A 71503-nucleotide genomic window follows, 5' to 3' on the forward strand; every position below is an offset into this window, starting at 1 on the left:
ACAGGGATCACTTCTCCTGGTCTTTGGGGTCCATGTACAATGTTGGGGATCCAAATCAGGTTGACTGTATGCAAGCCAAGCATCTTACCTCACATACTCTCTTTCCAGTCCCACAGACTCTCTCTCTCTCTAGAGCCTAATGTGATTCACAAGAAAAATGATGCATTCAGCCATGGGCTTTGTAAGGGATTCCAATTAAAGAGATGTAAGAAGAGCAAAGGCAGTCAAACTCTGTGCTTGTCACCTTTCTGGGTGCCTCAGATGGAAGAAAAGACCCTCCCTGTAGATAAGGCTGGAGTGAAAAGAGTCTGAAGGCCTAGAAGCACCAGTTGCAGAAACCAGAGAATTCTGGGGACAGGAAAACCCTAGCAACAGTCCAGTCTGAGGACGAGAATGGACTTGAGAAGGGTCAAAAGGAAGCTCCATTTAGATTCCATTTAGATTTTTTTTTTTGGTTTTTTTGGGCCACACCCACTTGACGCTCAGGGGTTACTCCTGGCTATGTGCTCAGAAATTGCCCCTGGCTTGGGGGACCATATGGGACACCGGGGGATCGAACCGCGGTCCTTTCCTTGGCTAGCGCTTGCAAGGCAGACACCTTACCTCCAGCGCCACCTACCCGGCCCTAGATTCCATTTAGATTTTAACCAGTGTCAGGTCCAGCTATTTCTTAACACCTTTTAAGGTTCCTTATAACAAAGCCTGTTATAACAAACTGCTTATAAAAAATGGGCCTGTTGTTTGTTCTTATTTTGTTTTTCCCCATGTCCATGTCTCTGGAATTGCTAGGAGGGATAAGGCACATTTAGAATGGTACATTTGCTGACCTGAGGGAGGCTAAAGACCCTGGCCCTGTCTAGTAAGGCAGAACCTTGCAAAGCTAAAAAAGAAGAGCCAGGGGAATCATCACAAACCCTAAGAAAGGACAGTGATCTTAATGCTATCCCTGAGCAAGGAGTGCTCTCTGGACTGCTCTGGAACAAACACGACCAGGCCATTTCTTTTCATTGCATGAAATCCATCCCTAGTTGTCCATCTAAAAGGGCCTGTCAAGTCTACACTGACAGTGCAAATTGAATAAGCTGGCCTGGGACCCTAAAGAAATACCAGCTTCTTCCCAGCCCATGGTACACCTGAGCTAAGTTTCTTCTTCACAAAGAAAACCTGGAATTTTTTTCCAATTTTTTCTACTCACCAGAGTGGCATAGAAAACTCTCTCCCTGAGGCCGGCGAGGTGGCGCTAGAGGTAAGGTGTCTGCCTTGCAAGTGCTAGCCAAGGATCAGGACTGCGGTTCGATCCCCTGGCGTCCCATATGGTCCCCCCAAGCCAGAGGCAATTTCTGAGTGCTTAGCCAGGAGTAACCCCTGAGCATCAAACGGGTGTGGCCCGAAAAAAAAAACAATAAAAAAACTCTCTCCCTGCCTCTCTCTTTCTCTCTCTACCTGTCTCTCTCTCCCTGTATCTTCCTGCCTCTCTCTGCCTAACTTCTTATCTCTTCCTGCTTCTCTCTACCTGTCTCTCTTTCCCTGTCTCTTTCTGCCTCTCTGTCCCTCTCTCTCCCCACATCTGTCACTTTCCCTTTTCCCCTTTCCCTCTCTTTACCATTCTATTCCCTCTTCTTTTCTCTCTCACTCACACATGTTGTCCTAGCCTTTCTTTCTCTCATGTGCATGTACCTAACCTCTCTCACACAGTTCCTTTGTCCTAGCCCCCCTTCTGTCTGTCTGTCTGACTGTCTCTCTCATACACACACACACACACACACACACACACACACACACACACACACACACACACACACACGCTGTCCTCATATTTGCCAGAAACTCAGGGCTTACCCACTTGCCCAGAAGCCAAGCTGCAGGCAGCAGAAATCAGCACCAGCCTGATGGACAGCTCAGCGCAGAGCTAGGCCAGGGGCCAACAAAGCTGGAAAAGTCGGAGAAGGGGGAAGAGGAGAGAGTCCTGGATGGCTCCGGAAGAAGAACCGCCATTCCCCAGGGCCTGCTTGGCCACCACCTCCCTCTGTTACTCAGTCCTAGCAGCTGTAACACGCTCTGATCTCAGGCTCACTCTCAGCCCCACCCCTACCCACATGCAGGCCACTGGGTAGGTGCTGGTTCCCCCCAACCATGGCACAAGAGGTCCACATCCTTCCGGTTTTCCATCCACCCTAGTCAGTTTATTGACTCAAGTCTCTAGATGGTACCTGAGGTCTGTCCTCACTCCAGGTACCCCAACATCTAGAAGGGTCAACAGAGACAGGAATGGAGCTCCTGCCATGATTCTCCTCTTTATTTGAACAAAAGATAACCCTTGGACCCTGAGTGATAGCATAGCAGGGAGCGCATTTATTTGCCTTGCACACAACTGACCTACGGTCAATTCCCAGCATCCCATATGGTCCTACAAGCCTGCCAGAAGTGATTCCTGAGAGCAAAGCCAGGAGTAAACCCTGAGCACCTCTGGGTGTGGTCTAAAAAACAAACAAAAAACAATTTTAATGGTGGCCTTACCACTTCGGCCACCGCTTTGCCCCCCCCCCAAACTTTTTAAAATACCACTTTCCAATAGTTGATAAGCATTAAATGAAGATGATCCCACTTGACCCCCTGCCGTCGCTATGCCTCGAGGAGTAGGAGGGCTGCTGCGGTAAGCCTTGAAAAAAAAAATGAACCGGAGAAAAAGCATGGAGGTAAGGTGTTTGCCTTGCATGCAAAGGGTCAGTGGTTCTAATCCTGGCATCCCATATGGTCTCCCTAGCCTGCCAGGAGCGATTTCTCAGCACAGAGCCAGGAGTAACCCCTGAGCGCAGCCGGGTGTGACCCAAAAAAAAAAAACAAGAAAAAAAATAAATAAAATAAAATAAATTTTAAAAAAGATGATCCCAGACCCTGATTTAAAGACAGTTCAAACAGTGGCATGGCTCACTCTCTACCTAATGTCTTAGTAGGGGGGCTCCAGAGAACCTGAGTGGGAAAGTCTGGCAGCCTGATTCTGAAGCACACCCTACTTCCTTCTCATGTCTAACCCCCAATCTACAGAGATGAGCCACTGGGGTATCAGGAAGACAATGACCAGGTAAGCTAGGAATCAGCACAGTCTTCTGAGCTGAGGGGAAGGGCCAGTAGGCAAGGCTAGGAGAATAGAGACTGTTACCATAAAGTGGGGATGTGCCGTTGCTGCCTACTTCACTCGAGAACTTGAGAGCTGGGATTAAGTTTGGGGCCCAACGTAGCTCCAGCTCCAAGAATCATCAGATTCTTGGCTGGCTACTGCCCTCGCAGAAAGAAGCATTCTGACCCAGGCACCCCTACCCCCATACAATATTCTTATGCAGCACCTGTAAGGAGCAAAATGGTGGCCTTAAAAAGTGGCTGCCATGTACTCAGGACAATAGCTAAGAGTTGAAATTCACCTAGATTACAACAACAAACAAGTGGATCATAAAGATGTGGTACTGGGGCTGGAGAGATAGCATGGAGGCAAGGCATTTGCCTTTCATGCAGAAGAATGGTGGTTTGAATCCTGGCATCCCATATTGTCCCCTGTGCCTGCCAGGGGCAATTTCTGAGCATAGAGCCAGGAGTAACCCCTGAGCGCTGCCAGGTGTGACCCAAAAACCAAAGAAAGACAGAAAGAAAGAAAGAAAGAAAGAAAGGAAGGAAGGAAGGAAGGAAGGAAGGAAGGAAGGAAGGAAGGAAGGAAGGAAGGAAGGAAGGAAGGAAGGAAGGAAGAAAGGAAGGAAGGAAGGAAGGAAGGGGGCCGGGCGGTGGCGCTAAAGGTAAGGTGCCTGCCTTGCCTGCGCTAGCCTTGGACGGACCGCGGTTCGATCCCCCGGTGTCCCATATGGTCCCCCAAGCCAGGAGCAACTTCTGAGCACATAGCCAGGAGTAACCCCTGAGCGTTACCGGGTGTGGCCCAAAAACCAAAAAAAAAAAAAAAGGAAGGAAGGAAGGAAGGAAGGAAGGAAGGAAGGAAGGAAGGAAGGAAGGAAGGAAGGAAGGAAGGAAGGAAGGAAGGAAGAAAAAAGGAAGGTTATATAGCACAGCGGTGTTTGCCTTGCAAGCAGCCGACCCAGGACCTAAGGTGGTTGGTTTAAATCCCGATGTCCCATATGGTCCCCCGTGCCTGCCAGGAGTTAGTTCTCAGCAGATAGCCAGGAGTAACCCTGAGTGCATCCCATATGATCCCCCTGGCCTGCCAGGAGCGATTTCTGAGCACAGAGCCAGGAGTAAACCCTGAACATCGCCAGGTGTGACACTAAAACCAAAATAAAAAAAAAAAAGAAAAGAAAAAGAAACTAGGGCCTGGAGCAATAGCACAGCAATACAGCATTTGTCATACATGCAGCAGACCCAGGATGGACCATGGTTCAATTCCCAGCATCTCATATGGTCCCCTGAGCCTGTCAGGAGCAATTCTAAGCCCAGAGCCAGGAGTAACCATGAGCGTCACTGGGTGTGGCCCAAAAATGTGAGAGAGAGAGAGAGAGAGAGAGAGAGAGAGAGAGAGAGAGAGAGAGAGAGAGAAACTGATTTGCTGGAAGGCTGGGCTGCAGGTGGTGGCACGGGATGACTTCTGGTAATATTGGTGGAGGGAAGTCAACACTAGTGATGGGGTTGGTGCTGAAACATTGTATAGCTAAAAGTCAACTATGAATAACTATGAATAACTTTGTAAATCATATGGTTTAAATAAAAAAAATAATTTTAAAAGAAAGAAAGCAAAAGTGCCATGGAGCTGGATGTAGCCAACCCAGGTTCGATCCCCTGTACCCCATCTGATCACCTGAGCACTGCCAGGAGTATTTTCTGAGTGCAGAACCAGAAGAAAACCCTGAACACTGCCAGGTCTGTCCCCTGAACAAAACAGTGGCTGCCTTGCTAGGGAAAGTCCCGAAGGTCCAGAGTTTATTAGGAATGAACACAGTCTCTCCCTTCTCAGGGAGAAGTAGGAGATAGGTATGGACCAAAAACAAAAACAAAATTAAAAAAAAAAAAAAATAAGAGAAAACTCGGGCTTGGAGAGATAGCACAGCGGCGTTTGCCTTGCAAGCAGCCGATCCAGGACCAAAGGTGGTTGGTTCAAATCCCGGTGTCCCATATGGTCCTCCATGCCTGCCAGGAGCTATTTCTGAGCAGACAGCCAGGAGTAATCCTTGAGCACCGCCGGGTGTGACCCAAAAACCAAAGAGAGAGAGAGAGAGAGAGAGAGAGAGAGAGAGAGAGAGAGAGAGAGAGAGAGAGAGAGAGAGAACTCAAGACAATGAGTTTGAATCTCTCTTTCTGTTTAAGTGTTTGGCCTCATGACACTGGTCACTGAGCTTCCTTGCTCTCAGAAACTCCTCTCTTTGTAATGTCTGCTAAGTCTCCCCTTCTCTGGAGGGTGCTGGGCAGGTTCCTCTAGCAGAAATACGTGCTTTTCCTCCCTTTTTTTATTTTGCCTGTTCCAGCTGCCCTTCTTTGGTAGCCAAACATGCTTCCCAACTCCACATATCATACAGAGTTCTCATCATCCTAACATACATGCAGATCTGTACATGAATTTGTTCCAGGACATGCTAAGGACAGAATCTGCTCAGTTCTAGCAAGAACCCTGAGGGTGGTACCAGGCGGGTTGCCAGCCTCTGCAGGCAGGAACCTCTGCTGGGCATCCTATCTGTGAGCCAGCTCCACTTGTGTCCACAGTCGGCCCATCCTGGGCCCCACCTCTTATATTGTGCCTCAGAACCAACCACTCTAATTCATTAATGTGTGGGGAGGAGAACCCCTAGTTTCTGCATGGATAAGGGATGCTTTAGGTCTATTTCTTTTTGTTTTGTTTTGTTTTATTTTTTTGGTTTTGGGTCATACCCAGCAGCGTTCAGGGGTTACTTCTGGCTCTACTCTCAGAAATCGCCCCTGGCAGGCTTGGGGAACCATATGGGATGCTGGGATTCGAACCACTGTCCTTCTGCATGCAAGGCAAATGCCCAACCTTCATGCTACTTCTCCAGCCACAGGTTTATTCCTTTTTATTGGGGGATTGCTGTCATCTGTCAGTGCTCAGAAGCTATTCCTAGCTCTGTGCTCAGGAGTGGCCCCTGGCAGTGCTCAGAGGACCATATGTGTTGATGGATATTTGAACCAAGGTCAGAAGGGTGAAGGCAAGTGTCTTAAGCCCTGTACTATCTCTCTGACCTTTCCCCAGCATATTCTTTAAGTGTTTTGGGGGAGTGAGGGTGGGGCCCACCCAGCAATGTTGGGAACTTACTTTTGGCTCTGTACTCAGGGATCATTCCTGAGGGGAATTGGGCTCAGGAGGAGACCATATGGGATGGTGGAGATCAAACCTGGGTTGGCAGAGTACAAGGCAAAGAAGGGCCTTACCCACTTTACTATTGCATCAGCCCCATTCTTTTACTTATTCTTTGTTCGTTTGTTTGTTTGTTTGTTTTTGGGTCACACCCAGCAATACTCAGGGGTTACTCCTGGTTCTATGCTCAGAAATCGCCCCTGGCAGGCACAAGGGACCATATGGGATGCCGGGATTCAAACCACCGACCTTCTGCACACAAGGCAAAAGTTACCTCCATGCTATCTCTCTGGCCCCTCTTTTACTTATTCTTAAACTTGATTATTTCCTTCCCAGGATGAAAAGTTCTCAAGGCCCAGCAGGCCAGGACTGCCTTAAGGCAAAAACCATACCTTACACTTAACTGTGCTTAACTCACAGTCAAAAAAAAAATGAAAGGAAAAAAAGAAGAAAGAGAATCAGAATGATAATACAGCAGGTTAGACACTTGTCTTGCACGTGGCCAACTTGACTTCAATCCCTGGCATCACATACAATCCCCTGAACCCACTAGGAGTGATTGCTGAGTGCAGAGAGAGGAGCAAGGCACTTATTTTACTTGACACTAACCCAGATTTGATCTCTGGCATCCCATATGATTCCCAGAGCACCACTAGAAGTAATTACTGAGAGCAGAACCATGTGTAACCCCTGAGTAATGCCAGGTGTGGCCCAAAAACAAGCAAGAGAGAACAAAAAGAAGAGAAAAGAATAAAAAAGAAAAAAGAAACTACAGTCAAGCTTAAATCAAAACCAAACAGGGGGCAGGGGGTACTACTGGCACTAACCAAGAAAGGGGTCCATCCCTGCTGTATTAGGCTCCCCAGTGACTCAGTCAAAAACACACAAATAAATCCATGGGCACTAGGTACAGGCAGAGAATTTAACGTCAAATGCCAAAGACAGACAGGCTCCATCCAATCATTCTGCTCTGCAGGATGCCAAGAGTCTCCTTGTCTGCTAGGGTGTCAGGGTATTCCTGGGGACCCTGGCACAAATGGCTTCTCCCTGGCACCTCTCCTGCCTCCCTATGGTCTGGGTGATGCCATAGGGAAGTTAGGCCCCCAGCTCCTACCTTCCCAAGAGGACTTCAAGTTGCTGCTGTGACAGGAGCTACAGCTTCCTTCTCAGTCTCCTCATGCCACTGCCATTCAGCCTGGCACCAAGAGAGGTAGTGGCAGGATCCCTGTGGGCCCTAGGGCAGAGCCATGCCCACATTGTCGCCAAGAATACTGAAACTCTTGTCCTGGGGGTGTACACGGTGCCCTGGTGACATTTTGTGTTGTTAACTAGCACTGTCCAAGCTGGTCCTTTGTCCCTCCAGCTCTCCCAAGATCCCTGAGATAATAGGGCACTTAATTACAGTTATTTTAGTGGCAGAAGCTGGCTTAGTCGTGGGGTGCTGGCCTGGAGGAATTCCCTTCATCAAACGGGGACCACAGTTTGCAGCAGCTCTACACTTTGGAAAGGGGGTCAAAAGGGAGGACCCACACTCTGCCACAGCTCTAGGCTCTTCCTCTTGCATCTCTTGGCTGTGGGAGTTCCTTTCGCCTGTCTCCAGCCAGGATGAGACCCACAGTGAGGCCCTAAGCTGAGGAGCTGAGGAGCTGAGGCTCTGCTGTAGGGGAGGAGCCAAAGGATCAGGGAGGGCGGTGGGCTGAAGGCCCGAATGGAAAATTCCCCAGTGAAGAACTAGGAAAGTAAATAGGAGTTGGATGGTGGACAATAGGGCAGACATACAGCATGCATTTGCCTGTAGGAATTTAAAAAAAAAAATCAAATAGATGATGGCTTATTTATTAATTATTAACAAACAAGTAGCACTAGAGAATAGTATCACTAGAGGATGTTTTGTGACTATGAGTAAGCAGTTTTATTCTAAGTAACCACCTCTTTGACCAGCCAGTGTCCTTCCTGCCTTAGTGTAAAAGTGACTTGTTTGTTTATTTGTTTAGTTTTTGTTTGTGGGCCAAACCCGGTGGCTCTCAGGGGCTACTCCTGGCTCTACATTCAGGAACTACCCCTAGCAGTAATGCTCAGGGGACCCTCTGGGGTGCTGAGGATCAAACCCAGGTCAATTACATACAAGGCAAGTGCCCTCCTGGCTGTGCTATCACTCCATTCCCTGCTTTTCTATATTTATTCCTCCTGCCTATGTCCCTGCCCTCGGCACACTCTAAACACAAAGACATAACTCTGCTATTTTCTTTCTCTAATGTGAACAAACACCTTGTGTCCCAGGGGTGCCTGATAAACATTTATTGCAAATCGTAGAAGACACTGTGCATGAAAAGAGACACTTCCCACAGTGAGACTCTGCCCACTGCCACCTACACTCCCTCACCAGGGACTGGTGGAGGAGCAGGAAAACCCTGAGGGTTCATGCCCATGACCAACCAGCAGGGCATTTACTTCGCAGAGCCATGACTTGAGCTCCCCTGTCCCCACCTCACTGGGAACCCAGACTCAAAGGATAGGGGGTGGTGGTGGAGAGAATTTAGCTCTCTTTCTGGACACAGCTCATCCTTGGTCCCAGGAGGATAGGTACCAGCAGGTTCCTCTGTCTGTGACCCCCTCGTCTCTGCTCAGGGTCCGAGATGAGCTTTGTGGGCAGGCAACCCAACCTTGGTGGGAAGGTGGTATGTGTTCAGGGTCTATTACCTCTCTCTCTCTCTCTTTCTCTCTCTCTCTCTCTCTCTCTCTCTCTCTCACACACACACACACACACACACACACACACACACAGCTCTGTTCACACTCAGCATGGTGTAGGCTGTGCTGGCCCAGTCCCCAGCCCCCTGCCATTCATGGCCAGCTAGCTAGGCAGCCCATCTGGCCCAGCAAACAACGCCCCACTGGGATTTCACTGGGAAAAATATCTGATGGCAGTTCTGGTCCTCAGGGAGCTGAGCCTGGTACCCTGTCTAAACTTGGATGTGCATTTTGGGGGTTGATGTGTGTGTGTGTGTGTGTGTGTGTTTCAAAGACCTGCATCCAGTTGGAATTCATATTAAGGTGTGTGTGAGCTCTGAGTACATAGCTCAACTCAAAGGAGAAGCTTGCCAGTGTCCGTGAGTGAAGCCTGCATGAATCTGGGGTGTTCAGTTCTGGTTCTCCACCTGCAAATCTCCTCTCTCTGTGGTCTGCAGAGAAAAGCAACATCTCAAGAAACAGAGTCACACTCAGCTCCTCCCCATTATACAAAAGCTTCACAGAGATTGTGAAGGATAGTGCAGGGCTGGGGAGATAGTACAGCAGCTTAAGGCAATTGTCTTGCATGAGGCACCCTGCTTTGGGTCTTCACACCAAGCACCACAAAGGGCCACCCCAAGAACTTCCACTGAAAAATTCATGTACACAGGGACCAAATACAGCAGTAGAAAAATGGGAAGCAGGGGCTGGAGAGATAGCATGGAGGTAAGGCATTTGCCTTTCATGCAGAAGGTCATCAGTTCGAATCCAGCATCCCACATGGTCCCCTGTGCCTGCCAGGAGCAATTTCTGAGCATGGAGCCAAGAGTTTTCCCTGAGCACTACCGGGTGTGACCCAAAAATCACAAAAAAAAGAAAGAGAAAGAAAGAAAGAAAGAAAGAAAGAAAGAAAGAAAGAAAGAAAGAAAGAAAGAAAGAAAGAAAGAAAGAAAGAAAGAAAGAAAGAAAGAAAGAAAGAAAGAAAAGAAAGAAAAGAAAGAAGAAAGAAAGAAAAGAAAGAAAGAAAGGAAGGAAGGAAGGAAAGGAAGGAAGGAAGGAAGGAAGGAAGGAAGGAAGGAAGGAAGGAAGGAAGGAAGGAAGGAAGGAAGAAGGAAGGAAGAAGGAAGGAAGGAAGGAAGGAAGAAAGAAAGAAAGAAAGAAAGAAAGAAGAAAGAAAGAAAGAAAGAAAGAAAGAAAGAAAGAAAGAAAGAAAGAAAGAAAGAAAGAAAGAAAGAAAGAAAGAAAGAAAGAAAGAAAGAAAGAAAGAAAGAAAGAAAGAAAGAAAGAAAGAAAGAAAGAAAGAAAGAAAGAAAGAAAGAAAGAAAGAAAGAAAGAAAGAAAGAAAGAAAAAGAAAGAATAAAAAGAAAAATGGGAAGCAAGACTAAGAAACCCAACTTCTGGGCAGGAGCAAGAGCACAGCAGGGAGGGTGTTGCCTTGCACACAACCAACATGCATACATAAATACATAACAAAATTAAAACAAATTTAAAAAAGAAAAAGAAATTCAAGGTCTGGAGCAATATCACAGTGGGGATGGTGGTTGCTTTGCATGCGACCAAGCCAGGTTCAATCCCTGGCACCCCATATGAATCTCCCAACCTGCCAGGAGTGACTTCTGAGCACAGAGCCAGGAGTAATGCACAAGCACATGCTGATAATCTGGCACCAAAAAAATAAATAAAATAAAATAAACAGACAATGGGCCGGAGAGATAGCACAGCCTTGCACACAGCCAATCCAGATGAATGAGGTGGTTTGAATCCCAGCATCCCATATGGTTCTTCCGGAGGCTGCACGGAGCAGATTTCTGAGCTCAGAGGCAGGAGTCGCCCCTAAGCTCCGCCGAGTGTGACCCAAATCCAAAATAAATAAATAAAATAAACACAGACAAAAAAAGAAATATGACTTCTGGTGTTGACTCTGAGCAAGTGCTCAAAGATTCCACATGCTCTGGGTCCTATCACAGCTCTGGGACTTAAAGCTAAAGGTAAGGGTACCCCCAGCCCTGCTCACATGAAGCAGAATGTAGTATCCAGCCATGACACCCACATTTCCAAACCCCTCACAACAGCGAGCACCATTCTGACATCCAGATGCCTCCATGAGGCTGGACTGCCTGCTCCCTCGAAAGGAGCCGTGGGTCCACTCTGGCCCACTTTTCTGGGCTAGGCTTCCACATTCCCGTTGCCATGGTATTCGAAGCTCTTCTTGATGCCTTTGAAAGCCCAGAAGAGGGAAGTAAACTGCCACTGCTCTTTGATTCAATGGCTGACCAGTTCTTTGAAGATACAAATTCGATCCAGGGCTCAAGAGAGGATTAAAGACACTACCAAGCTTATGGCTCCAAGAAACTCGGACCCTTCCTCAAACGTGCTTTCTCCTGTCTGTTATGAAAGGCCAAGGCACCTGCTTCTGGCACTGTTGCCTGGAAGTGATAATATTGGGGGGGGGGTCTTATGAGTTATATCCTATGCCCTGTACCCTCAACTACTGCCCACTGGCATCTTCTGGAGGAGGTAGGAAAGCCACCATCAAGGTCTGCCAATTGAAAAGTAAGGAATTTCCATGCCTTGCTCTTCCAAAGAGCCCTCCAGGATGAAAGAAAAAATAAAGTAATGGGGGCCCACAACATCTTACATGTGGGACACTGGAGTTCTAGCCACAGCACGTGCATGGCCTCTTGGGAGCACCAATGAGCATAGAGCCATGATGTAGCTCCTTAGCAACTATGGGTGTTTCTCAACACTTCCTCCAGTGGTGCCATTTGAGGGAAAGAGTGTCATGAACTCTCAATCTCAGGGTAGTTGGGAAAACCTAGTCCAAAGCCAACAGGATCCAATATCCTGCCCTAGTTTCCTATAAAGTCAAAGATAAGGAGATTTCTGGACCAGCTTCCAGCCAGTTCAATCTATCCAGACAACTGGAGTGTGTCATTTGGATATTCAGGTGCCATTTAGACATTTAGGTAAACACTCACTAAGTGTTTATCTCTAAAATATATCTAAAATAGTTTCATTTCACTATTTCTCAAGAGAAATGAGTTTTCTGGGAATTTTGAAAAAGAGCACAGAATCATTCCTAACTTGGCCTATGCACTCAATGATGAAAGTTGAGCCATGGTCACATGCTAAGTCAGTCATAGATCTCCAAATCTAAAGGTGAGGCTAAGGATGTTGTCTGGTAAGGTCAGAGAGATAGATAGTGCAGTGGGAAGGACACTTGCCTTTTAGGTTGACTATCTAGAATGGATCCCTCGCACCACTGAAGGTCCTAAATCCTACCAGGAATGATTTCTGAGCCAGGAATAAGCCCTAAGTACAGCTGACTGTGGCCCCACAACAACAACAAAACAAACAAATAAAATAAAATAAAATAAAATAAAGGATATTGTATTGTTTGTATACTCATCCATGAATCTGTAATTTTAGCTCTCAGTACAAAATGAGAAAGAAATTGTATGTGAACTTCCAAGTCATTGCAGCCTAGGGCAGAACAAGTACAATTTCAGAACATTCCATTGCCATCAGTTTATGTAAAGTTGAGCACAGTAGACACAATTGACTAAGAAATTCATCCCAGAATTCACTCTCAGATTTAAATCAAACTGTCTGCTTACCTGTCTTGTCAGAGTCTGTCTCAGGGTTAATTGGATTTGGGAGCCAAATAATTTTCAAATAATTCAGGAGTCGTAAATGCTCAGACTCTGAGAACATTTAGTCCTCAGCAGACCTGAGTGAAGTCCCTTAAGCAATGATCCTGGGGATCAAGGGGGCATTGAACTAGTGAATTAAGTTTCCTTGGAGGGATAACAAAGAACTTTAGCAATTGATGGTGGCCTAGCTGGAATCCAAGACAAAGCACCAACCCTGCACAGAGAGAGGGTGAACAGTATAGTATACAAATTACATAGTAATGAAACCAATACTGAGAACTCTGAATATCCTATTTTCAGCATCATTATCACAAAATGGGGCCTGAGTCCTTCCTTATGAATGATTGAGTGTGTGATGTTATCTTGTTACAGTGCAGAAGCAGATCTGCTGGCTGAGAATGTACAATAGGTAAAGAACTTGGACAAGGCCAAAGCGCAGGTTTGATCCTTGTCACCCTCATTTGGTCCTCGGAGCCCTGCAGGAGTCCTAAGCACAGAACCATAGAGTAAGTCCCAAACATGGCTGGCGTGACCCTGAACTAAAATAAATAAATGCAAGATTAGAGACGTAGGGAAGCTTAAGGCACCTGACTCTAAGGTCCTGCAGGGGAGCGAGAATTTGAAGTGTCCTTCTGTGGGAGGGAAGGTGTCTAAGAACTCAGAACAATAATCCTATCAATGCATATCTTTATAGCATCTCCCTGAGTCTGCTGAGATTTCTTGGGTGAGGTCTGTGCACTACCTGGACTAGCTATGCTAGGCTTGCTCCTCACCTCCATGGACCACTGAACCTGCCCCACTGGGAGAGGGGGAGAAAAAAATGACTGGAATCTCCTGTCCATACCCATGGAGTATGTCAGCTGGGTTGTCTCCTGAACTCTGGGTGATTTAGCCAAGTCATGTGAGTGAAACACAAAGCCAGAGGATCTCAGAAAGAAAAGAGCGGGCTCAGACCAAGAGGAAGGAAATGACTCGGTGGGCAGAGGAGCTCTCAACAATGCCCCAGATTCTTCTTCTTCCTGGCAAAACTAGGCAGAGAGGATTAGACAGATGCTCAGGGAGACTGGACAAAGAGCAGACTGAAAAAAAACTGGGACTGAATTGATAGCACAGCAAGGAGGGCACTTTGCCCTGCACACCAGCAGACTCAGGCTTCAGTTCTTGCATCCCATAGGGTCCCCAAGTCCTACCAAAGAATGATTCCTGAGCACAGAACTGGTGTTCAAAACAAAAAAAAACTACAAAAATTGCCTTGAACAGACTGATAGAATGCTTTCTAGGTTAGAGGGAGACAGAAGATATACTGATTCGTTCTTCAGACTCAGCAGCTCTCCCCCCACCCCCCTATCTCTAGCATAGCTTGGCTGGACAGAGACCTAGGGACACTGAAGAGACCAGGAAGATCAAAACAGAGGGGCTCCCAAGGGGTTTCTGAGGGGCCCAGGGCGCTGTCTCTGGTGCTGAAGTAGCACAGTCAGGAATATTTAACTCTTCTGCCCCAAATTCCAGTGCGAAGTTAGCCTTGGACTGATGGTTGGTTTTGACCCTGGAGCGAAACATTGACGTTTCAGGATAGGGACAAAGCAAATTCAAGCTCCCTGCTTGAGCTCACTGCTCAAGTCAGCTCTTGAAGGCACAAGAAGGGGGAGAGATTGACATTGACATCTCAAGATTTGCTCGAGTGTCAGCGTGTTTGCCACAAAGCTCCAGGAACTGGCTCTAGCGCTCTCTCTCTCTCTCTCTCTCTCTCCTCTCTCTCCTCTCTCTCTCTCTCTCTCTCTCTCTCTCTCTCTCCCTCCTTCCCTCCCTCCCTCCCTCTTTCTCTGTCTCTCCCTCTGTGTCTGCCTGTCTCTATCTCTCTGTCTCTCTCTGTGCTTTTGAGCCATACCCAGCAGTGCTCAGGGATTACTCCTGGCTCTGCACTCAGAAATCACTCCTGACCAAAATAAAAAGGCCCGAGAGATAGCATGGAGGTAGGTTATTTGCCTTGCATGCAGAAGGATGGTGGTTTGAATCTCGGCATTCCATATGGTCCCCCGAGCCTGCCAGGAGTGATTTCTGAATATAGAATCAGGAATAACCCCTGAGCGCTGCGGGGTGTGACCCCCCCCAAAAAAAGAAAGAAATCACTCCTGACAGCTCTGGAGACCTGTAGGATGCCGAGGATTCAACTCAGGTTGGCCACATGCAAGGCAAGTGTCCTCCCTACTGTGCTATCGCTCTTTCCTCAGAATTTTTTATCTTTGGTGAGAACTCACCTTGCATCTCACTCACACACAAAAACCTCTCTGTGTGAGCCCCATTTCATCTTTGTGTGACCCTGTCCCCCCTCCTGTCTCACACAACCCTCTTCCATAACCCGCTTCCCAAACTCACTCTTGGGGGAAAAGTATCTAGGAGAGAGAATTGGGACTCCATGTGGAACCTTCCATACCAGGATGTGAAGCATTGGAGAACAGTATTTGAGAGGCAGCACAGAGAAGATTTCTGCAGGTATAAAGCATCACACCCACAAGTGGCCTATATCCATATATTTATATATGTATTTTTGCAGTGCCATAGATGAAACCCAAGACCTCAGTTATATGAGGCCTATTTCCAGCCACTGAGTCAAATAATCAACTCTGCTGTCCTTAGCATATAACGGTCACTGTAATTACCACACAAAGCTAGAAATTAGGGTGTTGTAAAGGCAAGACATTGGTCTTATGGCAAAACCCAAGACTATTTCAGCATTCGAAGGGACTAGCCCACAGTCAGGTTTTCTGGGAGTCCAGAGGATGTTCTGGAGCTCCAAACTTCAGACCTAGAAGAGGACTATGTCAAGTGAATGAAAGGAGGAACAGAACAAAGCACAGGTCTTGGGGTGAGAAAACTTGGACATTGACAGTTACTGTGTGATCTTAGAGGGCAGCTCGGTGTCTTTCTTTATCTGTAAAGTGAGAGGAATACGAGACTCTGGGAGTTATTTTAGGAAGGAATGAAGAACCTCGGCAGGATGTGAACCCCTTCCTGCCTGGCTGAGTGACGAAGGTTTAAACCACACAGGACCCTCTGGCCATTTCTCAGGTCTTGCCATAACTCCACCTTCCCAAGAGGCTTCTCAAGAAGGGCTCTGACTTGGAGAGTTCCAAAGGCTAGTTTTGCCCTCACTGGACACTGCTGCCTCAACCCACTCACCCCTCCCCACCCATTATCCTCCCCAGCTCAGGCTGAGAGGTGTGAGAGGGGGAGGACAACTCTCACAGGAGGAGTTGGCCCAAAAGCTGCTCTCCAGATGGAGTTTCAGCTGGAAGCATCAGAGCAGCAGCTGAACTCAGACATGACGGAGGTTTTCTGGACCTGCTCTCTGGCTGGTGCATGAGATGGATGGAAAGGAGGAGACAGGTGGTGTGGGCAGGAGGGGGAGAGCTGGGGTGGAGAGGCAGGGTCACTTTCCCAATCTTGGGTTCAGGTAGAAATTTTTACTAATATGACTAACTACCCCTGGCCACTGCTTTAGCTTTGCAAAAATAATTTTTGGCAAGAAGATAACTAGAGGTGACTGAAATCAAAAAGAACCTTTTTAATAATATTCAGAGACAATGGAGACTAGGACCAGGAGAGCTGGTCTATTAGAGTGCTTGTCACAAATAGCAAAGTTGGAGCAGAGAAGGGACCATTAGGATAGAGAGTTGGGAATGATTATTCTGGACAAGAACTGGGTGCTAAAAAGAGATAAAGTGATAGGCATGATACCCCTTCAGGGTATTGCAAAACCACAGTGACTAAAAGGATTTTGGGGAGGAAGAGAGAGAGAGAGAGAGAGAGAGAGAAGAAAAATGTCTGCCCCAGAGGCAGGCAGGAGGGAAACTGGGGACATTGGTGGCAGGAAATGTGCCCTAGGGAAGTTAGACATTGTATAACTGAAACTCATTCAGGAGCAACTTTATTTCTGTGAAAAATACACAACCGTATTATGAAAAACCTTGCAACTGTGGTGTTAAATAAAGTAATTAATTAAAAAAATAGAGAGAGAACCTTTTCAATGCTCTAATCCAACACCTTCATTTGGGAAGATTAGGAACAAGGCTGAGGAGATGGTCCCAAGGGTTCAGACTTTGCATGTGGGAGCTTAGGGTTTGATGCCTACAACTGTGTGGTGACCCCAACACTGCCAAGAAGTGCTAAACTGGAAGTTGCCCCCAACACCATCAGTTGTGGTACGATTCCCCCACACCAAATATAAATAAATAGATAGATATATTAAAATAAATGAATTGACTTGGAGATTTTGTTTTTTTTTTTCCCCTGTGTCAAAAAACCAAGACATAACAACACGAAGGAAGGGACAACTCTGCAATGAAGGACTAGGTGGAATTTCAATTTACAGGGTCAATCTAGATAACTACTACCCCCACCTCTGAGGAACTGCTCAGCTGAGAAAGAGTCAGCAAAGAAATGCCAGTGGAGGGGCCGGAGAGATAGCATGGGGGTAAAGCGTTTGCCTTTCATGCAGGAGGTCATCGGTTCGAATCCCGGCATCCCATATGGTCCCCCGTGCCTGCCAGGAGCAATTTCTGAGCCTGGAGCCAGGAATAACCCCTGAGCACTGCCGGGTGTGACCCAAAAACCACAAAAAAAAAAAAAAAAAAGAAATGCCAGTGGAGCATTAGCACAGCGGGTAAGGCATTTGCTTTGCTATGCGGCCAACCTAGGTTCAATCCCTGACATCCCGTAGGGTTCCCTGAGCCTACCAGGAGTGATTTCTGATTGGAAAGCCAAGAACAACCCCTAAGCACTGCCGGGGGTGGCCAAAAATAATAATAATAAGCCAATAGCAATGAGTGTTGTGACTTAATTTAAAATGACCTTCCCTGAGGCCATATGAAAACTCCAAGCAATGAGGGTCCAGAGTGATAGTGCACTGACTAAGGTGCTTGCTCTGCATGCAGTCAACCTAGATCTGATCTCTGGAACCCTATATGGTCCCCCAAGCCTGCCAGGGGTGATCTTTGAGTGCAGACCCAGGATTAAGTCCTGAGCATTGCTTGGTGTGGTCCAACACTACTTCCTCCCCTGAAAAAAAAAATCCAAACAATGAGGACTTCTTTAGATCCAATAATTTAGCTGGGGCTGGAGTGATAACACAGCAGGGAGGACCTTTGCCTTGCATGCCTCTGACCCCGGTTCAATCCTCGGCATCCCACAGGATTCCTGAGCCTGTCAGGAGAGATTCTTGAGAGCAGAACCAAGAAGTAACCTCTGAGCACCACTGGGTGTGGTCCAAAAAACAACAAAAGAATCTGTTCTATAACTCCAATATACTCATAGGCCTGGACATGGAGAGGCACAGAGGAAGCCTGGAGAGCTGGGGACCATCCTCAGAAAGACTTGGGGCATCCTGAATCATCAAAGCCATCTTTGGTCAGCTGGAGTGTCGTGTGCCTAAGAGGAAACAGACACCCTGAGTGGAAAAGCACAGAGGGGAAGGCATTTGCCTTGCAAATAACCCACCCAAGTTTGATCCTCGGCATTCCATAGGGTTCCCAGAGCCTACAAGGAGTAATTCCTGAGTACAGAGCTAGAAGGAACCCCTGAGTGCTGCCGAATGTGGCCCCAAAAAAGACTCGAGCAGTACTTGACCAGCACAAATAGACAAACATGATCGTGGGTGTCGAGATTGAGACAAGAACAAAAATCACAAACCCAGAGGATTTCCCAGGGGTGGGGAGGAGGGGGGAGCAGCTCTCCACAGTAGTCCAGGGTCCTCAAATGTTTTCACCTCACCCCAGGGGTGACGATGTGGTCCTTTCTTCCCACCGTTCTGCTCAGACCATCTGAGTGGGAAAAGGCCTGGGGAGAACAGACACACACACACACACACACCACACCACACACACACACACACACACACACACACACACACACCATCCTCCCACAGTGCTCAGTTCCTCCCAGCAGACTGAGAAATGAGCTGTGCTCAGCATTTTTTCCTCTGTCTCCGCAGCAGCCTCGCTGGAGGCGGCAGTGCTGCGGCAATCGGGCTGGGCTGGGATTCACACTGCGCCTTGTCTCTGCCTCATTTGGCGACAGAAGCACCAAGTCATACCACATGGAGGAGGAGCAGAAGGAAGAGGAGGAGCAGGAGGAGGAAGGTTACAATCCTGGCCACTTGGCTGCATCTCGACAGGGGGGTGAGTTAAATGGCTCCACCTGGGGACATTCGCTTTTGTAGGCTTTTCCCCTCATCCAGAGGGAAGATTTTGTGTCTAAGCATGCATGTATGTGTGTGTGACTTGTACACATGTGTGCACACTCACTGAGCAGCAGGGGCAGAAATCTGTAATCAAATAACTAGCACTGAGTACCCTGGAGGGAGCCAGGGAAGAAGTCAGAGCAGCCGGGTCTCTCCTGTGGAGACTTGAAGCCCTTTATCCAGAGCTTGCACACCAGCCAGTGGCTGCGTTCACGTTCCCAGGCAAGCAGAGGTGGACGCCTCGATGCCTTGTGGCAAGGGAGGAGGAGCTAGAAGCCCACAGGTGCTGCCTTCGTATCTTGGGGACCCTTCTGGATGTTTCTAGTAAACACGGGGAGTCATTTCTGACTCACAGTCCCCTGGGCACTGCAGTACATGCTATCTGTAAAATTGCTCCAATGCACAGGGCTACCACTTCTCCCCTGAGGTGAGACCCTGTAGGTCATACAGTAAAACCGAGTGTCTACAAGCTTTAATAAACCTGCCCAGTGAGGAGCAAGTGGGCTGTGGGTAGAGCTGGGTAGAGCTGGGGAAAACCTTCATCAAGCTGCCTGCTGGGCTGAGAACAAATATTTGCTGAGCACTGTCCACAGGCCAGGCACAGTGAAAGCTACTTCCTAGGTTTGATTTCGCCCTGTGCTCAGCCTCACTCACATGTTCTCATGAGTCCCAGACCTTGAGAATGCAGAGGTCCGAAAAGAGGAAAAAGTGTGGGGTGAGAGAGAGTCTTGAAAACGCCATATTCCTCCAAGAATCAGCTTTGGTTCAGTTTTGCTTTCCAAGGAGGGAGGGGAGATTGTCTTTTCTGTGATTCTCCTTATCAGAGTGTCCATTTGTGCTGAAGTCAGAGGGAACATTGTCTCCTGCAGGAATGTGATTCATTGCGATCTTCAATATCAGATGTGTGGCCATCAAGATCAAATGAATAGAGAAAGGATGGGCATTGCCATGTGTGGGCTCCCATGATGGGCACTGCTTGGGTCTCTATGTTGCTTGTGTTTTGATTCTAAAACTGTGGATTCGGTCCTGAGTTTGCAATACACAATTTATTTAGTTTCCTGGTCTCTTGGTCCAAGCTCAAACCCTAATGCTGTGCCTGGCAGAAACTGCATTCCCTTTCTGTGCACCTTCTCGCTGAGAAGCTGACTACCAAGGTGACCTCCTGGCTGCCTCTGAGTGTGAAAATTCTGATGGTTTCATTACTAGAACCTACCAGAGTGCTGGTGACAGGCCAGAGGTAGCGCTGGTGGCAGAAAAGCTTTTTAGGAGATGGCCTCTCCAGCTCCTCATTATTGGCAAGTTGGGGAATGTTACTTCGAACAGGTAGGACAATTCTAGTCAAGCCCCCCTTTACCTGACCCTGGCCACCCCCAATATCTGCTTTCCTTGAAAGAAATATGTCTGCCCTGAATTCTCCCTCCTGGCTCTCACCAATTTGGCTTTGCCATTTCCCTTGCTCTTTTCTTTATTAACAGGCATTGAGTACTGAGGCCAGAGATATGATGCAGTGGGTAGGCTCTTGCTTTGCATGCTGTTGACCTGGGTTCAATCCATGGCATCCACATGATCCCCTGAGTACCATCAGGAGGTGATTCCCCACCAGGAGTGGGGAGTCATCTCTGAGGATAGCAAGAGTGACCCAAATAAAATCCAAAATATCAAACAAAAAAAGGCATTGCGTACTTACTCAATAAGTCACAGGATCAGACACTTACTAAGAGTTTTTTATGCCTCATGTCATTTAATCCAGACAATCAGCAAATATAGTAGATAAAGCTTGATTTATAGACAAGAACCTGATAACAGAACCAAAATGATGCAGTTGAGGATCAGAGAGATAGGGTAGGGATTAAGCTGCTTTGCCTGCTGTGGGGTGATGCTGGTTTCATTCCCAGCCCCTCTTAAGGTCCTGAAACACCACAACGGCATGGCCGCAACATAAACAAAATGGAGGTTAAAGGGTGGAGTCGAAGTTTCAGTTTGGGGTGGTGTGAAGGTTCTGGAAAGGTGGAACAGCAGTGATTACATGACATTTTCAGTCTTCTTCATGCCACCAAATGGTGTTTGAAATAACTAAAATGGAGCAGGAGAGATAGCACAGCAGGGAGGGTGTTCGTCTTGCATGCAGCTGACAGGGGTTCAATCCCCGGCATCCCTATGATCCCCCCAACACCACCCAGGAGTGATCCCTGAGTATAGAGTCAAGAGTACCCCTGAGCATTATCAGGTATACTCCCAAAAAACAATAAAATAAAAATGGTTAAAATATTTCTTATTTTCAAACAATTTATTAATTAATTGATTGGTTTTGGGGTCACACTGGAGATGTTCAGAGGTTACTCCTGGCTCTGCACTCAGAAATTGCTCCTAGTAGTCACAGAGGGACCATATAAAATGCTGGAAATCAAACCAGGTTCGTGCTAGGTTGGTCGCATGCAAGGCAAATGCCTTACTGCTGTGCTATCTCTCTGGCCCCTAAAATAATCTTTTTCATTGTTGTTGTCTGTTTTAATTTTTGGCCACAGTCAGTGGTGCTCAGGACTTACGTCTGGTTCTGGCAGGGCTCAGGAGGCCATATATGACCCTGCAATGTGAGGCCAAGTGTTCTCCCCACTGAAATTTCCTCTCTGGCCCCCAAATTATAAAGTCTTGTGGCCTATCTATCTCACTACATATACTTACTTTCTGTCCCTAACTATGGCCTTCTCCATCCCAAGACAGCCAGGACTGAAGAAGGAAGGTTCTCCCCTCCCTCAGTGAAGAGCCTAAAAAAATGCTTATTGATTTATTCTGTACCAATTTCTTTGTTCACATTCATTTCCTCAGAAGCCAACAGGCTTATGAAGGAAGTGCCTCTGTGTGGAGGGCTCATGGCAAGCGTCTTCTGAGCCAGGGACTAGGTTCCCAAGTCTGCCCAAATCAGAAATCAGTCAAGGCTTCCTTCCTTTCTTCTTTCCCCCAATTCTCTCCTCCCAACCTAAGAACTGGGGTGCTGACTGCAAACACCGCACAATACACACACATACATACACACATGTACACACATTAAACACACACATATACATGTGTTAGGTTATACCTTATTTTACCCAAAATAAAAGATTATCCCTGAGTCCCTTTGTATCTATTTGTTTACAACTTGTTTTCACCAAAACAAAAATTGTCTTACATTTAAATCTAAGGGAGACAGGCTCAGGAATAGCCTGAACTATCTGCCCATTACTATGTCCTTACTCCCCTTACCTGAAGTGGTCTCTGTACTCAATAAATATCACAGTTCTGGCAGGCACCTTGTTGGAGATACTAGGTAGAATATTGCCGGATTATATGTGCTTTATCCTTAGCCTTGGTTTGGATTATTTCATAATGCAATTCCTGATTCAGACTTATTCACTTGGAATTGGAAATACGGTGCATGGGGTGATTTTACACACATGCACTAGGGAGTGCTGTGTTCTGATCATGCCTTACCCCATGTAGAGAAGCAGAATGCGAGAATGGAAGAGTGCTGGTTCTAGCTAGAAGGGTCAGTGCATTCAGAGCTGTAGAGTCTACGAAGCACCCTCTGCTGGGTGTGTGGCTCATGAATGGAAGGAAATCATGTTGGAATCCATGAGCATGCCTGTTGGATTACTTGAGAAGAAGAATTGGGCAGGGCTGGACTCTGCTGAGAAGGAAAGGGGTTCTGCTGATGAATAAAAAGGGTCTGGACTTTTTCCCAAAGACCCTGTTGTCTAAGTCTCCTCACCTACATTATATTGTTTTTTGTTCTTTTTTTTTTTTTGGTTTTTGGTCACACCCGGCAATGCTCAGGGGTTATTCCTGACTCTACACTCAGAAATCACCCCCCGGCAGGCTCGGGGGATGATATGGGATGCCGGGATTTGAACCAGACGACCTTCGGAATGTAAGGCCAACGCCTTACCGCTGTGCTATCTCTCCCCGCCCCCTGTTTTTTGTTCTTTTTTAAGCTTACTCTGATTACTTTTTGCTTTCCTCCCCCACTTCTTCTATTTGGACACTCCAATCATTCCTCTTTAGTCTGCCTCTTTTTGCCAATGAAGTTTGTCTTAAAACTAATTTTCTTTTTTTGTGTGTAGTTGTTTTGTTTCATTTGGGGGGCCCACATCCAGAGCTACTCAGATGTTACTCCTGGCTTTGTACTAAGGAATCACCCACTCCTGGCAGGCTCAGGGGACCCTATGGGATGCTTGGGGATTGAACCCTGGTTGGCTGTGTGCAAGGCAAACACTCTCCCTGATGTGCTATCACTCTGGCCACAAGACCAACTTCTTTTTAATGGCTATGGATCAAGATCCAGGTATAGGCATATGATATTCTAATTTACAAATCAATTATTCACAGTCAGATTTCTTCTTTGGACCAATAAGTTATTTAAAAATAGCTACCTGCCGGGGCTGGAAAAACAGCATGGAGGTAGGGCATTTGCCTTGCATGCAGAAGGACTGTGGTTTGAATCCTGGCATCCCATAACTGCCAGGGGCGATCTCCAAGCACAGAGCTAGGAGTGACCCCTAAGCACTGCCGGGTGTGACCCAAAAAAAATTAGCTACCTGCCCCCCAAATATATGAGGACAGAAAGATGTATTGTGGGGATTGAGGCAGAATTCAGTTGTTGTTACCATATTCTGATCTGATGTGGCCACTTACTGCCAGTGCTCAGATGAGCATGCAGGATCAAGGACTGAACTTGGGCTCCCACATGCAAAGAATCTGCCCTGGTTCTTTGAACCACCTCCCCACCCCCCTTGCAGTGTTTGTTGGCACATTATTTGTGAGCTAGTACATGAGTCCATTTTCTAAATGTCTCCTGGGTGCTCAAAAAGAAGTCTATCTGATTACTGATAAGGAGTTTCCCAACTTGCCCATTAGAATAAGCTTATCTAATATCTTTCCACCAATTTTTGTCAATAACCCAGAGATGTCCTTCCAAATTCCTCTTCTCACTCCCTCTCGACAATTGCTTCATGTTTTGCTTTTATATTTTGAAGCTGCCTTTCTAGGGGCATTTAGAAATGTCCTTTCACTCGACTGTTCTCTTGACATTGATCCTATGGGAAGCAGCTTCAGCACCAGTAACTGTTTTGTTGTTGTTGCTGTTACTTGTTTTCTCTTTTGTCTTCATGTCCATTTTATCTGTCATTAAATAATAATAATATCTGTTTACTCTTGGTGAGTATTTTTCTTTTCCATCCTTTTTCTTTCTGCCTTTCCCTCCCCCTTTGTTTTTGACATATATGTATATAATTAGTATTTGATATATGTATATATAATTATTTTTAGTGAAGCACTGCTGTTACAAAATTGTTCATGGTTGAGTTTTATACAATGTCCACCAGCCTTCACCAGTGCACATTTTCACCACCACTGTCCCCAGATTCCCTCCCACCAACTCTCTCTTTTGTGAGCAGCATAAAGCTCAGTTTTATTTCTGGTCCAGCTAGCTGGCTATATTTATTGCCTTTGAGTTCTACCATGAAATTAAAAAAATAAGCATCTCAGGTATTGATTTTTGGGAGGTTTTCAGATTTCTTTTTGCCACAAAGAAAAGGTCTAGGACCCTGTTATTTAAGATTTCCAAGGATGCTTTTTTACAAAGCTTCCCTGATGATGTTCAAAGTTGGCTTCGCTCTCTCCTCTTTCCTCCTCTCTATCTCTCTCTCTCTCTCTCTCTCTCTCTCTCTCTCCCTCTCCTCTCTCTCTCTCTCTCTCTCTCTCTCTCTCTCTCTCTCCCCCGATGACTGGTTCTTTGCTGTATCATCACATCAAACAAGTTCTAAGTTTCCTTTTGTCCCTCTCAGACATCCTCCAAGGATGCTCCCTTCACATCTAAGCCCCCTCCACAGCTAAAGTCTCCAGTACCTCCTCAGGTCTTTGCTAATAGATTTTTCTAGAAGGAAAATGATGACAAAGCAGTACTGTACTTTGTCGCTACGTTGATAACAGATATTAACTTCTAGGCCCAGGGGCCCTTAGAAGGTAGGGTTCCCCAGCCTCCTGCAGAAGCCTTCTCCCCATATGCCCAGAGACTCTCCTAACTCTGTGGAAATAAAAGCCCATTTCACTGACATTCTTTGCCAACATGGCTTTCCATGGTTGGTCTGAAGGAAAACAAGTAGCCTCAAACTCCTATTTGTGGAGCCCCCAACAAGGACAAAGCAGTGCTCATATATTCACAGGCATTTCATCCTGACAAGCCTTGAGGTGCACTTTTCCTCACAAAGGGCATGTCCAAAGTGAGGGGGGTTCTGTCAGAGCCTTCACTCCCACTTCCAACTGTCACACACACACACACACACACACACACACACACACACAAACAAAACAGGGGCCCCACTGGAAGAGGCCCCTTCTCCCTCCAGAGAATTTCCATTTTCTGTGGGTGCCTCAGATTCCCAAACATCCTCTCAGATCCTGGGGAGTCCCTTGCTGTGCATCTTTTCTTTGCTAACAGTCTGCATCCTTCAGCTAGTTACTCTACTCATGGGTGCAGCCTGTTGGGGCATCCTTCCTGCTGAGACAGGGCAAAGAGGCAGCTGTGTATTCTCCAGAATATAGTCTGCACTGGCCAGCTGCACCCCTTTAAACTGGGGTAGGGGAGGGATGCAGTAGGAGAAGGAGTCAGCCCTTGCCCACCTCTTGGAAAGAGACAGAGACTGGGGTTCTCTCAGGCAACAATAGCCAGGTGATGTCAGCATCAACTTTGCCCGGTTTTGCCTTGAGGAACCCTACCCCACAGCTGGCATAGACTCCAGTTGGCCTTAACTTTGTGCACTGTCCTAAACCCATTCTCTGAGAAAAAAGGAAGGCCCAGGGCCAGAAAGACGTGGCAGTGGTTCAGGTGCTTTTCTTGCATGCAGTCAACCTGACATCAAAGTGTACCAGAACTCTGCAGAGTGATCCCTGAGCACCCCTACGATGGCCCCAAAACAATAAAAACACAAGGATCCAGGCAGACTACCACAATTCCCTGGGGCCAGGAATTACCCCAGGCACCACTCTCCAATCGGCTTGCAGCATCTTGGGCCTTCCAAGTTCTTTCAACTGATGTTGAATCCTCTGAAAATTAACAGAAAGAAACAAAAGAAGAAAGGGGGAAAATCCTCTGAAAATTGTCCTTTAGAGGTGCTGAAGCAATAGCACAGTGGGAGTGGGGAGGGGGTTTGTCCTTTATTCTGCCAACCCAAATTCGATCCCCAGCATCCCATAAATGTCCTAGAGCCTGCAAGGAGTTATTCTTGAGTGTAAAGCCAGGTGTAAGCCCTAAGCATCATTGGATGTGTCCCCAAAACAAACAAACAAAAAATCTTTTCCCTATGAGAGGCCTGTATAGAGTAGCCCTCAGAGCTCCAACCTGGCACATATAATGCCTGAGTTTGACCACTGGAATCATATTTCCCGCCCCCAGCACCTCTGAGTGTGGCCCTGAAGCCCCTCACCCCAAGCAGCATCATTAACCCAGGCCCCAACACTGAGCCTAGTTAGTCTGAGCATGGTTTGGGAACTTCCCCAAAAGATTAAATGAAAAGTCCCTTAAGGGGCCCGGAGAGATAGCACAGCGGTGTTTGCCTTGCAAGCAGCCGATCCAGGACCAAAGGTGGTTGGTTTGAATCCCGGTGTCCCATATGGCCCCCCTGAGCCTGCCAGGAGCTATTTCTGAGCAGACAGCCAGGAGTAACCCCCTGAGCAGTGCCAGGTGTGGTCCAAAACAAAAACAAAAACAAAAAAGTCCCTTAAGAAAGTTAGTGTAGGGCCCGGAGAGATAGCTCAGTGGCGTTTGCCTTGCAAAGCAGTCTATCCAGGTGGTTGGTTCAAATCCCGGTGTCCCATATGGTCCCCCGTTGCCTGCCAGAAGCTATTTCTGAGCAGATAGCCAGGAGTAACCCCTGAGCACGAGCCGGGTGTGACCCAAAAACTTAAAAAAAAAAAAAAAAAGAAAGAAAATAAAGTAGTGTAGAGACTGGAGTGATAACACATTGAGAGGGTGTTTTCCTTGCATGCAGCCTACCCAGGTCCCATTCCTGGCACCCCATAGAGCCCCTGAGTTTGCCAGGAATGATTTCTGAGCATAGAGCCAGGAGTAACCCCTGAGCACTTCCAGTTGTGATCCAAAAACCAAAACTAATTAATTAAATAAAACTAAAAGTTAAAAAAAAGAGTTAGTGGGGCCAGAGAGATAGCGTGGAGGTAAGGCGTTTGCCTTTCATGCAGAAGGTCATCGGTTCAAATCCCGGTGTCCCATATGGTCCCCCGTGCCTGCCAGGAGCAATTTCTGAGCATGGAGCCAGGAGTAACCCCTGAGCACTGCCAGGTGTGACCCAAAAACCACACACACACACACACACACACACACACACACACACACACACTTAGTGTACCCAGTACTAGTACTCAGTAACTATATTGAAAACCAAGGGGTCTAAAAAGAAAAGGGAGAAAGAAAGTGAGAGAGTGTTAGTGTGTGTGTGTGTGTGTGAGAGAGAGAGAGAGAGAGAGAGAGAGAGACAGAGAGAGAGAGAGAGAGAGAGAGAGAGAGAGAGAGAGAGAGAGAGAGAGAGAGAGAGAGAGAATAAACATGTCTGCTCCAGAGGCAGGCAGGGGAGAGGGCAGGAGGGAATCTGGGGACCTTAGTGGTAAAAAAAAAAAAAAACGTGCCCTGGAGAAGGGTGCTGGACATTGTATGACTGAAACTCCATCAAGACCAACTTTGGAACTGTGATAAATAAAAAAAAAAAAAAAAAAATAACTGTATGAACAACCTTGTAACCATGGTGTTTAAATGTAGAGAAAGGGGCTGGGGAAGGTGGCGCTAGAGGTAAGGTGTCTGCCTTACAAGCGCTAGCCAAGGAACGGACCACGGTTCGATCCCCCGGCGTCCCATATGGTCCCCCCAAGCCAGGGGCGATTTCTGAGCACATAGCCAGGAGTAACCCCTGAGCATTAAATGTAGAGAAAGGAAAGAAAGAATAAAAGAAAAAAGGAAGGAAGGAACGAACAAACGAACGAACAAGAACTGGTTGAGACTGGGGTGAGTGAGAGGTTCCCCAGGCCTGCATTCAGCAGTGAGGAGGGGAAAGGAGAAACTGTTCAAGATCCCTGAAGTCTGGAAAGCACAGACGCTTCGAGTTCAGGGCCTGCCCCAGAGCACTGTGTGTTGCGCGTTGTCCCCACCTTGCCAGGGAGTGCAGCTGGCATTGTGATGTGTGTGGCCCTGTCACTGGGGAGGAACTTGGTAGAAAATCATCTCTCCTGACTGAATAGAAGAAGGCAGGGCCAGAGCTGGCTTTGCATGCAGGAGCCCTTGTTCGATCCCCAACACTACATGATTCCCTGTGGCAAAACCCAGAAGCACTGAACTGGGACCAGCCTCCAGGACCACCAACTGTGACCTCCAGAACAAAAGTAGCTATTTTGTTTGCTTGCTTTGGGCCGCACCCGGTAGTACTCAGGGATTACTTCTGGCTCTGTGCTCAGGCATCACTCCTGGCAGGCTCTGGGGACCCTTTGAGATACTGAAGATTGAACCCTGGTTGGCTGTGTGCAAGACAAGTACCCTCCCTGCTGTGCTATTTCTCCAGCCCCAATAGCTATTATTTTTTAAATTAATAAAAAAAGAAAAGAAGTCAAGCCCAGTGGTATGAAAAGCCTGTCATTCCCTTTCTCTCCTTCCCCATTTTTCTTTCCAGAATCCCATGTACTGGTTCCTTCTGCAGAGGTTGATGTCTGTTTGGCCAAGTCTCTGATCATATACCCCCAATCAGGGCCCCCAGGGGCCCTGATTCTCAGGCCTTCCAGGGACGGAGGAGGCAGCAGTTAGCAAGCATGGCTGGAACAAGATGGAAAACATTCCCCTTGATATACAATTCTACACCTCAATAATTCCCCATGGCCCTCTACCTCCAAATGAGCCCCCAACATTCCCTCTTTTCCTGTTCCCTTCCCCCCCACATCCCTATTCCATCCCAGGTGAGGGGAAAAGAAAAAACAACAACAACATCTGAGATTCTCAAGATTTTCATTTCCATGCAGAATGTTTTCATCACTGCAGATCAGATGGGCTTTCCGGCGTGGACTATTTTAGGGTGACGCAAACACACTCGGATTATTTAGGATCCAGAGTTCCCAGTTGAGGCTGAGTCCTCTAAGCCTCCTTTTCGAAGGAAACTAGACCAAAATGTTGGGAAGGTGTCATCCTGGCTGTCATACTAGCACGGTGCACCATAGGAGTGAGCAGGAAGAATGATCTGAAGTGACATTTCTCATCCAGACTGTCAGCTCCGTCCAGAAAGTGGGATGGGCGCAGGCAGCTGTATCTTTCTTTTCTTTTCATATCTTAGAGCCACCTTACCTGACATGAGGTTGTCCTGGTGGTCTCCGGAAAATCTGGAGGATGGAAAATGCAGAATATTGGGGGACCCTGGTGATCTCTGGGCTGTATTTTGAGCTGAGGTACTTAAGAAAGATATTCGCTGTTTCTGCAAAATGCCAGGATCCTAGTGATGGGACACAGTAGAGGCTGTTAGGTCACACCTGGCAAGCACCTTGGCCTCTTGTGCAGCTGTTGCCAGGCCTGTGTGTGAGGCTTTCTGGAATGAAAATGCAGAGGAAGCCCTCATCACATGAGATGTAGCTGAGTCCTTACTTCTCAGCAGTCACAGATGCTTTCAATGGAAAGCCTCTTAGCACGGAGGGGCAGCGATTTTTTTTTTTTCATAAACAGTAGTGACTATTGGGAAATGAATATTTTAAATTTTATCTATTCGTGTGTTCATTACAGACAAGCTCTCCTCAAAACCACCCTGCCTTTTACTTAATTTTTTTTAAATACTCGCCCAGACCCAGTTTTTCTTTTTTGTTCCATTGGATGGACTCTATTTTGCATTTTTCCTCTAGTCACTGACGATGTGTGAATTCATCTTTAGACGCAATCCTCCAAGTTGGAACACATATGAGTGAGGTATGTGGTGTGTGTGTGTGTGTGTGTGTGTGTGTGTGTTTTACCCTCTCCTCATCAGCACCTTCTTAATGCGTGACAAGATTTCCTTCCATTTTCATGATTTCTCCTCATCCTGCTTCAGTCCTGTATAATTCCACGAACACACCCTCCCGCACCTCGTTAAGAGTCGAGACCATTTTTATTTTCCCAAGTGCAATGAGCTGATTTCATTATTTATAGCACACGGGACCTGCCTGGAAATGAGGCTCCCGCCTCAGGGGCTGCATGCAAATGGGGACTGCAGAAATCCCCATGTAGCATGGCCCCCAGCACCCCATCCTCCAGATTCAGGAAACGCTCACTCAGTTCACCGGCTCCTGGCAACACAGCTTGGCTCCGTGTGAAGGTATGTTGAGCTGTTTCTCCCTGCAGCAGAGCAGAAAAGAAAAATCAGGGGACTACATGCATGCACTGACACACACACATACGTGAGCACGCAAACTAACATGCACACCATGCACACACAGCTCTTCCAGCCCAACACAAAGTGACACATGCTAGAAATGGCCTGCAGCCCTGACTGGGGCCAGATCTCCCGGAACACTCATTAGGACTCAGCCTCCCGCCCCTGGGTAGCAAAGGAAGGAAATGATTTACAGTGGTAACAGCAGCTGACAGGGACCCTAACGGGCTTCTCTGTGCAGAGGAGAGGGGGCAGCAGTGTTTATCCATCAGAAGTATCTTGAATGAATCACGGCTTCAGCCTCAATCTAGGGCAGGAGGGAGTGAGAGCCAGCGCCACAGGGAGGACTGGGAGGAACCTGCTTCTGTGAGGCGTGGGCAAGGGAGAGAAGGCCCCAAAAAATGTGGGGGCCTGGGAGAGGGGCCAGAGTGTGCTCAAAAGTCTGGAGGGCTGGGATTGGAGCTGGAAAAGTGGTACTGGGGTTAAGGTGTATTGGGTGGCCAGATTGGTCCCCATCACCATAGACAACTTCCCCAGGTCCCAAACCCCCAGCCCCGAACACTGCCCATGTAGCCCCCCCCCCAAAAAAAAATATATATATGATAAAAGTGTTGTACCTTGAGACAAATACCATTTAAACATATTTTGTGGACCAGAGCGATAGCACAGTGGGAGGTCATTTGCCTTGCACACAGCTGACCCGGGTTCAATCTCGACATCCTATAATGGTCCCCTACGTCTACCAAAAGTGATTCCTGAGTGCAGCCAGGCGTAACTCTTGAGCACAACCAAGTGTGGCCCCAAAACCAAACACACACATACACACACACACACACACACACACACACACACACACACACACACTCTTTCTCTAAGCCTCTTCTTATCCTCTTGGTCCTATTCCCCAGTCTGCTGAGTCATTGCCACTGGACAATATTTAAGAGAGAATTAAGGTGAAAAACCCAGATTTTAGGGTCAGTCACTAAAGAGGAGAGTGGACCAGTACATCAGCCAGAGACAATATTTTTTGGGGGGAACGGTTGGCACTGCTCAGAGAGTACTCATGGATCACTCCTGGTAGACTTTCTGGGGCTGTGCCAGGAATCGAACCCTCGTCTGCTACATGCAAGGCAAATACCTTATTCACACTGTTCTACTGCTCCAGCCTAGGAGAGAGTTTTAAGAGGAAGACAAAGTGCTGGGGCCTCAAAATATGCATGGTTTGTTGGAAACAACAGAAACCCACACTGCTCATCTGAAGGGACTTTAGAAAGCAGCTGCTCAGAGACAAGCTGCCTGCTCATGCTGGGCCCTGGGTCAGAGGCCCACACCACACCCTTTTATTTCCTTTCTGCTTTATTATTATTATTATTTATTATTTTGCATGCCTTTTTGGGGGTTTACATCATTGAATAATTTATTACATAGTGCAGAAGCAATCAAACTGGCCCCCAAATGATGTGTTTTTCAGATACGTGATTTTTTTTTGTTTTTTTTTTTTGGGGGGGGTCACACCCGGCTCGTGCTCAGGGGTTACTCCTGGCTATCCTGCTCAGAAATAGCTCCTGGCAGGCACGGGGGACCATATGGGACACTGGGATTTGAACCAACCACCTTTGGTCCTGGATCGGCTGCTTGCAAGGCAAACGCCGCTGTGCTATCTCTCCGGGCCCAGATACATAATTTTTTATTTCTTCAGCTCAAGGCTCTAGAATTCTGTGGTTCTGCCTCCCACTCTGAGTTCCCCTTCCTGGGCTCTGATAGGTGTAGGCTATGCCTAATGAAATGGAAGTAGAATCAACCTGACAACTTGAATTTCAAAATGAAATCCATGGGGCCAGAGCCCTGGTACCCCGGGAAAGACACTTGCCTGGCAAAAGACCCACTAGAGTTCTATTTTCAACACACCAAGTATTGTCAGGAGGGTTTCCTTAGTACAGAGTTGGGAGGAGTGACCTAGGAACATCACTGGTGTAGCACCAAAACAGAACAAAAAATAATTAAGTCCAGGCTCCAAGGTGAATATGCATGTGAGGCATAGAGGAATATGAATATACATGTGAGGTCTTTTATTCATCAAAAATTCTAAGGAAACATACAGCTTATAGATATGAGAATATATATATATATTCTTGCCTATATACCTATATAGGCAAGAAACAAAGAGAACTGTTTTGTTCTGAATGGGACCAGAGAATTTGCTGCAAACGATCCATGTGATCTCTAGAAGCAATTTTTCCTGCTCTCTAAATTTGTCTTTCTTCTTTGCCACCAAATCATACGGAGGCCAGGAGCCAGCCTGCTCAGGGCCATCCAGCCCAAGACCTCTCCGAGATGGCTTTGTTTTCTCGAAAGGCTCCATAACTGCTGAACTATACGCAGCAAATTCCAGTGACAGGAGCATCCCACGTAACTCAACCTTGTGTTAAATCCCAACAAGGCTTGGAAAGGAGGTTGTTGAAATGATTCTCCGAAAAAAAAAACGATGTGCAGATTGACTTTGGGAGATTACAAATCAAACCCTCTCACCTCTACTTCCCCCTGCCCCAAGTCACCTGCCAAATTGATGTGAGTTGTTGAGGTTTTTTTGCCCCCTCTTATTAAAAAAAAAAAAAAAACTAGCTACGTGAAGTCAAGCCTGCTTCCTTGGGCTCAAACCCAACATCTCTGTGGGTCCTTCTGCCCACCGGCCAGCTGAAGGTGGCTCAAGCTTCTATTCCAGGCCTCCTTCAGCCACAAGGCACCCTCTGATAAGTCATTGCTGGGAGGGGGTGGCTTTGCTTTCTGCCAATTGACTCCCCCCTACTGGAAGCCATCACCCACAATCTGAGGGAGCAGCTCCGTAGCCATATTAAAAATCCAATCTCGCTGCATTTATTCATTTCATAACAGCTCAGCTGAGATTTCTGGTGAACTCGGGACCTCACGGGGTTCAGGCCCAGCCTCCAGAACAGGGACCCAAATGTCACCCACACGTGGCTCTCACTTGGCAAATAACAGATTTCTCTCCCATCCTCCGGGCTCCATTTTGCCTGACGTCATGCTTCTGGTAAGCGGCAGCGACTTTATTTCCCGGGTCATCCTCCTGGGGGGGGGGGGTGGAGGGAGGCAGGGGACAGCCAGCAGGAGGCCAGAAGGCTACAATGGCTTCCCACCTGCATCTCTTGCAGATTCTTGTTGTTGCCTTTCTTTGAGCCCCGGAGAAGAGGAAGCTTGAACTCAGGCTGTAGTCAGGCTAAGCTACTGCTTAGGTCATGTCTGAGCTCTCTGGGGAGCCTGGTTTATCCCATTGGGAGGGGCCCCGGCGCCTTTTCAGTGGCACAGCTCAGCTGTCCAGCCATATGCGCCCCAAACATCCTGGTGAATCCGATTTGGAAAGGTTTTGCCATGTAATTTCTCAACATGTTTGGGGTGAGTTTAATAAGGAGTAGAAGCAGCCTGCAAGCTCCCCACCGGGGTTGAGGTTTTTAAAAGCCATCACAAACGTCGCTCTGTCTGATCCCGACTGGTTAAAAACAGATATGAAGTCTCTGAGAGAAGGAGGGAGGGGAGAAAGGGTGTGGACTCCTGGGGGAAGACCCCCCAGGTCAGCTCCAACTATGGATCAGCTGCTTCCCCCTTCCCTCTCCCCCTTGCTCCTTTTCTTTTAGAATCCGGAGTTCATCATTCAAGGCGTTTCCACTCGGGCCTGCAAAGCCTGTTACAAAACCACCTCCCAGCTCCCCTCCCCCTGTGCGCAAGATGAGAGGAAAAACTGCATTGCAGTAGCTGCGCAGGACTACAGCCCCCACTGAGCCCCCAACGCCCCACCTTCTGCTTGGAGCCAGCGCCCTGTCCTGCCCTGCCCTGCCCCGCCCCGCTCCCGGTCCTGTGGTCCAGGCCCATCCTCCACTGAAACCAGCGGGTGCCTGCCAGCCTGTCTGCCAGAGACAAATCTTAAGGACCAGGAATGAAAGTAGCCCCTAATGTCAATGCCCTAGTCAGGATGATGGCCCGCCTCTGGCCGCTCGCATTGATCCCCAAAAAGTGTTTCTGTTTGAGAGGAGCAATATCAGAAGGGTCAGTTTCCCTGGGAAGATGTTGGAAGATGTTTATTTCAAGTCAGGGATAAAAACTATCCGTTTGGGGCCGGAGAGATAGCATGGAGGTAAGGCCTTTGCCTTTCATGCAGAAGGTCATTGGTTCGAATCCCGGCGTCCCATATGGTCCCCCGTGCCTGCCAGGAGCAATTTCTGAGCATGGAGCCAGGAGTAACCCCTGAGCACTGCTCGGTGTGACCCCCCCCCGCCAAAAAAAAAACCTATCCGTTTGCATGTACTGCAGAGATGGTTTCTATTCTCTCTCTCTCTTTCTCTCTCCTCTCATAAAAACTACCCCCACTATCTATCTATCTATCTATCTATCTATCTATCTATCTATCTATCTATCTATCTCTTCTCCCTTTCTCTCATAAAAACTATCCCCACTGCAAGCATTACAGAATGGTTTCTATTCTCTCTCCTCTCTCCCTCTCTCTTTCTCTCTCCTTCTCTCCCTCTCTCTCCCCTTGCTTTGGGAATTTTACCAAAATTGCTTTACTTTTATCTTCCTCCTGCTGCATTGTTGGCCAGGATGGAGCCAGACCTCAGAGGAGAAGAGATTGTTGTTCTAGGATTGGAGCAGACGTCCCAGAAGGGAAAGGTCCCTATGGCCTTGCAAGGACACTTGAGCAGTGCCGGCCACAGTTTCTGGGGTCCTCACCTTGCTCTTTAGGCTCGCGATGGTGGTGGGAGGATGAGAAGTCCCTTTCAATGCCCAGAGCCTCGTGGTCCTTCCCTCTTCTCTTGCCCTGAGCCCTGCTCAAGAAACATTTCGATTTTTTTTTTTTTTTTTGAGTCAGAGGAGCAGATGGGCCCTGCATGCGCCCGGGTGTCAGTGGCCCGGCCTGGGGTTCACTCCATACCGGGTTTGGGGCGGGGGGTCGCGCCAACCCTGTGTGTTTGGGGCTTGAGAGAGTGTGGGGGATTTGATTCTATTAGCAGATGCCTTCTGTGGGCCCAACTCGCACAGGAAGACAGAGCAGCCCTAAGACCCGCACAACAAAAGGCGCCTCCCGGGAGCGAGTGGGTGTCCTTTGGACATGGGGGCGCACGTCTGCGCATCTCGAATCTCGGGCGTCCATCTGGCCAGCAGGCCGGCCGGCTCCGGAGGCTGCTGGGCGCGGGGGGTTGGGCGAGGCGCGGTGGCGGCGGAGACGCGCGGCGCGCGTCTGGATGCGCAGCGCGGAGACGCGCACCAGCTCTCCTTCAGGTTCACCTTGACAGCGGGGGGCTGGGGAGGGATGGGGCTCCCCAACTCCGCTCCCCACCCCCACACGCCAGTCTGCATAGGACTGGGGGCGGGGAAGGAGCCGCAGTGGCCAGGACGGCTGGACAGCCCCCCGCGCACCCCCGCAGCGTTGCATCCCGGGCTCTCTCCTGCGGAAGCCCCGCCCGCATAGAAGGGTACCAAAACGCCGGGGACGCGCGCGCACCGTGACCGAGCCCCCTTCCTCTCCAAGTGCACGACCCGCAGCGGGGCGCAGGGAGAGGCGACCGACCGAGCTGGGGCGCCCCTTCTCCGGGCATGGAAGCGGGGGGCGGCGGAAGCGCGCGTGAACCGGGGGGTGGTGGGGAGTGGGAGGTGCGAATCGCCGCCTCCGGCCTCGGCTGTGCCGCTCCCGCGAGTGCACCCACGTCTCGCTGGTGCCCAAATCCGCATTTTTTTTTTTCTTCTTGTCACAGCTGTCCCGGCGCGGGCCGGAGAGGGCGGTACCCGGGGACAGCGGGGATGACGTGAGCCGCTGCAGAGCGGGGCGGGGGGCTGCGGCCGAGCGCAGGGCGCACCGGCTTCTAATCCTCTTGTTTTCCCTACAGTCGGCAGATGCGGCTTTTTTCGAGCTGAATAATCCGTTAAAGGAATAATAACAACAAAAAAAAATTTTTAAGACGGAGAGAGAGAGATCGACCTCAGCCGAAGAGGACAGGGAATGGATTAGGGCTGGGTAAGGAGAAATGAAAAAGGTTCCATCCAAATTTTCTCTGCCCCTCCCCCGCGCGCCCTCCTCCTCCTCCTCCTCCTCTTCCTCCTCCTCCTCCTCCCTCGCTCCCCTCCCCATCCCCATCCCCATTCCCTGCAATCCGCACTTGACAGCGAGTTCACGCCCAGGGCTGGATTTTCCTGGGTTGAATCGCAACGGGCTCTGCGCGTTCTTATTATTCATCCATCCGAGGCTGCGGCCGCCACTACCTTTCGCCTCCTGCGCTCCTCTCGGGGTGTGGACCTACCCCCACCCCACTCTGGCCCCGCCGCCTGCAGCCTTCTGGCACGCAGTCTCCGACGCCACTCCCCAACCCCCCAAAAAGGCAGAGGCTGCATTTTTTTTTTCCATCCCGCTTAACGGGCATCTCCAACCCGGTGCTCCTGGTCGTGGGGCTGACCCGCTGCTGCCAGACGGAGCGACCCCCCCCACCCCACCCCCAGCTAAGCCAACTAGCCGTCGGAGAGCGAGCGGCAGCCGCTCCCTGGACGCGGGCAGCGCGGCGCACCCCTCCCTCCGCGCGCCTATATAGGCTCCTCGCCCTTTCCTCCCAGATCCTCCGCCTCTCTTGGGCGCGCGCAAACGCTGCGGACTGCGGTGTCTTGAGCCGGAGAACAAAAAAAAAAAAAAAGGAAGGAAGACCCTCCCCACCCAGCCACCCACCCAGGACAAAAGCATTTTGGGGTGGCAAGAAGGGGGCTGCAGGAAGCGCCTTCTCCGGGACTCGGCGACCTGGGGCCAAGGGGCGCCCGCCCTGTGCGTGGAATCCGGATGGAATTGTACGTGCGCTCTGGTCTGCCTGCCTCAACTATACCTTTTGGGGGGGGGGGTGCGAGGGGCTTCGGGACTGGTCTTTTGTTGGCTTTTGTTGCTTTTTTTTTTTTTTTTTTTTGGAGAATTGGAACTGAATCCTAGGAGATTGGAGCCAGCTCTCCCCTGTCTTACCCTAGTAGTGTTGGGGTCTGGGTGCTGGACAGCGGTCGCGGGAGGAAGGGGGTGATAATTAAGAAAAAAGAAAAGGGGGTAAGTAGGGGACCCCGCCAGCTGGCGGAGAGGTACCGAAGGGGGATTCGTTTGTTTCCATTTTCTCCCCCCCCCCCATGGCGATCACTGGATGGTTTTGCTGGAGGGTAAGAATGTGGGTGCGTGTGGACAACAGCTCTGAAAAATGGATGAGAAATTGGTTCTATGCCTGCACAGAGAAGGAGGCAATCCGGACCTTAGGTGAAGGAGAGAAGAATTGGGGGTTGTTAAATGAGAGACTAAAATAATGTCTTATTATCCCTTTGGCTTTGGGGGACTGTCTCCCCCCCCCCCTTTTTTTTTAAATCCAGGATCCAGCCGCATCCGACAGGAGTGACCTTTGAAATCCGTGCGCCCCCCTTATCTTGGTAAATCCCTTTGACAGCTTGGGGCGGGGTGGGTGCGGAGCGTGGTGCGGGGTGTTCGGAGACGCGCATATGCATATATATTCTCGCTTCCTAGCTCAGCCTGGTTCTGGCTCGCTCTCCCCGCCCTCCTCCGTCCTCTCCCTTTCTCTCTCTCCCTTTTCCCTCTCTCTTTCTTTTCCTCTTTCTCTCCCTCTCTCTCTTTCTCTCCCTCTCTCCCTCTTTCTCTCCCTCCCTCTCTCCATCTCTTCCCCTCTCTCCCCCTCCCTCTTTCCCTCCCTCCCACCTCCCAGCTACATTTAGCGTGAGCCATCTAGCAATTAGCATTTTAGCGTATGCAAGGCTTGACAAAGATGAGGGAAGGACAGACAGACCTGATTCTTACGGTGTTGTTTTAATTTTTTTTCCTCCTCCTATTTCCCCCTCCCTCCTTTTCCTCACTACCCCCCAACAAACACCCCAACCCCTCCGGACCTGAGCACTGCAGACGAGCTCCCGCAAAGCTGCCTCCGGGGATGGGGTCCCGCACCGCGCCGTTCGCCTTGGACAGCGCCGGGACCATCCCTACCCACCCCGCCTGCGAGGTAAAGGCGGCAGCGGTGCCTTTGCGCCCTGCCGGGGTCGCCCCTCTACCCATCCCACCATCCTTTGTGGAGCCCCCCTGGGTTTCCTGGGCTCGGCCTAGGGCGAGCTGGGTGGGTCGCGGGGGCGCGCGGGGGCGAGGTGGGGCTGGAGACGGGTTTTCATTGTCTGCGGGCGCGGCGCGGAGAAGGGGCGCGCGCGGGGAGCCGGGGTAATTAACCCGGGGGAGGCACCCCTGCGTCTCCGGCTCCCACCCACGCACGCCCCGCAGCCCTCCACCCCCTCCGCTCTGCAGGAGAAAGCCTGGCTGCGAAGGGTGGGGGAGAACAAAGAGCCCGAGGAAGACGCCGTCACCTCATTGTCTGGGTGTTGGGGGGGTGGGGGGCGCTGCGGTCCTTTCTCCCCGCTCCCCCGCCCCCAGTCTCTCCCGCTGCCTGCACGCACGCTCGCGCGTCGCTTTCCCCCACCATGGTCCCCGCTTTCTTCGGGCCCCCCTTCTCCCCAGCCTCCCCTGCCTTTCATCCCCCCCGACTCCTCGCTGCCTCCTTCCCTCCGCAGGAGAAAGGCCTCTCTCTCCGTGTTCACAGCGGACCTTGATTTAAATGTCCATACAATTAAGGCACGCGGTGAATGCCAAGAATGGGGCTAGTTAAGCACCGCGGAACCCCTCGGCGCCGAGGAGTGGGGTGGGGTGGGCTTGGAGGGTTGTTCCGTGGCTGGGGAACTGGGGGCGCGCGCAGAGGAACGGGGGGAGAAAACGGGGCGCTCGCCGATCCTGCCTGCGCCCCAAACCATGACCAGTGAGAGCGCGCAGATGGTGGATGGAGTGCGCCAGAGCGCGCGCTCCCGGGGCGCGGGGTGCATGGGGCGGCAGGTGGGGGCGCCGATCACACCTGAGTTCCGTAGCTGGGATTTTTTTTTTGTCCTGGACTGTTTTGGGTTTGACCCCCCAAAAAAACAAACAAACAAACAAACAAACAAACAAAAAGGGAGACAGATCTGCGCTAGACTGTCTCAGGCCCTGCGCTGCGCTATTCGGTGCTCAGCGGGGAAGACTGAGGGGAGGGCGAGTGTTTGTCGCCCCTTGGGTCACCTGACCACCGTCAGAAGTCCCTGGAAGACCGGAGACAAGGAAGGACTCCTGAAGGGCTGGCCAGCTCCCTTGGGCGGCCGCTGCGCCTGTCTTTGGGCAGCGATCCAGGAGATGCGGAGGGAGAAGAGGCGGCGGCGGCTGAGACCAGGGCGAGCCGCGCGGGCGCCTTTGAGGGACTGAGCAGCTTGTGTCGAGCTGGCATCTGGGGGCAGATGCTGCGGAGAGGCCCCGCGACCCCGCTCCCCTCTCTGCCCTTCCTCTCTCCGGAGCGGCAGCAGCTGGCCCCAGACCCCCCTGGGCACGCCACTGCCCAGCCCCGCTCAGTGCTCGCCGCCCCACCCCAGCTGCAGCGAATGATGGCGAACCCAGACTCATTCATTTCCAGGTGGAGAAAATGGAGGCAAGGCCGGGCCCTACAGAGGGAAAGAGGCCGAGCGAGCGAGCTCCGGGCTTTCCGGCAGCCGCTCCCTACCCTAGGTATACACTGGCTTCTCTTGGCAATGCCAAGACCATAAGGATGCTTAGGATTTTAGTGGGCGCCTTGACACGGGAATCATTGTCTTCTAAAAGGCTTCTAGGAAGCTCCTGAGACAAGGCGCTCTTTCCTCGAGATGCTCGGTTTAACCCAGGAAACAAATTCATAGGCCAGGACTTGTCAGATACCAGAGCTGGTCTCTCCTGGAGGGCTCACGTAGTACCTGTTCTGGGCCCATCATTGTAGAATTGGGTAATGGCTTGGTTCCTTTGCCCTTCTAAGGAAGAATCTGGAAATCGGCCTAGCATCTTTCCAGAACCTTCTCTGAAAAAAAAAATTTAAAAAGGCCACAATCTGTTCGCCCATGTGGAAAGAAACCTGCGGTCCCAGCAGACAGACGGTGGGCACAGTGCAAACCTTCAGGTCCCAGAAGGTGCCGGGCATTGGCACCTATGTCCTCCCTGTCCTTCCTGCTCCCCGCTGCTTCCTTGGGGCACAGTTTAATGGCCTGGCCACTTGTCCTGGATTGTCCACATCCACCCTGATGAGCCTCCGATATAACTGCTTCCCATGAGACTGTGAGACAAGCTGTGCCCTTTGCAGGCGACCTGCTTGAGCACCTTCAACCATCCCAGACATGCCTTCTTTCTGTAGACACCCAGCCCTGAACCCCTCAGTGCTGCAATCTGGACAAGATCCCTGAGATGCAACACTCTGCAGCAGGGAAGGAGCTGCATGTTTTCCTTTCCTGATTTTCATCTTTCTCCCTCTTGAAATTTGGCTCTGCCAGCCTGGTGCTTGCTGCAGTGGGAGGGGGGGGGTGCTTCCCAGTGAGGAGCCCCCACTTCTCATCAAATTACATTTCTCTACCTGACCCAGATAGAGGGAAGTTACAGTAGAGTCCCTTTATTTACATCAGAGTCCTTTTTTTGTGTTCACCAAAGAAGTGGTGAGTGAAGATCAATCCCATATTTGGGTCTATTTATGAAATCGGAATGATCTTCCCAATCTCCACCTCCAATCCCTCACTACAAAGCTCTTCCTATTGCAATCTTCCCAGATGAATCTCCCTAGAGGCCCTCTCCCCTCTGCACCTCCAATGGGTGCTCACCCATTTCTATGGACAACCTAAACTGTGGGACTCATTGAGGGGAAAGCGGTAACATTCCTCTTTCCTTGCCCAGCCAGAGGAACCCTCACGGCCAAGTTGGGTCTTTTTGTTCCTTTTTTGGACCACACCCGGTGGTGCTCAGGAATCACTCCTGGCAGTGCTCAGGGGACCCTATGGGGATGTTGGGATCCAATCTTGGTCAGCCGCGTGCAACCCACTGTATTATTGCTCCAGTCCCAGAAATGGATCTTTTAACAAAGGCAAAAAAGGTGGAAGTATCATTTCCTGAGGGCAGAGCATTTTGAGGGGACTCAGCGATCTGTAGCCTCAAATCAAGAAATAAGGCTTTTGGGGACTGAGCAAGGACTGAGTGCCCTAGATAGACACCCCACTTGCATCCTTGTTTCCTTGCATCCTGGTAGCCCTTGCTGACCTGCACAGGGAAGCTTCTAGAATTCAAGAGATCCCTCATCCCCTTTTCTTGGGTAGATCATGTCCTCATCCCACTTCTGAACTTACATAATCCTCCACTCCTTGTTCCAACCTTCGGGGGAGGGGGACAGCTGCAAAGCACCCCGTCCCCAAGGGACAGATGGCACCTCCCTCTCTGCCTCAGCTGCTCTGTGGGTGGTTCTAGAACCCTTGAGTCATCAGGCTGAGGGGGGTGTTGGTGGGGCTCGTGCCTTTAAGGTTTGCTGGGCTGATTCATGGTAAGAAAAACCTAATAAAGATTTTTTTTTTCCCTTTCTCACTCTCTCTCGTAAATTACAACTACAAATAAGTCTTTCATTGGGGTATTTTGCGTTTTATGGTTTGGTTTAGGGGTCGTTTTGTATGTTTTGTTTTGTTTTTACCAACTCCTCCAGAGACTTCAATTGTGCATGAGTTAACATAGGTCATCCATTTCAGCTCTGCTGTGAGGGCCTAGAACGAGAAAGAGAAAAGGAACTTCAAATGGGCCGGGGAGCTGTTCTGTGAGGGGGCTGAGGTGGGAGGCCTCAGCCACCAAATTTAGCTGGCCTGGAAAAACAGCCACAGGCCGGATAGAGAGCAAGTGAGTGAGGAAATTTCCAGGGTGACCTCAATAAGTTGCCCTTTGAGTGTCCTTTTACTCCTGCCTTTTGTCTGGAAATGGAACCTTCACACACACACACACACACACACACACACACACACACACACACACCACCACCACCACCACCACACAACACACAATCAGCACACATCACAAAAAGAGTTAGATGCAGGTAGTTACTGAAGAAACCCCAAAATAAACCAATAGCCCCCCCCCCCAGGTTTGTACCATTTCTTAGACACCTGCCATCTCCACACCCTTCTCAGCCCCCTTCATCCTACCGATCTACCTGTGCTTTAACACCAGGTGCAGCTGGCCACCCCCTAGGATGCAGAAATGGAAATCTGTTCTGCTGAACAGAATCTGTTCCTAGCTTTGCAGCTCTTTTCCAATCACACAGAGGTGCCCCCCCAATCCAGTCTCATTTGAACCATAGGCAGGCTCAAAGCCCAAACCCCAAAACCCACCTCCACATCCCCTCTGGGTGCCCCTGGGCTGCCAAAGTCAGAAAGCATTACCAAGGAGCTAGAGTGGTAGCACAGCAGTGGTTTTGCCTTGCACACAGATGACCCAGGACCCAGGGGATCCATCCCCGGCATCCCATATGGTCCCCCCTGAGCCTGCCAGGAACCTGCCATGAGCAATTTCTGAGTGCAGAGGAAGAAGTAACCCCTGAGTGCTGACGAGTATGGCCCCAAAACCAAAAGAAAAAAGAAAGCATCACTGAGTTGCCGGGGGCATATCGGACTGTTTGGTGGGTACGCCTGGTGGTGTCCATCAGTCTCTGGGCCATCCCATCCCACTGTTCCACCTAGAGCCTCTGTGGTACAAAAATAAGGTGGTGGGGGCCCATCTTCCCCAGTCAGTTGGTCCCATCTTCACCTAACCTTCCCTGCAGCGCTTGGTGAAAGCATTTCAGAGTGGGATTTGGAAGTTCTCCATAGGGACTTTGTGAGTCCCCTTTCTGCATCTCCCATTCCACCTCCATCTCTCCTATCTCCACAGTGACACTGTCTCCCCAAACATCCTTCTCAGACTCCACACAGCACCAACAGGAAGTCAAGACAGATACCCCCAAATCTACAACTTCTCAGGGAGCCACGTTTCTCATGCTGCTCCAGGAGATAAGAGCCTCTTGGAAATCTGATGGGAAATGGGGGGTGGCAGAACCCCAAGCCCAGCTCTGGCCCCGAGAAACATCACATAGTGCTTTGTAGCTGGCACAGTCTGTTCTCAAAGGACAAGAAGCCTCTCCTTGCCCTAGAACATCCTGCAGGCATAGATATTAGACTTCCTTAGAGCTCTGGGATTAGCAGGCCAAAGTGCCCTGACATGACCTTGAAAACCCTGGTCCTAATGTCAAGGTCATAGCCGAATGTTCTCTGCTTGTGAAGGCTGAGCCTACAGAGCCTGGCTCTGGAATGGGACTGCAGAGAAGGTCCTCAGCTCTGCCTCTTCCCAAATCCACGAATTGATGGGGCAATATTTAGTCCCATTTAATTGAGACACTGGTTTAATTTCAGGTTGCTTCGGTGTAAGGCCCAGTGGGGTTTTCAGCAGCTCCTTCTCGCATGTCTCTACAGAAGCTAATTGCTGCTAATATCCAATTTTGGCTTTATTATTCGTCAGCCAATTATGGGCCCCATAGCCCAGGCCCCTCACTGCTGCCTCCATTCAATCCTGCCTCACCATTCCTCCTGGGCTCTGTAGTCATTTAGTTTGTCTCTGCACCAACTCCCTGAGAGGCACTGGGGGCCTAGGAGTAGGGGGGCGATACTACCAGGTTTCTCCCCCATTCCAGGGCACTTGCTTCTTTGCAGTTGAAATAAAACATTTGTGTTTTTTAAACAGAATAAACTGCCTTTTTTTTTTTTTCACTCCACACCACCTGGAGCCTTTTCTAGAATTGCATTTTGTAAGAGAAGAAAGTAGGGGTGCTAATGGGTTCCTTCCCTGCCCCCCCCCCCGTCTCCTACCACAGGTGGGGTCAGACCAACTGAGCTCCTCCTCACCCATCTCTGCCACACCCATTGTGGGCTCTGCCATCTCTGGTCACAGTTCCAGGAGACCATCTTAAAAGAGCCAACTTCGGGGCCAGGCGGTGGCGCTGGAGGTAAGGTGCTTGCCTTGCCTGCGCTAGCCTAGGACGGACCGCGGTTCGATCCCCCGGTGTCCCATATGGTCCCCCAAGAAGCCAGGAGCAACTTCTGAGCGCATAGCCAGGAGTAACCCCTGAGCGGCACAGGGTGTGGCCCAAAAACCAAAAAAAAAAAAAAAAAAAACAAAAGAGCCAACTTGGCCAGAGAGATAGCATAGAGGTAAGGTATTTGCCTTGCATGCAGAAGGTCAGTGGTTCGATTCCTGGCATCCCTGAGCCTGCCAGGAGCTATTTCTGAGCATAGAGTGCTGCCGGGTGTGACCCCCCCCCCCAAAAAAAAAGAGCCAACTGGGAGAGGCATGTTTTAGGAGGCTCTGTGGAGCACAGCTTTTGTTTCTGTGCACCCTGGCAGAGGCCAGTTTGACTTTTGTACAGAGCTGCAATCCTGGGGATCTGGAAGAGAGGGAGGAGCAATAGCTTTACCCAAACTCAGCATGCTGTGTGGTTTTATTGTGTGGATATGGAGTGAATGGGGGGGGGGGGTCAGCACTGCAAGTAGGGAAGCAAGCATCCTCTGCTCCGGAAGTGGAAAATCCCCAAGCAGCGGGAATATGCCCTTAGCCACTCCCTTCTTCGAGTCACAGAAGCCCCTTCATGGACTGTGATGTACTGACCCTCCTGCCTACCTGTGAAAAACCTCAAAGGGCAAGCAGCTAGCCATACCTACCCCAGGAGGCTACACAGGGTCCAGAGCTGAATGTCACAGTCAAGTTTTCTCACAAGGCTCAGGACCCAATGGAGTTTTATGTGCCAAGCAGTGGCCCAGGGTTCTCCTAGCAGGGAATAGACCATCATGCATTGAAGCCTCTTAGGCAACAGATGGGATTGCCCCTAGGGAAGGGAGGGGTTAAATAGGATTCTTTTCCTGCTTCCTGCCTGCTGCTATGAGGCGTAATTTTTTTGGTTTGTTTTTGTTTCTGTTTGGGGGCCTCAACTCCTCCCACCCAACCCGAAGAGCTCAGGGCTTACTTCTGGCTCTGCACTCAGAAACCACTCCTGGCAGAGCTTATATGGGATGCCAGAGATCGAACCCAAGTCTGCCGCCTGTAAGACCTGATCTCCCCACTGTGCTATCGCTCTGGTGTGGGGCTTAATTTTAAACCTAGTTCGTACTGAGACACAAAAAGAGATCAGGCTTTGTGGTGACTCTCCCAGAGAGTTACTAGCTCCCAGAATCCCTCTGTCACTTGTTCCTGACCCTGCCACTCAAACCTATATCTCTGAGGCTGGATGACATCTAAACTAAACATCAGTAATAGGACTATGACTGGACAGAAAGATGTGCGCGCAGCCAGCTGCACTGGTGAAAAAGACAAACACGGGGTGGAGCACACAGAGAAACAGATCAGGACCCAGGGAGATACATCACAGGAGAAGGGCACAGACTTGGCATGTAGGAGCCCTGGATTTGAGTATCAGCTCCCAATTTCCCGAGGGAACCTCCCGTTCTCATCCCTGAACACCGGGAGGGGCCCCAAGACCAAGACCTAAATAAAATCATGTCAACTTTTAAACACTAAAGCTAGATACCAGGTTAGCAGAAGAGGGTGAATAGGATGATGAGGGAAGAATTCAGCTTCAGCATGAATATAATGTTGGTTTCTATTCAGGTAACCCTGGGTAATCTTTTACCCTACTCTAAACCAGTACTACTCCAGTAAAAATGCTAAATCCAACACAAACATGTTTGTAATCATGGTGCTTAAAGAAATTATTTTAAAAGATGCTAAGTAGGAGTCAACAACAATAATAACCAGCTTCTATATTCGTCTACACACCTTCCTGCTCTTCTCTGGAAGTGGGGTACACTCGGGTCGCAAACATCTACCTCCTCAGTGGTCTGAGGTGTTGAGGAATCTGCAAGAGAGAGACAACATCACCCAATGATGTCCAAACCCCTCCAACCTCCTCTTGCTGCTCCCAGAGTTGTTTGCGTGTTGGAAGAGGCGATTACATAACAAGTGAAACCTGTTTGGGGGGGGCAGTTTCCAGCGACAGGGCCGGAAATGGGAGCTGGACAAGCCTTACCCCTGTTGCTGGTCCCATGCAGGATGATGCTGAGGCCCTTCCTTCCCCATGACCCTGCACCCAGCATGCAGCCCGGCTCTGGCTCACATGCAAACACCACTCTCATACATTTCCCCAGGACTTGGGGAGTGTCAGGGACCTGGAACTTTGAGGAACTTGAGGGTGTCAAGGTCCTGGAAGCCAGTCACTGCTTTTGGTGAAGGCCACCAGGTCGGTTTGCAATCAGCTCTTTGTCTTTGGGGTCATGTTGCAGCCTTATAAATTCCGGTTTTACAATGGCACAAATGGTTGTGATGGACCACAGGGCTTACGAATAGAATAAAAGCTCACAGAAATCAGGGATCCGAGCATTAACACAGCAGGGAGGGCATTTGCCTTGCATGTGTCCAACTCGGGTTCAATCAGGCATTCCATAGAGTCCCTTTAGCCTGCCAGGAGTGATTCCTGAGCACAGAGCCAGGAGTAATGCCTGCATGCCCCTGAGTGTGGCCCTAAAACAAAACAAAAAGCTCATAGAAATCAAAGACAACTCTCGAACTGAGAAAATGGGGAGCATTCTTTTTTCTTTGTTCTTTTTTTTTTCGGGCCACACCCATTTGATGCTCAGGAGTTACTCCTGGCTAAGCACTCAGAAATTGCCCCTGGCTTGGGGGGACCATATGGTACGCCGGAGATCAAACCGAGGTCCTTTCCTTGGCTAGCTCTTACAAGGCAAACACCTTACCTCTAGCGCCACCTCACCAGCCCCTTCTTTGTTCTTTTTTTGGGGGAAAGGGAGAGAATGCTAGGAATGGGTTTACCACACCAGTTAAGCTCAGGGGGTCCAGTGTGGTGGGACCAGCCACATGAGAGGTAAGCACCTTCATTCCATACTATCTCTCTGGCCCCTATTTTGTTTATTTTATTGTATCTTGATTTGGGGCCACAAGGAGCACTGCTCAAGGTTTACTCCTGGGACTTCACTCAGGGATCATTCCTGGCGGTGCTCAGGGGACCATAGGGGATGCTGGGAATGGAACTCGGGTTGACCGAATGCAAGACAACCGGCCTCACCACTGGCCCTGGCCCCGGCCAGTTGCCATAAATTAGACTTTGTAATAACCCTGGGCAGGTGCTCAGTTCTCCATAGACGCTCAGTCACCAGCACTCCCTGGCCTACAGCCCCGCCTCAGCTTCTTCTCTCCCCTATGGCTCTGCACTGCTACTCCCCCACACCTCGTGGGGCACATTTCTTTGTCATCCACGGAGACAATGCCAAGAACATCGTCGCTGTTTCTCACCCTGGTGCTGGGAAGTTTTGGGGATCTCCAGCATTATTGTATGACAGGCATGCGTGGAGGGACTGGGCAGAGCGAGGCTGCTGTGCGGTTATTCTTGGAAACGACACCTTGGCCCATCTGCGCCGTGGAAATGGCAACAGCGAGTGAGCCTGGCAGTGCTGGTGACTAACGCGGGCTCCTATTTACAGAGCAAATTGCAGAGGGAGAAAATAGATGCGTGTGGGATCTGCTCTGCCACTCCGCTCTGTGCTGACTCCTCGGACGGCTCCTCACCAACCTTCTCCACTCCCCGTGCCATTGGACTGAAATTTCAGTGTGTGACCAAAGTCAGCTAGGAATGGATTTGGGGGGATAAATGAGACCCGCATTCCCTGCCCTTGATAATATTTCAATCAGGGAAAATTGAAACAAGACCAGATAGGACCAGTGAGCATATATGAACATAATAGGGAAATTTGGAGAAATGTATGCAGTGCTCGTGGCTGAGTCCTGGCTCTGTGCTCAAGGATCACTCCTGGCTCTGTACTTGAGGATCACTCCTGACTGTGCTCAGAGCTCATTCCTGGCTCTGTGCTCAAGGCTCATTCCTGACTCCCTGCTCGGGGATCACTCCTGGCTCAAAGATCACTCCTTGCAAAGCTTGAGGGGCCATGTGAGGCACCAGATATTGAATCCATGCATGCCAAATATCTTCTATGCTATCTTATCTCTCTGGTCCCCTCTTCTCCCATTTTGAGATTGGGATTTGAGAGTCCTCCTAGTGGAGGGGATAGTTTTGTTTGTTTGTTTGTTTTTCTGGTTTTTGAATCACACCCGGCAGCGCTCAGGGGTTATTCCTGGCTCTATGCTCAGAAATCGCTCCTGGCAGGCTCAGGGGACCATATGGGATGCCAGGATTCAAACCACCATCCTTCTGCATCCAAGGCATCTCTTCAACCCCTGGAGGTGATAATTTTGATTGTTCTTACTTTGTTTTGTTTGTTTTTTAGAGTCACGCACAATAATGCTCAGGGCTTGCTCCTTTCTCTGCACTCAGGAATCACTTGGGGACAACCTATGGGATGTTGGAGATTGAACCTGGGTCTACCATGAGCACAGTGCCCTCCCACTGTGTATCCCTCTGGCCCAGACTGTTCTTACTTTGGTAAATGGGTGGGACTCAGCATGGCTCCCCATGACAGTGCCCTAGATCCTCCTTCCAGTGTTGGTCACACCATTACGTCTCCTGGCCGCAAACTTCTCCAGCCATCCCTCCAGAGGGCTCACTTCATCCAGCTCTGTTTCTTCTCCAAACCTGCTGAAGCACTTGCAACAACCCTTTCTCAGGGCCACCACCATGGTTGTCCTGGGCCAGCTTCTGTGACTCATGTCCAGCCCTGTGGTCCCTTCTTCCCCAATAGCCTTCCCCTGATAGCCTCTCCAAGCCGGGTGGCTGGACCTATGCTATTTGTGACAGACCCCATAATCCTGACAGTTTTCCTGGTGGCCAGATGTCTTGGTGCTAGGTACTGCCTGCTGCTTTTTTTTTTGGGGGGGGGGTACACCCAGCGGCACTCAGGGGTTACTCCTGGCTCTGTGCCCAGAAAGCGCTCCTGACAGGCTCTGGGGAACCATATGGGATGTCAAGGATTGAACCCAGGTTCATTCCAGATTGGCAGCATGCAGGGCAAATGCCCTACTGCTGTGCTATCACTCCAGCCCCCAAACTGCCTGCTGCTTCTGTCTTCCTGGCTTCTCTCCTAAGACATGGATCCTTCTCTCCTCCCTAAAGGGGGAAGGTGGAAGGCAACAAATGCCTCTGCAGGGATCCTAATAACCAGTGTTACAGGTCCCTGGATCCTAATAAACAGTGATACAGGCCCCTGAGGAGAAACACTGGTCCCAGATCACACTACTTCTGGGGTTACTTCTCCCCGTGAGGTGGCATCGAATTACCATCAACCAGCCCACACACCTTCTGTGTTCCATTGCCTCCTCTAATCAAGGTTTCCCTGTCTGCACTTCTCTGAGACCCGAACCCTAATCCAATTAAACTCAGCAAAAGCCACAGACAAAGAGGTGAGGAGGTTAATAGGAGACAGAACTACCTCTGAGAAGCCTAATTAGCCTTGCCCACCTCAGGAGAAACGCAAGATTACTTAGACTTCGGCTAAGTAATTTGCTCAAAATTTGCTCAAAATTCCAAGTCACCAAGCTTTCCTCCCCCAAGTTCAATGTCAGCCTGAGGAAAAGAGGAAGAGCTGAGCTGAGGAGGAGGCAAGAAGGCAGGAGGCAGGAAGCCTAAAGGTACAAAGCTGAGGCACATCCCCCCTCCCACTTCTCTGACTGCTTCTTTCCTCTGGAGCTCCCCATATTAACAGTCCCCAGAGAAGTTTCCAGTATAAGATGATGGGATGAAGGGTGGGCCAGAAAGATAGCACAGTGGGTAGAGCACCAGTTGTATCTTCAAAGCCCTATATGGTCACCTGAGTCAGCCACTAGTGATTCCTATGTGTAGAACCAGGAATAAGCCCTATGCGCCACAGGGTGTGGGACCCCCCATAAAGGAGGAAGGGAGCTCCCCAGTCTGACTTTGGGGGTTGGGAGTCAAAAGACATCCAGTCTAAATCCTCTCGAACCTCAAGGTATGTTCCCACAAATGTCCCAAGCAGCGTTTAGACAACCAGCATCTCCTTCTCCTGACCCTGGGGCTCACACCCTAGCTGAGACAATGCCCAGTGGGGAGCATGGCTCTGCACAAATGCTGCCTGGGATTTCAGAGTAAGGCCCGGTGAGGAATGCAAGGATGGGGGCTCTCAAAACCGAGCGGCTCTAAAGTTCCAGCTCTTCACAGTGATCCTGGTCGTCTCTGTCCTCCGTGGGGCAGAAAGAAAGACATGTCACACACAACAACAAGGTATGTCATCTGCTTGAAGTCACTGGCCACTGGCCTATACTGTCGCATGTGTCCCTGAATTGTAGATATAAGTTTCTTGCCCCATGCACCCAACCCAATGGGCAGGTGCTTGTTGGTTTCTTCCTTCCATCAAAGGGACAATCACTCTTCAAGGTCCTCAAGGAAATGGAGAATAAACATCTTCACACGGACTCCTCCCTCTCTTTAAGCTGCCTTCTACATGCTCAAAGACTCTTCTTCTATGTTGCCAAGGCATCATCTTCTGCATTCTCATTGTATCTCCATGTTTAGTGGTGGGGAGGGGAGAGGAGAGGTTTGGGCCATACCTAGTTGTGCTCAGGGTTTCCTCTTGGCCCTGTGCTTAGGGACCACTCCTGCTGGGGCTCAAGGAAACCCTAAGCGTGTTGGGGTGGGAAATCTAGGTTAGAATCTAGGTCAGCCTCATGCAATACAAGTTGCCCTGCCCTCGATCTTATCTCCCTGGCCTCTGAGCTCACCTCCATGGCCAAACATCATTGTAGGGTCAAGGAGCAGTTAGTTCCACACTATCTCTGGAAGGAAAGGAGCCTGCAGGGGTAGCCCTGTTCCCTGACACAAGGAGGCAGACATTATTGAGCCCATAGTCAGTACGAGCTGTTTCCGGCTTGGCTGTCTCTGATTGGTCGGTGGGTGGGGCCATGCCAATCCTGAGCCAATGGTGCTTCTTGTTCCCCATCCAGGTCTTCTATTTCCCACCCCAAATCCCTCCTGCAGGGCTGAGCCCCTGCAAACTCCTGGCACAAAGGCAGGTAGAAGCCAGCACATGTGCTTGAGTCCTGGGGTTCTGGGCAAAAAAAAATAAAATAAAATAAAATAAAATTGCGAATCCCACTTTCTCCTAGCTCCCAACCCGCTCTAGCACCCTCCTGCAGCAGCCTGAGGAGTGCCAGCCTCTGAATTATTCACCGAGGAGAAAATGGTCTATTTCTGGGCCATTCCTAGCACACTGCAGGGTAGCCATGTCCAGTTCTAAAATAGCCTCCAGCGTGACTATCCATCAGGGTTATCATGAACAGTCCTCGCTGCCCGATGACATTCATTTCTTGTTCCCTAAATAACACCACCAGCATCGGATTCCTGAGTACTGCGACACTTGCAAAATTACAGGAGGTGCTAGGAAGTGAGTTTTAGGGGGCAGGGGTTCTGTGCCTTGTGCCTGACACAGAGGAACTGGGGTAGTTCCTGACAGGGTTCAGGAGCTGGGCAAAGGTTTGCTGGATTCATTTATTTGTTTTGGGGTTCACACTTGGTACTCAGGGGTCTCGTTCTGCACTCAAGAATCACTCCTGGCAGGCTCAGGGGATCCTATAGGATAGCTGGGGATGAACCCGGGTCAGCCGTGTGCAAGGCAAATGGCCTCCCCACTATGCTATGACTCCAGCCCCGGGGTTCATTTTACATATTACATTGTCTGTGACCCTGTTGTAGACCTACCTATGAAGTTCTTTGTGGGCATTATCGCCTAGGAAGAAAATAACCCCAACAGTTTTCATGTTTCTACTACCCACTGTGCCTTATTATTTATTAGGGGTGGGGGCCGGAGAGATAACATGGGGGTAGGGCATTTGCCTTGCATGCAGAAAGACGATGGTTTGAATCCTGGCATCCCATATAATCCCCTGAGCCTGCCAGGAACAATGTCTGAGCGTAGATCCAGGAGGAACCCCTGAGCGCTACCAGGTGTGACCCAAAAACCGAAAAAATAAATTTATTTATTGGGGAGTACAGGTTTGGAACCAGACCTGACAGTATCATACCACAATACTCCTGGCTGAGTATTTGGGGATTGTTCCTGGGACCAGAGTGCACCATGCGTAGGAATTACTTCTGACAGGCTCCAGGGCCCATATGAGACACCGGGGATAGAACCTGGATCAATCATGTGCAAGGCAGACACTCTGCCCACTGTGCATCTCTTTGGCCCTTTAAGGTCCAGAGATGATACTCCTTGGGATTGGATAAAAATCAATGCCCAGGCTAGAGCCATAATACAGCAGGGCAAGCATTTCCCTTGCATGCTGTTAGCCTGGTTTGTTTTGGGGTTTTTTTGGTCACACCCGGCTTTGCTCAGGGGTTACTCCTGGCTCTGTGTTCAGAAATCACTCCTGGGGGCCGGAGAGATAGCATGGAGGTAAGGCGTTTGCCTTTCATGCAGGAGGTCATTGGTTCGAATCCCAATGTCCCATATGGTCCCCCGTGCCTGCCAGGAACAATTTCTGAGCCTGGAGCCAGAAATAACCCCTGAGCACTGCTGGGTGTGACCCAAAAACCACCAAAAAAAAAAAATCACTCCTGGTAGGCAGGGACCATATGGGATGGGGGGATTCGAACCACCATTCTTCTGCATGGAAGGCAAACGCCTTACCTCCAATGCTATCTCTCAGGCCCCTCCAACCCCATATTGACCCCAATCCTTTCCTGGAGTGATTCCTGAGCACTATTGGGTGTGGTCCCAATTCTCCCCCAACACCAAAAATAAAGAAAAAAGGGAAAAAAAAAAACAGGAGAGGCAATTATTTGAAAGTCCCCAACACTTGAAGATATTATAGCCTTGAATTGCTTAGCAACAGAGAGATATTCTGAGAAACGCACTGTGAGGCAATTTTAGGGTTGTGTGAGTGTCAGAGTCGCACTGGCAGAAACAGCCACACACCCAGGCCCCACACAGCAGCCTCAGAATGATGGTTCCCCACACAGTTTGGCACAGACCAGACATTCTGCACAGTTCAAGGCCAACTTCTGCAGCCGGACTCCAGAGCACTATTCAATCAGAAATGCAGCAGGGCAGGGCTCCTGCCTGGCATGAAGCTACCCCAAGCTCTACCCCTGGGACCACACTGGGCCCTTGAGCACAGTCAGGAAGAGCCAATGAGGAGCAGAGGGTATGTCCCAGCTCTTCCTCCCCCCTCCCCCTGCCCCCAAACAAAACAGCCAGGGAAGCAGATGGAGACACTGCCAAAGGCTTTCACTGGTATTGACAGGGAGGCAAAGGCAGGTGGCATCAGTGGGATCACGTGTTTCTGCTTCCACCAATGTCAAGAATCTGGAGGGGGCCTGGAGAGATAGCACAGCAGCGTTTGCCTTGCAAGCAGCAGATCTAGGACCAAAGGTGGTTGGTTCGAATACCGGTGTCCCATATGGTTCCCCATGCCTGCCAGGAGCTATTTCTGAGCAGACAGCCAGGAGTAACCCCTGAGCACCGCTGGGTGTGGCACCAAAAAAATAATCTGGGGGGCTAGACTCGAGAAACTGGTCTCTGTGAGAGACAGTTTGAGGTGTGAAGGGGCATTCGAGAAGAGCATGCATTTCCCCCTTCTATTTCCCCCCCCCCTTTGGTTTTTTTGAGCCATACCTCTCAGGGGTTACTCCTGGCTCTAAGCTCAGAAATTACTCCTGGCAGGCTCAGGGGACCAAATGGGATGCTGGGATTTGAACCACCATCCTTCTGCATGCAAGGTAAACCACCTACCTCCGTGCTATCTCTCCGGCCCCAATCCCCCTTCTATTTTTGATTTTTGAACCACATCTGGCGAACTTAAGGGTTACACTTGACTCTGCACTCAGGAATCACTCTTTATTTTTATTATTTTATTTTATTTTTTTGGTTTTTGGGTCACACCCGGCAGCACTCAGGGTCACTCCTGGCTCTATGCTTAGAAATTGCCCCTGGCAGGCTCGGGGGACCACATGGGACGCTGGAATTTGAACCACCATCCTTCTGCATGCAAAGCAAATGTCCTACCTCCATGCTTTCTCTCCGGCCCCAGGAATCACTCTTGACTGACTTGGGGGTCCCCATGAGATGACTGGGATAGAATCTGAGTCAACTGCATGCAAGGCAAATGCCCTCTCCGCTGTGCTCTGGCTCTGGCTCCTTTTTTTTTTTTTTTTTTTTTTTCTTTTTTCCTTTTTAACTTTGCTAACTGTTAAGCTTGGTAAGGAGTCGCTCAGTGCCAGAATCAAGGAGCAAAGTCCAAACAAAGGTGACACTTATAGAAACTGCCATATCCCCCTTATTGCTGTAAAAAAGGTAAATCAGATAAACCAAGAAAGGGAGGTATTGGAGAGTAAACAGTTGTATTCAGACCAGAACATGGTCCATTCTTGCAAAATAAATCCCCATGTTGTGAAATCACCCACACACACGGTATCTCCACCCCCAGGTGGATGGGCCTGAAAAAACAGGGTAGTGGTGAAGAATTAATAAACCAAGGCAGTCAAGAAAGAATCATGGAGTCAGTGGCTTTTTGCCTCATTAGGTAACTCTGAATGCACCAAGGCAGAACTGACTTCTCTCTCTTTTTTTTTTTAATTTTTTTATTAAAACAATTATAATCAACCAAATCCTTCATAGTTGAATTTGAGGTATACAAGGAGTCAGGGCTCTTCCCACCACCAGTGTGGACCTTTCTCCACCAATGCTCCCAGAATGCATCCTATCCCACCACCCTTTGCTCCCTGGCCAGCCAGTATAACAGGCCCCTGTAAGTTTAGATAGTTTAAGTTTAAATCCCTTGAGACTGTGACTTCTCTTTATTAAACAAGTCCCCAGACACCAGAAGTGGGGAGGTCAAGAGAAAGAAACAAAAGTACCTATCCAGGTGGGCTTTTACATATCAAAGGAAGAGGTTTAGGGGAAAGAGGAAAATGGGGGAATGCCTTTGTTTTGTGTTAATAGCTGGGTGTTATCTTACACATTCCAGCACCCTCAGAGTGTGCAGGGACCCCCTTTACCAATTACTTCCACAGGCAAACACAAGACTGATTTTTGGTTCATTTATTTGGGGGCAATAAGTAGTGATGCTCTGGGCTTACTCCTGGCTCTGTACTTAGGGATCACTCCTCATGATGCTCAGGGGACTGTGTGGGGTTCCAGGGCTTGAAATCAGGTTACCTGCATGCAAGGCAAGCACCTTCCATTGTGGTGTCTTTCCAGCCCCACGACCCTGCTTTTTCCTTCTGCTTCTGGCACTCACAGAAGGAAGGGGAGAGAGAGGTTAGAATTTTGCTTTGCAGGAGCTTTTCCACCATGTGGCAGCAGTAGCGCAAGTTGTGGAGTTGGGCCAACTAGATCCAAATTCCCAGCCTGGCTCTGGCCCAGTCCCTGCTTGGATCTGAGTCACCCCATAGGACGTTCTCTGCACGTCCTATTCCTTGCTGGCCAGCTGAAGACAATAAGTTCCAAGGAGCAGGAACAGGTGGACCAATGCAATGAAGCACCTCCAGCAATGGATCTTTGAGAGCAGGTAGAGAAACATTCTCTATCAGGTTGGTTTTCATGAAAGCCTTTTTTTTGAGATGATCTTATTTCAGCCAGAGAGAAAATTAATTCCCTTCTTTCCTAGCGTGCGCGCGCGCACACACACACACGCACACGCACACGCACACACACACACACACACACACACACACACACACACGGTTATCATTTCCGTTTGGGACCACACCCGGTAATTCTTAGGGTAGGGTGTTCATGCCAGGCCACTATCTCTACTTTCCAAACTATCGCCCCAGCCCCTGCAAACAGGATTTCTGTGACCATAAAACCACCAGAAAATAAACTGACAATTTATTGTCACACAATGAAATTGTTGTGTTGGCTCGACGCTAAATTCTAAGGAATTTGACGAAGATCTCCAAACGCTCTGCTCAGATGGACGGGCCCAGGCAGGCGGTTCTGCCAGAGCTCAGGGACAACTCAGGAATCTCAGATGTCAGAAACTTGCATAGAACACAGCTCCCCCTGCTGTCCCTAGCCCCACAACTCCGTGAGGCCTTTTTTTTTTGGGGGGGGGGGGAGGAGGAAGAGAGGGAGATTGGAAGGGAAGGAAGGAGGGAGGCAAAGGCCCAAGGGTCCTGCTCTTCCTCAGGCACCGGCTGGCGGCTCCAGGCTGTTCCGCAGGAGCAAACAGACCCAGATGGACATGGCTATCCTCACGCCAGATCCATCCAGGGACACAGATTTCAAGAATAAAACGAAGCCAGAGCACATTCAAGAACAACTCGGGAACAGGAAGTCCCGACTGTGAAGGGCACCCGGTACCTAGCACCAGGAGCCAGTGTTCCTGGAAACAGCATGGGGCATGGGGGGCAGAGGAAGGCATATGCCCCATCCACATGCCCCTTTGTCTCCTTTTCTGTTTTCTTTTTTTGGGGGGTGGGGTGGGGCGCATGGCCAGCAGTACTTAGGGCTTACTCCTGGATCTGTGCTCAGAAATTACTCCTGCCAGGCTCAGAGGACCCTATGGGGTGCCAGGGATTGAACCCCGGTCAGCCATGTGAAAAGCAAACATTCTCCCCACTGTGCTATCAATCCAGCCCCTTGTTTGTTTGCTTTTAGGGTTACCAGGAATCACTCTTGCTTCTGCTGGAACCAAACACAGGTTGTCAGATGCTACGGAAGCTCCACCCACTGTCCTGGTGCTTGAACCCGCTGTATTCACAGCCAGGGTTGAGCTGTACTGTGTGCCCGGGATGGTGTGCCTGGCAGGGTGGGCACCAGAGTGCCCTGGGCCACCTCCCCCACTGTTCCAGACATGGTGTCTTCTGGCTTCTTTTATTCCTGTCTCCAGATTCCCTGGACTGGAAGAGCTAGTGTCTCTTCTGTGGATACAGAGCCAATCTGGAGCCCAGAGCTGAGTAGTAGTAACATTAGGTATTAGTGCACTAACCAATTGTCCGTGCATGCCCAGGATGGCTCTGTTTTTGGTTTTTGGTTTGGGGCCAACACCCACTCAGGAGTTACTCCTTGCTCTGCACTCAGAAATTGCTCCTGGCAGGCTTAGAAGACCAAATGGGATGCCAGGGATAGAACCTGGGTTTATCCCAGGTTGGCCACATGCAATGCAAATGCCCTACCTGCTGTACTACCTCTCTGGTCCCCCAGGATGGCTCTGGAATATTCTGCCTGCAGAAAACAGCCCCAAAGGTTTCCCCATATCTCCCAAACTTACTTTCCCCAGTCTGTGCACTTCTCTGATGGAATTCCAGACCTCAACATCCAAACTGTACCACATCCCTGACCAAACTGTCCCTCCATGTCCATCTGCCTTTTCTGCAGGCCCAGGGTCCTCATCTGTCCCGAAGAGGCCACGAAAACTCAGAGGCAATTATCCCTTGTTTCTTTTTTTCTTTTATTTTTTCCTTGCTTCTTTCTTGATTTGTTTTGCTTTTGGGCCATACCTGGTGAGGCTCAGGGGTTACTCCCAGCTCTGTGCTCAGAATTAATTTCTGAAACTTGAGGGGCCCCTATAGGATGCCAGAGATCGAACCCGGTTCAGCTGTGTGCAAGGCAAAGGCAAATGCCCTCTCCACTGTACTCTTGCACCTGCCCCCTGTCCTTAGCTTCTTACTATCTGCCCACGTTGTTTGCTTGTTTGGTGAGTCAGGGTACTCATGGTCTTCTCCCAGTTTGGTACTCAGGGGATCATGTAACACTAGTGATTAAGCCTGGGAGCCCACGCGCACACACATATATTTATATATATGTACATATATGTGTGTGTGTATATATACATATACACGTACATATACATATTTTGGGAGCCCCATTCTGCAGTGCTCTGAGCTACTCCCAGCTTGATGCTATATGTCACTCCTGGCAATTCTGGACAAAGGAATTGGGTCTCCTGTGTGCTAGGCAAGCACTCCAGCCCCTTTGACTGACTCAATATTGGTAAATATTTTAAGAGAATATCCAAGAACTAAATTGGGTCAAAGAAGATCTAGATAGCATTGCTCTCAGTCTCGCTTTTGAGCATCCTGGGAAGTGAAATATTGGCCATAAGGTCATTTTTGCTGTAAATAGAACACTATTTTCATCATGAAAAATGAGAGGAACATTCATTTTCAAGGACATAATAAGGCCAAAGAGATGGTTTAAAGGGTCAAGTGTTGCTTTGCATGTAGAAGCCCACTCCCACCCCTGTTCATGGGCCCAGCACTTTAATTAGATTCCTGGCACCACATGGTCCTTCTGATATGAACAAGAGAGACCTCCAGGGGCCACAGTGGGGAAGGCCCCCAGCCTGACCTCCCTGGAGTGATCCCTGAGCACAGAGCCAGAAATAAACCCTGAGCAGGTGAGTTGCCTCTTTCTTCCTTCCCATAGTTTAGGTCTGGCCTCTGGGGATGGCCGAGCTCTTTGAGGGTCCAGCTGGTTTTCTAGCCTAGTATAGGCTCTTCCTTTATTCTCATTTCACCAGGATGTGCCTCCCTGCACAGACCAAACTAGACCAACTGCAACATCCTCTTCATGATGGCATTGCTTTTATGGCAGTAACTTTATGACAAAACCCTGGGCAAAGCACTTGTTGTTTGGGCCCGGAGAAATAGCACAGCGGCGTTTGCCTTGCAAGCAGCCGATCCAGGACCAAAGGTGGTTGGTTCGAATCCCGGTGTCCCATATGGTCCCCCATGCCTGCCAGGAGCTATTTCTGAGCAGACAGCCAGGAGTAAGCCCTGAGCACTGCCAGGTGTGGCCCAAAAACCAAAAAAAAAAAAAAAAAAAAAAAAGCACTTGTTGTTTGCAGGGCTGATGGAGGGGACCTGTCTGCCAGGAACCCTGAAGGACCCCACCTGCCAAGCCAGCGCCTGGTCTTTGAGTACCCTTGTGGTCCTACGGTCCCGATGATGGATCACTGAGGTCCCTGGGGGAGGTGAGTGACTCTCATTGGCTTTTCCATGGTTTGATTCTTCTTATCACTCGTTACATTTTTCTGGCATAAATATCTGTAAATGTATTAGCTCTCAGTCCATTTGTAATTAAACCACATTGTGCAAGTGTGAATTTTTTTCTTTATTTTTGGGTGATGCTCAGGATTTACTTCTGGCTCAGTGCTCAAGGATCACTAATGATGGGGGATTGGAAGGCCCTATAAGATTGTTTTTAGGTCTTTTCAGGACCACATCTAGCAGTGCTCAGAGGTTACTTCTGGATCTGCACTCAGGGGTCACTTCTGGCAGGATCAGGGGACCACATGGGATGGCAGGGATCGAACTCTGGTTGGTAGCCCTCCCTGCTATATTTTCACTCTAGCCCAGAGCAGGAGATTAAACCTGGGTCTGTCACTTGCAAGGCAACTTCTCTACCAGCTGTACAATCTTTTCAGCCCCCTATATTCTGCAATCTTATATGTTAAATAAGAATTTCAGTAGCTTTATCAAGAAGAAGCTGTAATTGAGAATTGTTTTTCTCAGATAGGAAGTAATGGCTATTTCATTGACATTTCCTTTAAAAGAAATGTTTCATCTTTTTACCATGTTAGTGTTTTCACTGTTAAGTAAAATCCATGGTGTCCCAAAGAAAAGAAAGTTTAGGAAACTTTGTAGTGCGGTGAGAGCACTCACTTACATGCAGCCCATCCAGGATGGGTCCCCAGCACCGCAAGGTCCCCTGAGCCCCACCAAGAGTGATCCCTAAATATAAAGTACTGAGAAAAGGGGACTGGAGTGATAACATGGTAGATAGGGCACTTTTTTTTTTGCATGCAGCCAATCCAGGTTCAATCCCTGGCATCCCATATGGTTCCCTGAGATTCCTGAGTGCTGAGCCAGGAGTCAGCCCTGAGCATAGGCAGGTGTAGCCCTAAACAAAACCAAAACCAAAAAAAAAAAAAAAAGTGCTAAGAAATTTGCAGGCTGGGGCTGGAGAGATAGCATGGAGGTAAGGCATTTGCCTTGCATGCAGAAGGATGGTGGTTTGAATCCCAGCATCCCATATGGTCCCTCGAGCCTGCCAGGAGCGACTTCTGAGCGTAGAGCCAGGAGTAACCTCTGAGTGCTGCTGGGAGTGAACCAAAAACCAAAAAAAAAAAAAAAAAAAAGAAAGAAAGAAGGAAGGAAGGAAGGAAGGAAGGAAGGAAGGAAGGAAGGAAGGAAGGAAGGAAGGAAGGAAGGAAGGAAGGAAGGAAGGAAGGAAGGAAGGAAGGAAGGAAGGAAGGAAGAAAGGAAGAAAGGAAGAAAGGAAGAAAGGAAGAAAGGAAGAAAGGAAGAAAGGAAGAAAGGAAGAAAGAAAGAAAGAAAGAAAGAAAAGAAAGAAAGAAAGAAAGAAAGAAAGAAAGAAAGAAAGAAAGAAAGAAAGAAAGAAAGAAAGAAAGAAAGAAAGAAAGAAAGAAAGAAAGAAAGAAAGAAAGAAAGAAAGAAAGAAAGAAAGAAAGAAAGAAAGAAAGAAAGAAAGAAAGAAAGAAAGAAAGAAAGAAAGAAAGAAAGAAAGAAAGAAAGAAAGAAAGAAAGAAAGAAAAAGAAAACAAACTGCAGGCTGTGAACCAGATCGACGCAGAGTCTGTTCTTGGGGCTCAGGCCTTATTTTATGATTTCTTCCATGGCCACCTTCACCCTCCCTAGTACTTGAGATCTGGAAGATTCTGTGCTCCTTCTGGTCCTTTGTGTGCAGGTTAATCCCTGGGCACTCATTGAAATGAGGACTGACTGTGAGGACCCGTGACGCTCGCATCCAGACTCACAGGCAGATGAAGCACAGTGGGAAGGCACTTGCCAACCAAAGGGGATCCCTGACATGCCAATGGGGCCGTGAGCACCACCAGGAGTGATCCCTAAGCACAGATCCAGGAGTCAGCCCCAAGCATCACCAGGAATAGCACCTAAACAAACAAACTAAAGCAGAGAAACATGCAAAGTTTTTTATTTTCTTTGTCCAATTCCTATTACACATTCAGCTCTGGAGGGTGGTGGCCGGTCTGATTCCTGTAAAGAGGATCTGGCCACACACAGGCTAGAATGGGATAGTTCTGAGTGTTAGATTCTCACTCTGGTTTGGGGGAGCACCCACATTGGAGAGCAGGGTGGAGAGTGCCCATACCTGGTGATGTTGGGGGAGCGGTGCTCCTATGTCTGTGCTTGGGGACTTCAGGGCATTTTAGTACTTGGAGTTAAACCTGGAGTCTCAAAGTCACAACATGCCTTCAGTCTATTGAGCCATATTTCTGGCCCCTACATGATCTCTCATCAGCCAGAGATTAGTGAGTGGTTCGTGACTCTTGGGCTGTTGAAAGTACTGCACAGGTTAAGAAGAATTTGTCTGGCTGTTGAAGACTCATTGGTGATGAAAAGGTTGCACTGGTGTTGGGGGGTGTTCTTTTTATAATTGAAACCCAACTACAAACATGTTTGTGGTCATAGTGCTAAAATAAAGAGACTGTTTTTAAATATAATATTTTTTCTTCTTTTTTCTTCTTTCCCCTTTCTTCTTCCAAAGGGATACTTACAGCAGCTAGATGGACTCCTTCCATATCCCTTTTTATATCTCCGATAGAGCCACATTACTGGACTCATCTTGATTTTTTTTTTTTTTTTTTGGTTTTTGGGCCACACCCGGCAGTGCTCAGGGGTTACTCCTGGCTGTCTGCTCAGAAATAGCTCCTGGCAGGCACAGGGGACCATATGGGACACCGGGATTCGAACCAACCACCTTTGGTCCTGGATTGGCTGCTTGCAAGGCAAACGCCGCTGGGCTATCTCTCTGGGCCCTTGGAATCACCTTGATAAGCATCATAATTGGAGGGAGAAAAATGGATGGTACCAAGACCAGACAGTCGTATGTCCATTTGGTGGAAATAAAAAATGATCAGACTTGAATACAAAATCCAAAGTAAACGACAACAGAAATGATACCCTATCTACATCAAGCTGTGCATGGGGGGAACAGTTGCACTAGCATAACGGGGGGGGGGGGTAAAGGAGGGGAAAGTGGAATACATGCTGGGAACAGGGGTGGAGGGAGGACAATACTGATGGTGGGAATGACCCTCATTCATTACTACTATGTGCCTTAAATATTTCTGTGAAAGATTTGTAATTCACTTCACAATTAAAAAAAAAAGAATTTATACAATTTACTTTACCCATCAGAAAAGAACGCTGGCCACTAGGGGGCACCATCATACTAGCATCACCGACTTTCCCTACACTTCATAGTTGCGTTCAAGATGTGGCCACCAGTGGCGGCGTTTTATCGACTCCTCCCCTGTCTTAGTTTTTTCCATTGCTTTTTTAAATATTGGCCGCCAGGTGGCGGTGTTGCCTTCTTGCCTGCTGGTCTCCCTACGTGCTTGTCACACAGCGGCCACCAGGTGGCAGGATTGTCCTGGCTCCAGGGACAGAGTATGTTGACATCTCCTTGGCCTCCAGCAATTCAGGGTCAAAGAGGAAACACTGGGTGTCTTCATGAGGCATTACTGATGGGAAAGGGGTGAGATGTGATGTGGGAGACCTGGTAGGAGAATCAGCTTTGCCACTGCTGTGTCCATAGGGGCAAGGATCGCATCCCTGCACCTGTTTCCCCATCTGTGTCCTTGGGACAGATAGTCACCATCCTGGTGGTCCCTGAGTCCCCCACACCCTGCAGGTAGCTGGGCAGGAACTATTTCCCCCTTCCAACCAGCTGCTCTGCTGCCCCTGAGATAAATCTCAGCCCCTACCCACAAGGTGTGGCAGGAATCTGAGTCAGTCAGCTCACCCTTTTTTAGGGGGATCCCACACTCGGCCATGCTCAGGGCTTATTCCTGGGGCTCTGAGCTCAGGAATCGCTCCTGGGAGTGTTCAAGGACCTTATAAGATGCCAGGAATGGAACCTGGGTCAACCTCGTGAAAGGCAAACAACCTCCCTTGCTGTCCTGTCCCTTGGGTCAGGCCAGTGCATCCTAGACGAAGGTCTGAGTCCTACTCTCTGGGGCCACACTCTTTGGGGCAGGGCAGCCTTGGGAGAGGGGGGATTCTCTTCTCCTGGTGCTGTTTCCAGGGAACCTCCCAGACACTCCTTTAGTATCTGAGTCTCCAGCAGCTCCTCCCTTGCACTCACCTCATCACCATCTTGCCCTTGACCTCTACCCTTCTGCTGTCTGGAACCCCATGTGTGAGAGAGTGTGTGAGAGGGAGGGGGCTTTGGTGTCCATAGATCCTTCAACAATAGATTTTCCTGTTCTAGTGCTTGATCTGCATCCTGGGGGTGACTCCAGTTGGCTGCGGGAGGTGCCTGGGGGCCCAGCCTGAAAGGTTTGCAGGTCCAGCATAGAAGACAGAGGCCCATTTTCTGACTCAGTCTGATGCCTCTGGACTCTTGCCTGTTTGGGGACATGATAATATCCTGGCTTGGAGGAGGTTCTGGAGGCTCCAGCTTCTTTGCCCTGCCCTAGACTGGAGCTTTACATCATGGGAACCCAGGCAAGCACTGCAAATTTCTGGATATGACCCAAAAACCAACCAAAAACCAAGCCAAATATGTGCAGATAAACCAAGTTCTGCTTGTAGTTGAATGCTATAACAATAATCTTTTTAATTATTATTTTTTATTTTGGGGCCACACTCAGTGGTGGTTAGAGTTTACTCCTGGCTCTGTGCTCAGGAAACATTCCTGGTAGGGCTCAGGGGACCAGGTGGGATGCCAGGGATTGAACCCAGGTCATCTACATGCAAGGCAAGTGCCATACCCCTGTGCAATGTCTATGGTCTGATCCTCATTCAAGAGATTCTCAGCTCCAAATGTGGTCCCTTGAGCACTTCCAGGAGAGCACTCTGAGCACAAAACTAGGTGTAGTGACTGAGTACAATTGAGTGTGGCCCCCAACCCTCCCCAACCCTGCACCCAAACAGACATTTCTGGTGGAGGGAACTGGAAGTTTCTCCAGAGCACTATTCAGAAGAGAATTTCTTCAGGGCTGAGCTTTAACGCCTCTGACTTTGTCATTCCTATCTGACTCATTAGAGAAGTTTATCTTCAGGAAGCAGTTAAAGGTCATAAACATTTATGGTCCAGGGAGTTCACTGGGCTTTCTTTCTTTTTAGGGGACCACACCTGACAGTGCTCAGGGGTTACTCTTGGCTTTGAGCTCAGAAATCACTCCAGGCACACTCAGGGGACCCTATGGGATATCGGTCGAACCAAGTCAGCAATGTGCAAAGCAAATGCCCTCCTGTGCTCTCGCCCGGCCCCCGGGCTTCCTCTCTAAGGAGGCTGAAGAGCTTCAGCTTCCAACAAGAAGGAAAACAGGAATGTGATTTGACCTCACAGGCATTAAACCCAAGTGGGGAAGATTTAATGCCTGCAAAGCCCCAAAGCGGCCTGACTTCCTGGGCCCCTTTTCTTCCCTTTGCTTTGCTGCAGCTAGTGTGGTTGTCCTTGTTCCTCGGTATAGTTCAGCTGTCGGGGGTCACGCTCATGTCTGGCACCAGGGTTAGAGGGTCACAGCACAGCACTGGGGAATCAGACTCAGAACATGTGTAGTACTAGGCACCACTTGGTGTCACTGATTCAAGGCAGAAGCTACCACTGAGCGCCTCGGGAAGAACGCTGGCTTTGCAGGCAGCTGACTGCTACTTCACAGAGCCCCCGAAGCCTGGCCAGGAGTGATCCTTGAGCACAGAACCAGGAGTACCACCGGGTATGGGTCCCCCCCAACCCCAAAGGTAATTGACAGGGGCTGGAGAGAGCTCGTGAGTGAAAGTGACTTGCTATGTATGCAGCCAATCCTGATTCGATTCCTGACATCCTGGCTCTTTGTGCTCCCCAATATCAGTGCTCCCTGAGTACTGCATGTGATCTCTTAAGCGGTACTGGGAATGACCCCTGAGCATTGAACTGGAAATAGCTCCTGAGCACCACTGGGTACTCAATCCTGAAAACACCCCACGTCTGAGGAATCCAAAAGTTAACTGAAGGCGGCTGATCGGGCAGCTGAGTGGAGAAACTTGGGGGCACCTCTGTGGTGCCAGGATCAAACCAGAGTCTGCCTTGTACTCAGGGATCATGTGACTTGGGTCTGGAACTAGCTGCTCCTGCAGACAGAGCTGAGCAGGACTGTGAGGAGTGGGTATGGCTGGATTCTTGTCTGGCCGCTGTCCGGAGGGAAAGGCACTGCTAGGATTTGGACAGACAGACAGACGTCCAGTGAAGGGCTCCCATAGCTTCCCCTACTCCTCGTCTCTCCACTCAGCTGCCTGATCAGCTGCTTTCAGTTCACTTCTGGGTTCCTCAGACACGAGATGTTTTCAGGGTTGAGGTAGCAGCATCTGAACCTCGCTTGTGGTCTGCTTAGTTTGTCCAGTCAGCAGATCCAACGTTTTCAATTGTCCCTGGGCTTCTCTGAAATCTGTGCTGAATGTTGGGGCCACCACTAGGAGCAACCCCTGAGCTTCCAAACAATAAAATCAATAGGTGCAGACAAAGGAGCTGAGTCTCAGAACCTCAGCACTCCAAGTGGAGGGGAGCTCAGGAGAACATATGGGACACCAGAGATAGAACCAAAAGACAGCTGTGTGCAAGGCAAGGGCCCTCCCAGTGTACTTTCACTCGGACCCCACTATCTGCCTGTTTTGCAGGTACTAATGTACATTTTAGCAAAACCTATACCACGAGTTTATTTCTCTTATATTTATTTTATTCTCTTGTGAGGCAAGAGCATTTGAGTTTCCTCAATAGCTCCCATCCCTCGTCCTGCTGTTACTTTTGGGCCACACCCTGTGACTCTCAGGGCTTACTCATGGCTCCGTACTCAGGAATCACTCCTGGCAGGCTCAGGGGACCCTATGGGATGCCGGGGATCGACCTGGGTTGGTCACATGCAAGGCAAGCTCCTTCCTCGCTGTACTATCATTCCAGCCCCATGCATTCCCTGTTAGTGTTAGTGTTATGGTTATGGTCAAGGTTAGGGTAAGAGTTAAGTTTAGGGTTAGGGATAGCGTTTGGGTTAGGGTTAGGTAAAGCATTAAGATTAAGGTTAGGTTTAGGGTTAATGGTTAGGGTTAGTGTTAGTGTTAAGTTTAGTGTTTGTGTTAGGGTTAGGGTTTGGATGAGGGTGAGGGTTAGGGTTATGTATAGGTTTTGGTTAGGGTTAGGGTTTGGGTTAGGATTAGGGTTTGGTGAAGGGTTAGGGTTAGGATTTACCATATTTTCCGGCGTATAAGATGACTTTTGTAACAAAAAAAAAAGTCAACCGAAAATCGGGGGTAGTCTTATATGCCGAGTATATCCCGAAAAATGTTTCAATATGCCGCTAAACGAAAATTGTCTGAATATTGCCACAAAACGGATTTTCCAACTCATCCTGCACCAATCACTGGAAGGCTCCTCGAACCGCCTCTCTAACTCAGCCAATCCAAGCAGGCTTTTTATGCATGTTTATACAGTGTTCTGTACCCAAATCTACACTGTCAAAAACCTGCTCAGATTGGCCAGAGTCAGAGAGGACATCTATTACAGTATAACCTTTGGACCTTTGCTTGTTGTGATTGGCTCACTGTGGAAGATACAGTTGCAGCACAGGAACATTCTGTCTTACACAGCAAATATAGGCCTAAACCTATGTTTTAACTGTAAAATTAGGGGGTCGTCTTATACGCCCGGTCATCTTATATGCTGGAAAATATGGTAGGTTTGGTAAACTGGAGAGATAGCACAGCAGTAGGGCATTTGCCTTGCACAGCCAACACAGAATGTACCCTAGTTTGAATCCTGGCATCACATATGGTTCCTCGAGCCTGCCGGGAATAACTTCTGAGTACAGAGCCAAGAGTAACACCTGAGCCTCCCTCACCCTGGATTGACCCAAAAACAAAACAAAACAAAACAAAAAAAGGATTTAGGTTTGGATTAGTATTTTTAGGTTTTTATTTTTTGGGGGGGGGTCACATCCGGCAGCACTCAGGGGTTACTCGTGGCTCCATGCTCAGAAATCGCTCCTGGCAGGCTGAGGGGACCATATGGGATGCTGGGATTCGAACCAATGACCTTCTGCATGAAAGGCAAACACCTTACCTCCTTGCTATCTCTCCGGCCCCTTGGACTAGTATTTGGATTAGGTCCAGAGACAACAGAACCATCTTTCTTACCCACCCCACCTCGCCACCCCCATTCTGCTACATTCTGTGCCTATTACAAGAGATACTTACTGACCCTGGGTAAGTCTTCTCGCTCTCTCCATAGCTTCAAGCCTTTCTTTGAAGAATGGTGGGAGCGGTTGTGGCCTGAATGTGGTGCTGCCCTGCTGCTCACCCTGCTGAGGAGCTTGGAAGGCACTGGGTAGCTAGCGCTTTTCTCCCAGATGGAAAAAGCAGGACATCCTGGGCTGCGGTGAGATAAGACCAGGGTCTATCAGATGAGTAGACATGCTTATGCTCTTTCTCCAAAACTCAGTGCTGCTGCAGAGGGTGAGCACTGGCAGGGCTGCTTTAAGTGGGGACTTTGGAACTGGGTTCCAGGAGCGGAGATTTCCGCTGTGCCTGAATCCCTTTTCCTGACATTACCTATAAGTGAAAACCTAACTTTGAAGGATCCACCTGTGATGGGTAGCATCTGGGGTTTCACTGGAGAAGCCTGACTCCCAGAGGACTGGAGTGATAGGGCCCCACACTTCAGCAGGATAGACAGGAGCTGTTCCCACACTCGAGGGTCTGCTGGGAGGAGCAGGAAAAAAAAAAAGCACAGGAATATAGCAGCAGCCCACCTACAGGGACTGAATATGTCAGCACCACAACAAACACAGGCCTGAACTTTGTGAGCAGAGTCGTGGTTCAGCTCTCAAGTATTTTGGGTGAATCCCTCCTCCCAGGAAAGGGGAAGGAAGGAAGGCTCTGAGTTCTTGCAAAAGAGGCAGAAAGAGCCTAACTTCCTGACAGTGGCTAGAGAGGAAGAGCTAACTTGTCCTGTTTGCTCCATAAAGGTTGATACTTGCTTAATCTGCCTCATGGCGCTTAGGTTCTGCTTTGAACATTTTTGTTGTTGTTTCTTTTTGTTTTGGGGCCACACCTGGAGGTGCTCAGTAGTTACTCCTGGCTCTATGCTCAGAAATCGCTCCTGGCGGCTCAGGGGACCAAATGGGATGTCAGGATTTGAACCACTGACCTTCTGCATGCAAGGCAAAAACGCCTTATCTCCATGCTATCTCTCCTGCCCCCCTGAACATTTTTTAAATTGGGGTCAGGGATAGGATCTCAGGGACGATTTTTAGGGTATCTGGGAGACCAGGCTGTTTGCAGTTCTGTGAAACAAGGGCCAGAGTGAGGACACAGTGGTGAGGGTGCTGGCCTTGTACACAGCAGACCTGGGTTTGATTCCTAGCATCCCCACTGGTCCCCTGAGCCCCTTGAATCAGGAGTAATTCCTGAGCACAGAGCCAGGAGTAATCTCCTAAGCATCCCCAGGTATTGCCCCAAAACCAAATAAATAAATAAACTAAAATCATATCCCCAACTTTACATGGACTCTTTAAAACTCACTTGGGAGGGGCCGGGCAGTGGCGCTGGAGGTAAGGTGCCTGCTTTGCCTGCGCTAGCCTAGGACGGACCGCGGTTCGATCCCCCGGTGTCCCATATGGTCCCCCAAGAAGCCAGGAGCAACTTCTGAGCGCATAGCCAGGAGTAACCCCTGAGCGTCACAGGGTGTGGCCCAAAAAACAAACAAACAAAAAAAAACTCACTTGGGAGTCAGACAGACATGGGGCTCCGAGTCCCTCTGTCCCAACCTTAGCATGACCTCTGCTTGCTAAGTGTGATGCAGGGGTTCTGCTCTCTGGGGTCCCTGGACCCCAACAGAGTTTGGGGATTACATGCCTACAAGCCCCTGGGTCAGGTGTGAGGCCCGATGAGTTGTGTGAGACTGTGGGGAGGAGATTCCTGTTTGCCAGCAAAAGGTCCTGTTGAGGAACCTGGGCACCTCCTGCCCCTTGAAGAAGCTGGAGTCCCCCCATGATGTCAGGTCCCCACAGCACTCTAGCAGCCTGCAGGATCTGCTTCATGTCTGGGAGGTGGGTCCAGACAGCCCTGCTCCATTTTTGGAATGGCGATGAGTGCTTTATCAGTGCCCCTAAAGTTCCCTAATGGTCCTGAGGAACCTAAATGATCCACCCCTGTGCCTCCTGCCCTCCCCTAAGTGACATCTGGGAATGGACTCAGCTGGGGATGCAGACAGGATGCTGGAGAGCTTAAGGCAACTACAGAGGATGGGGCCGGAGAGATAGCATGGAGGTAAGGCGTTTGCCTTTCATGCAGGAGGACATCGGTTTGAATCCCAGCGTCCATATGGTCCCCCGTGCCTGCAAGGAGCAATTTCTGCCCATGGACCCAGGAATAACCCTTGAGCACTGCTGGGTGTGACCCAAAAACCAAACACACACACACACACACACACACACACACACACCACACACACACAAAGGCAACTACGAAGGGCTTAGGGCTCGCTCTCTTCCTCTTTTCTTCCTTCCTTTTCTTCCCTCTTTCTTTCCCTTCTTCCTCCCTCCCTCCTCCTTCCCTTCCTTTCTTCCTTTCTTCTTCCCTTTCTTGTTTTCTTTTTTTGTTTGGGTCACACCTGGCTGCGCTCAGGGGTTACTCCTGGCTCTATGCTCAGAAATCGCTCCTGGCAGGCTCGGGGAACCCTATGGGATACCGGGATTTGAACCACTGACCGTCTGCATGGAAGGCAAATGCTTTACCTTCATGCTATCTCTCCGTCCCCCTTCCTCCCTTTCTTCCTCTTTTCCTTCCTTCCTTCCTGCCTTCCCTCTTTCCTCCCTCCTTTCTCCTCTCTTCCTTCCTCCGTCCCTTCCTTCCCTTCTTCCCTTCCCTTCCTTCCTCCCTTCCTTCCCTCTTTCCCCCTATCTTTTCTCCCTCCTTCCTTCCTCCCTCCTTTTCTTCCTTCCTTTTCCCTTCCATTCCTTCCTCCCTCCCTCTCTCCCTTCCTCCCTCTCCCTTCCTGAAGTCCTTCCTTCCTTCCTTCCTTCCTTCCTTCCTTCCTTCCTTCCTTCCTTCCTTCCTTCCTTCCTTCCTTCCTTCCTTCCTTCCTTCCTTCCTTCCTTCCTGGTTTTGGGTCATACCCAGTAGTGCTCAGGACTTACTCCTGGCTCTATGTTTAGGGGGCACTTTGGCAGGGCTCTGGGGACCCTCTGTGGTAGGAGTGGCAAATGTTCTGCCCATTGCACTAACTTTCCCTCTTTGTATTTTCTGTCCAGAAAGAAGATCTTAGCCCTGGTAAGGCTCAGGGGACCTACAGAGATCTTGGGGTCTGGACAGGGTGGTATTTTTCACATTGCTTTATCTCTGCAGGCTTAGATATTTCTTAGAAATCCAGTAAAGCTTGCACCTTTGGAAATTTAGAAGGAACTTCCCTTTCCTAGTAGAGGGTGAAATTCGGAAGCTCTGGCCTCTGACTAGCCTCATCTGACCTCTGGAACCTTTGCTACTTTAGAATATTAGTCCAAGGAGTGAATTCGGGGCCTGGGAGTTAGCGCAGAGGGCTGAGTACTTGGTCTGAGGCAGGAGGCCTGCACCCACCACCTGGGGCATTGCTGGGTATGACACCCAAACCAACAGATATGATAATTCAAGACCCTTCTCTTGCCCCCCCTTTCTCACCAAACAGCTTCTATTTTCCTTTCTGTTTTTGGGCCACACCCAGTGGCACTTAGGGGTTAGTCCTAGCTCTGTGCTCAGAAATCGCTCCTGAAAGGCTCCAGGGACCATATGAGATGCCATGGATTAAACCTGAGTCAGTCCCGGGTCAGCTAAGTGCAAGGCAAACACCTTATCCATGTGCTATCTCTCTGGCCCCAGCTTCTATTTTTCTATTTGATCTTATTTATTTGGGGCCCAATGACAGCAGTGCTCAGGGGCTACTCTTGACTCAGTGCTCTAAGGTCCACTCCTGACCATGCCCAGGTGTCCTTGTGGCACCAAACCCAGATCTGCTGGATGCAAAGCACATGCTCCTCTGGTGCTCCCACGTATCTGAAACATGAATGAGTCCTTGCCTGTGAGCCTTATTCTGCACGTGGGCCAGAACCAGTAGCAAGAAGACAAAGATTCGGCTATTGAGGGTTCCTTGGGTGTGTGTGTGTGTGACTATGTGTGTATGAATGTGTGCATGTGTCTCTGTGTGTGCATGTATAGTTTGTCTGCCTATGGTATGCATGTCTGTGTACATGTGCATATGTGTGCCTATGTGTCTGTGTGTTTCTGAGCATGCATCTATGCA

The 71503-nt window shown here is 49.4% G+C and overlaps 1 long non-coding RNA gene across 1 annotated transcript; it reads left to right on the forward strand.

Annotated features, from left to right (window-relative positions):
• Positions 1 to 36028: 36028 nt before the first annotated feature.
• LOC126005856 (uncharacterized) lies at positions 36029 to 37926 on the forward strand. The gene is made up of 3 exons (XR_007494823.1): positions 36029 to 36362; positions 36953 to 37177; positions 37733 to 37926. It is a non-coding gene; the product is annotated as an uncharacterized LOC126005856 (long non-coding RNA).
• Positions 37927 to 71503: the final 33577 nt, after the last annotated feature.

The sequence above is a fragment of the Suncus etruscus genome, chromosome 4 (assembly GCF_024139225.1).
Source record: "Suncus etruscus isolate mSunEtr1 chromosome 4, mSunEtr1.pri.cur, whole genome shotgun sequence".
In the NCBI taxonomy this organism is placed as follows: domain Eukaryota; kingdom Metazoa; phylum Chordata; class Mammalia; order Eulipotyphla; family Soricidae; genus Suncus; species Suncus etruscus.